The sequence below is a fragment of the Salvelinus fontinalis genome, chromosome 14 (assembly GCF_029448725.1).
Source record: "Salvelinus fontinalis isolate EN_2023a chromosome 14, ASM2944872v1, whole genome shotgun sequence".
NCBI lineage: Eukaryota > Metazoa > Chordata > Actinopteri > Salmoniformes > Salmonidae > Salvelinus > Salvelinus fontinalis.
Window position 1 is genome coordinate 39,391,618 of NC_074678.1, and position 50,553 is coordinate 39,442,170.

The 50,553-nt window shown below is 43.7% G+C and overlaps 3 protein-coding genes across 4 annotated transcripts; 2 read left to right on the top strand and 1 right to left on the bottom strand.

The window, feature by feature from the left end:
• The first annotated feature begins 7,587 nt into the window (after positions 1–7,587).
• On the top strand, positions 7,588–24,961 carry LOC129810802 (tumor necrosis factor alpha-induced protein 8-like protein 1). Of its 2 annotated transcripts, none has more exons than XM_055861697.1 (3): positions 7,588–7,889; positions 21,234–21,513; positions 21,975–24,961. In XM_055861697.1, exons 2-3 carry the CDS (start codon positions 21,242–21,244, stop codon positions 22,261–22,263), a joined length of 561 nt encoding a protein of 186 aa, XP_055717672.1. In that variant the 5' UTR covers positions 7,588–7,889; positions 21,234–21,241; the 3' UTR covers positions 22,264–24,961. The 2 variants fall into 2 exon arrangements, with proteins under 2 accessions (XP_055717672.1, XP_055717673.1); XM_055861698.1 differs by lacking the exon at positions 7,588–7,889 and adding an exon at positions 19,159–19,256 and having other exon boundaries at positions 21,263–21,513.
• A 6,737-nt stretch (positions 24,962–31,698) lies between these two features.
• LOC129810804 (uncharacterized) lies at positions 31,699–36,614 on the top strand. Its single transcript, XM_055861699.1, has 2 exons — positions 31,699–32,998; positions 33,908–36,614. The coding sequence occupies exons 1-2, from the start codon at positions 31,871–31,873 to the stop codon at positions 34,685–34,687; spliced, it is 1,908 nt and encodes a 635-aa protein (XP_055717674.1). The 5' UTR covers positions 31,699–31,870; the 3' UTR covers positions 34,688–36,614.
• On the bottom strand, positions 35,953–46,850 carry LOC129810805 (myeloid-derived growth factor-like). Its single transcript, XM_055861700.1, has 6 exons — positions 46,650–46,850; positions 44,706–44,756; positions 44,405–44,466; positions 44,084–44,165; positions 37,116–37,188; positions 35,953–36,877 (listed from the first exon to the last, which is right to left on the bottom strand). Exons 1-6 carry the CDS (start codon positions 46,791–46,793, stop codon positions 36,798–36,800), a joined length of 492 nt encoding a protein of 163 aa, XP_055717675.1. The 5' UTR covers positions 46,794–46,850; the 3' UTR covers positions 35,953–36,797.
• Between the last annotated feature and the right edge of the window lie 3,703 nt (positions 46,851–50,553).

Genomic DNA, 50,553 nt, shown 5'->3' on the forward strand with positions numbered 1-50,553 from the left:
GCCGGCTTGCTGGGAATGTACTGTCGGAAAGGACAGCGTCCTTGAGGCGAGGGAGAGGGGAGGGAGAGGAGAGGGAGAGGAGAGGGAGAGGAGAGGGAGAGGAGATTTGCAGGAGATTAGCAGCGTCATGAGTTACCGGCTCACCATCGGGGCGCACTGCGTTTACGTTACACGCAGCCGCCGACGCCGCCGCCCGTGCCACTGCCCATTGCTACTGCTGCCCATTGCTACTACTGCCGATTGCTACCGCTGCCCGTGCTACTACTGCCCGTGCTCTCTACGCTACACGTACATACACAGATACATTGACTGCTACCGCTCTCTATGCACAGATACATAGACTGCCCGTGCTCTCTACGCCACGCTTACATACGCAGATACATTGACTGCTACCGCTCTGTATGCACAGATACATAGACTGCCCGTGCTCTCTACGCCACGCGTACAAACACAGATACATAGACTGCTACCGCTCTCTATGCACAGATACATAGACTGCCCGTGCTCTCTACGCTACGCGTACGTACACAGATGCATAGACGGTACCTCTGAACGGGACCAGTTGTTCGTCCACCGTCACTTCGGGCCCCGGGTTGTAGAGGGCCTGCAGCCGCTCCTCCCACAGGTCCCACACCTCTCTCACGGCCGCCAGTCTGTCGGTGGCGAGTCTCGCGGGTCTCGACTGGCGGTCGTCGAATCGCAGCAGCCTCGAGTACTTGTGAAACGCCTTGAGCGGCATGGTGGCGCGGAACACGGTCCTGCCGCTCTCGGCGTCCCACAGGCTGGCCGCGGCCTCGCCTCGGGACCTGTAGACGCCGGCTAGGATCAGCAGCCCTACGTAGGCGCGCAGGTCGGTGGAGTCCATGGGTCGCCAGCCGTCGCCGTATTTTCTCACCCCCTGCAGATTGGTCATGTCCACGATGATCCTTTCTATCGCCGGTGTGACAAACAGCCGGAAGGCGGACTCGATGTCGAGCGCTCGCGACGCGGCGTAGGCCGTGGGGCCCGGCGTCACGGCGGGGCAGGGCGGGCGGATGGCGCGGGGTCGGTCCGGGCCGCGATAGGCCGCGGAGGACCATTTGATTTTGCCGTTTTTCGACAGCAACGTCTCCCTTTCTCGCTCTGGCTCTCTGGCTCTGTCTGGCTCTCTGTCTCGCTCTCGGGCAGCGGCCGCGTCTCCCTCCGGATCTTCCTCCGGCTCTTCCTCCGGCTCTTCCTCCGAAGAGGAGCACGACCGCGAGGCCGAGTCGTCTCCGTAGTCGTCCGCGTCGCGCTCGGGGTTGTATTCCTCACCGTCTTCATCTTCCGAAACGTCCTCCTCTTCGGAATCGCAGTAGTCTTCTTCGTCTTCTTGGTCGACGCTGGAGGATATCTGTTCCAGGACCTGAGCCGCGCTGAAACCGGGACTGCGAGGCGTCGTAGGCGGAGGCAACACGCTCGGCGGGGTCGTATTCCTCGTCGCCGTCGTCCTCGTCGTCGTCCTCATCATCGTCCTCATCTTGTTCTTCTTGTTGTTGTTGTTGTTGTTGTTGTTGTTGTTGTTGTTCTTGTTCTTCTTCTTCTTCCTGACAATATTAGTAGGCTCTCTACGCCCTGCTTACTGTCGTAGGCGGAGGGCTCACGCTCGGCTGGGTCGTGTTCCTCCTCGTCGTCGTCCTCGTCGTCGTCCTCTTCTTCTTCTTCTTCTTCTTCTTCTTCCTGACAATATTAGTAGCCTCTCTACGCCCTGCTTACGGTGGCCACGTGAATGGGACGAGGCACGCGAATGGACGAGGCGCGTGGTCGGCCCTGCCTGCTCCTTCGGCCCTTCGGCCCTTCGACCCTTCGCCCCTTCGGCCCCTTGGCCCCTTCGGTCCCATCCGGGACGCTCGGCTGGCCTACCCGCGTGATAGCACCGAGGTCGTGCACAGAGTTGGTGGGGACAACTGGTCCCTGCCGGGGTCACTCCGACCCGGCCCAGACAGAGGGGAACAACTCCTAACGCAGGCCCCGGGTCACTCCGACCCGGCTCAGACAGGGGTAGGAGGGGAGGGTTTACAACATACACCTTGCTAACGCCGCCGGGGTCTCTCTGACCCCAGGCCCCCGGAACAGAGGGGAACAACTCATAACGCAGGGCTTACAACAGGGCTCGGGTCAATGTGACCCGGCCCAGACAGGGGTAGGAGGGTTACAACATACACCTTGCTAAACGCTGCCGGGGTCTCTCTAACCCACACAGACACTGGGAATCGACTCGGAACGCTGGCCGGTGGTCACTCTGTCCCGCCGAGGCAAGGGGAAGGTTGTCTAACAACAGCCATACCCGAAAGGCACAATTTCCACAACCAAGGGAAAGTAGTTTGTAGGGGGGCGTTTTTAGATTCGATATCCAAACTCACACGGTGCCCAAGGGCCCGTTTGGTGGCAGACACGCCGTATTCGACACAGGCCCTTGCCCGGAATGTTGAGAATGTCAATTTTGGGGCAGGACCTTTTACTAGTATCCAGCAGGTGGTGGTGTTGGGTCACTGTGACCCCGGCCTGCCGGGGTCTCTCTGACCCACACAGACACGGGGGAAGCGACAGGTGACGCTGCCGAGGGTCACTCTGACCCCTCTGACGTCACTATGACCCCGCCCACACAGGGGCAGGGGCAGGAGGGTTACAACATACACCTTGCTAACGCCGCCGGGGTCACTCTGACCCCTCTGACGTCACTATGACCCCGCCCACACAGGGGCAGGAGGGTTACAACATACACCTTGCTAAGGCTGCCGGGGTCACTCCGACCCACACACAGACACGGGCAATCAACTCGGAACTGCCCGGGGTCGCTCTGACCCGCCGAGACAACGGGAGGGTTATAAAAAAAAAATTGTATACAATCTAAATGGACCAAAAAGAGACGATTAAAAAAAACTTTCAATGGCAATGTGAGAAAATTATGGTAACTAGTCTGGCCCTAATTCAGGTTAATTGTTTTTTTTTATGTAAATCAGGGCGGGATCAGCCAGCGGCGGCTTCCCGCTTGCGCGATTCATTTGCAGTCTGGACGAGGAGGGGTGAACATCTCCTACTCTGACTGCAGCTGGGAGGGACTGCTGCGCGAGGACTGGGCCGCCTGTGAGTGCTTTGTGATGGGGTGGGGCCCACGGCGGCAACTGCTGCTCGTTGAGAAGAATGAGAACGACGATACGTGCTTTCATGTCAGAGTCTCCAATAACACCAGAAAAAGTCGCTAGATTTGTCGCTAGTTGCTTTTTTGAAAATGTGTCGCTAGAGGTTTCTGAATACTCGCTAAATATAGCGACTAAGTCACTAGGTTGGCAACACTGCTCGGAAACTCAGACTAATGAGTTAAAATGTGCATACTATTTTTGCATAGAGCTTCCTATTGGTTGATTCCAGGGGAGAACGACAATCATCGTACCAATAATTGCTTCTAACTCACCAGATGCATGTCCTTTACTGCTGCAGAGAAACTTAATCAGTTTTACCTAATTTCTATCAGCATGTTAAATGTGAAAACAGAGGGGGAAAACTATAGATCACCTTTACTCCACACACAGAGACGAGTACAAAGCTCACCCTCCATTTGGCAAATCTGACCATAACTCTATCTTCCCGATTCCTGCTTACAAGAAAGAATTTAAGCAGGAAGCACCAGTGATTCGGTCTATTAAAAAAGTGGTCAGATGAAGCAGATGCTAAACTACAGGACTGTTTTGCTAGCACAGACTGGAAAATGTTCCCGGATTCTTCCAATGGCATTGAGGAGTACATCCCATCAGTCACTTGCTTCATCAATAAGTGCATCAATGACGTCGTCCCCATAGTGACTACGTACATACCCCAACCAGAAGCCATGGATTACAGGCAACATTTGCACTGAGCTAAAGGGTAGAGCTGCCGCTTTCAAGGAGCAGGACTCTAACCCGGAAGCTTATAAGAAATCCCACTATGCCCTCCGATGAACCATCAAACAGGCAAAGCATCAATACAGGACTAAGATCCAATCGTACTACACCGGTTGCGACGCTCGTCGGATGTGGACGGGCAAACTATTACAGACTACAAAGGGAAGCACAGCCGAGAGCTGCCCAGTGACATGAGCCTACCAGACGAGCTAAATAACTTGCTCGCTTCGAGGCAAGAAACACTGAAACATGTATGAGAGAATCAGCTGTTCCGGACAACTGTATGATCACGCTCTCCTCAGTCGATGTGCATAAGACCTTTAAACAGGTCAACATTCACAAGGCCAGAAGGATTACCAGGATGTGTACTCCAAGCATGCACTGACCAACTGGCAAGTGTCTTCACTGACATTTTCAACCTCTCCCTGTTTGAGTATGTAATACCAACATGTTTCAAGCAGACCACCATAGTCCCTGTGCCTAAGATCACTAAGGTAACCTGCCTAAATGACTACCAACCCGTAGCACTCACGTCTGTAGCCATGAAGTGCTTTGAAAGGCTGGTCATGGCTCGCATCAACACCATTATCCCAGAAACCCTAGACCCACTCCTATTTGCATACGGCCCCAACAGATCCACAGATGATGCAATCTCTATTGTACTCGACACTGCCCTTTCCCACCTGGACAAAAGGAACACCTATGTGAGAATGCTAATCATTGACTACAGCTCAGCATTCAACACCATAGTGCCCTCAAAGCTCATCAAAAAGCTAAGGACCCTGGGACAAAACACCCCCCCCTTAACAACTGGATCCTGGACTTCCTGACGGGCCGCCCCCAAGTGGTAAGGGTAGGTAACAACCGCCACACTGATCCTCAATATGTGGGCCCCTCAGGGGTGCGTGTTCAGTCCCACCCTCAGGGGTGCATGCTCAGTACTCCCTGTTCACTCATGACTGCACGGCCAGGCACGACTCCAACACCATCATTAAGTTTGCAGATGACACAACAGTGGTAGGCCTGATCACCGACAACGATGAGACAGCCTATAGGGAGGGTGTCAGAGATCTGGCCGTGTGGTGCAAGGACAACAACCTCTCCCTCAACATGATCAAGACAAAGGAGATGTTGTGGCCTACAGGAAATGGAGGACCAAGCACGTCCCCATTCTCATCGACGAGGCTGTGGTGGAGAAGGTTGAGAGCTTCAAGTCCTTGGCGTCCACATCACCAACAAACTAACAGGGTCCAAGCACACCAAGACAGTCATGAAGAGGGCACGACAAAACCTATCCCCCCTCAGGAGACTTAAAAGATTTGTCATGGGTCCTCAGATCCTCAAAAGGTTTTACAGCTGCACCATCGAGAGCATGCTGACGGGTTGCATCACTGCCTGGTATGGCAACTGCTCGGCCTCCGACCACAAAGCACTACAGAGGGTAGTGCGTACGGCCCAGTACATCACCAGGGCCAAGCTTCCTGCCATCCAGGACCTCTATAACACCCTAGTCATAGACTGTTCTCTCTGCTACCACACGGCAAGCGCCAAGTCTAGGTCCAAGAGGCTTCTAAACAGCTTCTACCCCCAAGCCATAAGACTCCTGAACATCTAATCAAATGGCTACCCAGACTATTTGCACCCCCCCCCCTCTTCTACACTGCTTCTACTCTCTGTTATTATCTATGCATTAGTCACTTTAATAACTCTACTTACATGTACATATTACCTCATTTACATCGACACCGGTGCCCCTGCACATTGACTCTTACTGGTACCCCCTGTGTATACAGTAGCCTCACTATTGTTATTTACTGCTGTTCTTTAATTATTTGTTACTTTTATGTCTGACAAATAAAATTTGATTTGAAGGACAGTTTAGTTGCTAATGGAAGCCTGCACTACCCCGACTGGCCTTCAACTTGAGTAATACCGCGTTCAAAACAACTGGAATCTCAGGAAAAAATGGGAAAATTGATTTGAACGGTCATCCAACTCGGAATTCCATTAAGGGAACTCTGGCCTCTTTATAGAGCTCCGAATTTCCGACCTGAAGATCACTGATGTCATGATTTGACCTTGTATTTTTTTGATGTCCCAATTGTTTTGAAAACGTTATTACTCAATGAGAGGGGCATCACTGAGCTAGCCTGCTACGTCACTTAACCAACTTTATTTGGCTTCAATGTGCAATTTATGGTGCGTTGAAGACAACTGGGAACTCTGAAAATACGAGGTCAAATCATGACATCAGTGATGTTCAGGTCGGAAAGTCGGAGCTCTAGAAAGAGGCCTGCAGAGTTCCCGAGTAGGAAATCTGTGGCAAGAGCCTTCACATTGGAATGAATGGTGTCACGTGATCTATGGATTTGTCCATTCATATATACATTGGTTGATTCTGATACTTTCCAAGTGGGAACCTCATTTTTCCACAATAAGTTTCCAAATCAGAAATTTCCGAGTTCCGAGGGGTCTTGAACACGGCATTGCTGAGGCCCATGGGAAATGCAGTTGAAATGTTGTCTTTTTACCAAATTTGATTACATTAGTTTATTTATGTAAATTACGTAACTTAAAATGACATATCTCATGCTCGTGTGTGTCCATTGGTTTCTGTATACACTAAAACAATTTTTTTGTCTTTTGCCAAGTAATCACAGAGAACATGTATGTAATCAAGTTTAATCATTATTCGGTCACCTTTCTATGGGTGTTTCTATGTAGGATACATGACAATTTAAGAACAATTAATAGAGTGTGTATCTCAATGGTTATAGTGTGGCTCAAAGATGAGCTACAGTGTATCACTGTTTGCTACAATATGTCATTGGTTAGAAAGTGGCAATATCCAAACACTCCACTAAATGGCGCTCCTGAACAAGCTTACCATCGAATTAACACAACCCAATGCACCACGCGGTTGCAGGAATGCTGTGATAAGGATGACAATAAGCATAAAAATCAATAATATTATGGATGACTGGATTGCAGAGTAGCCTATGAACTAACTATATGAATGTGGTGATATCCTATAAATACGATTAAGATTATGCATGTAACCTACAATATCTGTTTGAAATAGCCCTATATAATATGGTTTGAATGTTTATGAGTTATTTATGTTCGTTTTTATCAGGTCCATAACAGAAAAAAAGAGCTTGTTGATTGTTTAAAACATGCTATTCACAATGAACAACATAACCTCAGGAATTTCTGCTAAACCCATCACTTCATAGACCAGGGGGGAAACTGTGCTGTCCTTTCCAGAAAACATCTGCTGTTAAACACTTAATGTCTTGTTTTTCAATCTCTCTCTCTCTCGTTGTTATGTATAAATCCGTTTGTGATTAATAAAGTTACTCAACTCAGCTACTGAGGCAATATTTTCCTTTAATGAGGTCAAATATTCATCTTCATGAGTTATGATTAAATAATTGTGTAGTCCACTGGACTTTTTGTTTATAACATTAACCAACTCCCCATAGTTCCTGCTCATTGTTCCCTTAATGCCATTTTATTTGGGAAATTCTCAACCTTGGATTTCGGAGATAGATGAGGGTAATTACTGGAAACCGAATGGGGAGGGGAGGGGGATACGGAATGTTGACTCTATAAATGGCTTTTCCCACAATATGATTGGTTTGGTCAATCTTACTAGGCTCTTCCATTGGTCCATAATACCATCAATCTTAAACTTTCGAAGTCATTCAGTTTGAAACTTTTTGTGAGTAGGAGTCGGGTTACAACAGGGAGAGAAGAAAACACTCAATTATTTACACAATAGTACCTAATACAACATACATTTACATTAAGTCGACTGAGAAGAGACTTTTTCTCGAGGAAAGACGAAGGTCCGATTCATGGAGCTGTACATGGATTTGCTATGGATTGCCATGATGAAGACTCAAGATTTATCCTAGATTAAATTGTAGCAGTGTACTCCGCGGTGTCTTGACTCACGCCCCGCATCCTGTTTGATTTGAAGGAAAGGTAAATGAATGGTATTTTACTGAATGATAAAGATTAAAGTCTTTGAGAAACACATAGTATTGTTTGGGGTGGGGGAGGTGGAAGAATTGGGTCAAGGAAGGGGTGCCCAGTTAGCCCACAACCTGAATAGGGGTGTAATATCATTAGATTTTCAATAATTAATATACGATATAGAAGAATATTTAGAATTCGATTTTTATTTTTGTTTGATTAATATACAGTATGAGTTTTGAAAGACAGCTTTACAATATGAAGTTAACTTTAAAAAATAAAATAAAAATCGTGATGAATGGTGTAGCTTAGTGTTTTTCATATTTCTTTCTTGAATTTTTAAACTTCTATCACATAGTGAGCCTATATAAACATAATTCAACTCCAAAAGTTGAGGTAAACTATGCTGAATTGACATGCTCCAAATATTATTTCCTGCACAAGCCATTCATTCTCTTTGAAGTATGTGTATGAATACCCTCTCTGTGTATTTTCTGGCAGGTAGTACAATTTATCATACAGCACTAACTATGTTCATCTCACTAGTAAAAGGAGAATATGAACGTTTGCATGAATTGCGGCCTTGAATGAGTTACCTTTTGCAGCTTTAACCAGAAATGATTTATTGTTGCTACCCCACTGTGTATGTACGTTGCTACCCTTGCTGGCTATGGCTGACAACCAAGTAGGTCAGTTACTGCTAAAGTTTGGTTGCTCAGCTAACTGAGAACTGAGGTATACTTTGGTCAGGAAGCCAGCTTAATTTCCGTAACATGAATAGATGTTGAACCTGTTTGTCATGATTTCTGCCACTCAAACGCTGCTGGAAATGTATGATTATTCCTGTGGTGATGGAAGTTAACTCATTGACAAGAGCAGCACAGAGATGTTTCACCTGATTACAAGACTTCAAAGTTCAGTTGGCCAGGCAGCTTCAGCTGTTACCTAGGAAACTTAAAACAATCTGTCCACATCCCCTTGGAAGGGCAGTGAACCCTCCCTATCCTACCTAGAAAGTAGACCATAAATGACAGACTAGAGACAAATGACATAGATTTGGGACATCGTTTCTCTTTATTCTTTATTTATGTCGATTTGTCAGGGTGCAAAGGGCTGCACACAATTGGCCCAGCGTCGTCCGGGTTTGGCCGGGGTAGGCCGTCATTGTAAATGAGAATTTGTTCTTAACTGACTTGCCTGGTTATATAAAAATGTAATTAAAACATGCCATTGCACCAGATTTAGCTAGAGAGCTAATTTTCATCTGTAGTCCCTGGGCAAAAAACAATCAACATCATTACAATGTTACAATAGAACACTATTAAAATATATATATATATAGGCCTGTTCCTTGTTCAGGCCTGTTCCTTGTTCACCTGTGGCATCACAGCAAACTTCTTACCATGGTCTATTTTTTAAATTGGTTGTATCAATTATTAATCTGTGATACATTTTATGAAGCCACATTCATTATTAAACAGCAGCAGGCTCTTTTAGATCTGAGAAGACTGTAAAAGAGGATGGTTTGTGAGTGAAGGCACTGTCTCCCTATTAGGCACTGTCTCCCTATTAGGCACTGTGCACAACCCCTGATACAGTGTAGGAGGATGAGAGAGCGGCGGCACACGCGCACACTCACAAAGCTATTTCACTGTACTTGTGCATGTGACATTAAAATTTGAAACACACCGAGGTACATACTGTGCACGCTCACACACCAAATAGACCCACTCAAACACCATATATACCTGCACAACCATGTATGCATGCACCACACACACACACATATAGCCATACAAAACTGAGTTTCCAGCACCCATTAGCACCTCCACTGTTATGCAACAGCTCAAGAGGAGAGGACAGGGAAAAACTTGATGAAAGATACATATGCAGCAGCCATACAGTGCCACTGACACGGCCCGCTACCAAAACCTGCGGACTTTCCTTCACTGCAGCCAACGTGAGTAAAACATTTAAACATGTTAACCCTCGCAAGGCTGCAGGCCCAGACGGCATCCTCAGCCGCGTCCTCAGAGCATGCGCAGACCAGCTGGCTGGTGTGTTTACGGACATATTCAATCAATCTTTATCCCAGTCTGCTGTTCCCACGTGCTTCAAGAGGGCCACCATTGTTCCTGTCGCCGAGAAAGCTAAGGTAACTGAGATAAACGACTACTGCTCCGTAGCACTCCCTTCCGTCATCATGAAGTGCTTTGAGAGACTAGTCAAGGACCATATCACCTCCCACCCTACCTGACACCCTAGACCCACTCCAATTTGCTTACCGCCCCAACAGGTCCATAGACGACGCAATCGCAACCACACTGCATACTGCTCTAACCCATCTGGACAAGAGGAATACCTATGTGAGAATGCTGTTCATCGACTACAGCTCAGCATTTAGCACCATAGTACCCTCCAAACTCGTCATCAAGCTCGAGACCCTGGGTCTCGACTCCGCCCTGTGCAACTGGGTATTGGACTTCCTGACGGGCCGCGCCCAGGTGGTGAGGGTAGGTAACATCTCCACCACTCTGATCATCAACACTGGCGCCCCACAAGGATGCGTTCTGAGCCCTCTCCTGTACTCCCTGTTCATCCACGACTGCGTGGCCATGAACGCCTCCAACTCAATCATCAAGTTTGCAGACGACACTACAGTGGTAGGCTTGATTACCAACAATGATGAGACGGCCTACAGGGAGGAGGTGAGGGCCCTCGGAGTGTGGTGTCAGGAAAATAACCTCACACTCAACGTCAACAAAACAAAGGAGATGATCGTGGACTTCAGGAAACAGCAGCGGGAGCACCCCCCTATCCACATCGACGGAACAGTAGTGGAGAGGGTAGTAAGTTTTAAGTTCCTCGGCGTACACATCACGGACAAACTGAATTGGTCCATCCACACAGACAGCGTGGTGAAGAAGGCGCAGCAGCGCCTCTTCAACCTCAGGAGGCTGAAGAAATTTGGCTTGTCACCAAAAGCACTCACAAACCTTTACAGATGCACAATCGAGAGCATCCTGTCGGGCTGTATCACCGCCTGGTACGGCAACTGCTCCGCCCATAACCGTAAGGCTCTCCAGAGGGTAGTGAGGTCTGCACAACGCATCACCGGGGGCAAACTACCTGTCCTCCAGGACACCTACACCACCCGATGTCACAGGAAGGCCATAAAGATCATCAAGGACAACAACCACCCGAGCCACTGCCTGTTCACCCCACTATCATCCAGAAGGCGAGGTCAGTACAGGTGCATCAAAGCAGGGACCGAGAGACTGAAAAACAGCTTCTATCTCAAGGCCATCAGACTGTTAAACAGCCACCACTAACATTGAGTGGCTGCTGCCAACATACTGACTCAACTCCAGCCACTTTAATAATGTAAATATTGATGAAAAAAATGTATCACTAGCCACTTTAAACAATGCCACTTCATATAATGTTTACATACACTACATTACTCATCTCATATGTATATACTGTACTCGATACCATCTACTGCATCTTGCCTATGCCGTTCTGTTCCATCACTTATTCATATATCTTTATGTACATATTCTTTCATTCCTTTACACTGTGTGTATAAGGTAGTTGTTGTGGAATTGTTAGATTACTCGTTGGTTATTACTGCATTGTCGGACCTAGAAGCACAAGCATTTCGCTACACTCGCATTAACATCTGCTAACCACGTGTATGTGACAAATAAAATCTGATTTGATTTGATCCTAATTCATTACCAGACGGTGGAAATGTTTCATGTGAATAGCTGATTGTGAGGTGATCAGTTCAGACTCAACACAAATCACAACTACATCTTACAAGACCATTTTGGGTGATTCCATGCCAGCAGCCTGAAAATATTTTGGGTATATCTCAGATTGTTCTGGCAATTCTCACATAGATACTTCATTGGGAGGAAAGACGTTTGAAATGCTTTTTAAATTTGTAACACAAACCATTTTTGAGAACCATGACATTGCAATTTTAGGAACTTTTTAGACCTATACATGCCCCCTGTTAGACCCAATGATCCATGAAACGTATGTGAAACAGAATACACCAAGGGTGCTTTCACATATCACATATCACTTTCTCATATCTTCACATACCATATGATCTGGATCCTGTAGTGTTTGGTACCCTGAGAGCGCTATAAAGCATGTGAACTCTGGCTGAAATGAATCCTGGACCTGCGTGAGTAGCGGGTCAAAGATCCAGGACCAAAATACCAGGTATTGTGACGCAGCAGCGCGAGTCGCGGGGAACGTTTTTCTCTGTTGTAAACAAGCTAGCTCGCTAACGTCATGTACAATGTGCGTTTTGCTAATAACGCTCCAGGAAACACCACCAGGGTACTCAATTTCATATGTGAAAACCCCCTTAGTGTCATTATACTCCACATTTTAGAGCACACTATTAGGAGTATCGCTTATTCTGAAATATAATTTAGTAGATTAATTTGTTATGTCAAGTACCCTTTTTGATTTAGTTCATTTAAAAAACTTTTTTTTAACAATATACTCTACAAGTACAGTGCATTCAAAGTATTCAGAGACCTTCACTTTTTCCACATTTTGTTAAGTTACAGCCTCATTCTAAAGTGGATTAAATAATTTTTGCCACTCATCAATCTACACACAATACCCATAATGACAATGCGAAAACAGATTTTTAGGCATTTTTGCAAATGTTTTAAAAGACATATACCTTATTTACATAAATATTAAGACCCTTTGCTATGGGACTCGAAATTGAGCTCAGGTGCATCCTGTTTCCATTGATCATCCTTGAGATGTTTCTAAAACTTGATTGGAGTTTGCCTGTGGTAAATTCAATTAAATTGACTGGACACGATTTGGAAAGGTTGATAGTGTATGTCAGAGCAAAAACCAAGTCATGAAGTTAAAGGATTTGTCCATAGAGCTCCAAGACAGGATTGTGTCGAGGCACAGATTTGGGGAAGGGTACCAAAAAATGTATGCAGCATTGAAGGTCCCCAAGAACACAGTGGCCTCCATCATTCTTAAATGGAAGCAGTTTGGAACCAACAAGACTCTTCCTAGAGCTGGCCGCCTGGCCAAACTGAGCAATTGGGGGAGAAGGGCTTTGGTCAGGGAGGTGACCAAGAACCCGATGGTCACTCTGACAGAGCTCCAGAGTTCCTCTGTGGAGATGGGAGAACTTTCCAGAAGGACAACCATCTCTGCAGCACTCCACCAATCAGGCATTTATGGTAGAGTGGCTAAATGGAAGCCACTCCTCAGTAAAAGGCAAATGACAGCCCCCTTGGAGTTTGCCAAAAGGCACCTAAAGATTCACAGACCATGAGAAACAAGATTCTCTGGTGTGATGAAAGCAAGATTGAACTCTTTGGCCTGAATGCCAAGCGTCACGTCTGGAGGAAACTAGGCACCGCTTATCACCTGGCCAATACCATCCCTACGTTGAAGCATGGTGGTGTCAGCATCCTACTGTGGGGATGTTCTTCAGTGGCAGGGACTGGGAGACTAGTCAGGATCGAGGGAAAGATGAACGAAGCAAAGTACAGAGAGATCCTTGATGAAAACCTGCTCCATAGCGCTCACACTGGGGTGAAGGTTCACCTTCCAACAGGACAACGACCCTAAGCACACAGCCAAGACAATGCAGGAGTGGCTTCGGGAAAAGTCTGTGAATGTCCTTGAGTGGCCCAGCCAGAGCTCGGACTTGAACCCAATCGAACATCTCTGGAGAGACCTGGAAATAACTGTGCAGCGACGCTCCCTATCCAACCTGACAAAGCTTAAGAGGATCTGCAGAGAAGAATGGGAGAAACTCCCCATATAAAGGTCTGCCAAGCTTGTAGCGTCATACCCAATAAGACTCAAGGCTGTAATCGCTGCCAAAGGTGCTTCAACAAAGTACTGAGGGTCTGAATAATTGTAAATGTGATATTTCATTTTTTTTTTTAAATTTTTAATACATTTGCAAAAATTTCTAAACCTGTTTTTCTTTGTCATTGTGGGGTATTTGTGTGTAGATTGATGAGGGGAAAAAATTAAATTTAATACATTTTAGAATAAGGCTGTAACGAAAGGTGAAGGGGTCTGAATACTGTCCGAACGCACCGTATATACAATTTCCAGTGTGTGCTCTCTGATACTTTTACAATTTTTGATACATTTTATGAGCACCACCAACACAGTAAATGGGGAAAATGGATTCACCAATAATGTCAATTTGTATGTACAAAAATAGATCATTTCATCAAAAGTAGCAGAGAGCCCAACCTGGAAATTTGATGTGTTTGAAGAGTACATTGTTCCATAAAATGTCTAAAAATAAGCTCAATCACAAAGGGTACTTTTTAAATATTTATAATAATATTTGTTGAATAAATGAATGCAATTTTTTTTTTGCAGAATATAGCCATACTCTGTATTTTAGAGCACACTATAAAGAGTATAAAGACACCAAGATGTCTGTACGATTCACAGATCGTAGGGTCTTACATGTAGACATTTAAGTCCGAAAATTATGGTTTGCCAAAAAAATTGAAAAAGGCTCAGTGCCACTATCCTCGCATGGTGAGGTATTGAAAACAAGGGTGTATCTTTTTGAGGAAGAAAAACATCTTACTTGTTAAACATTTCTTTCTCTGAGCAATTGTATTAGTTTAAAATAATACAATTCCCCAATTTTTTGAGTATAGAATATGCTTAGTATTTTAATTATTTAATATATTCATTTTTGCTCCAATTTTTAGACCCCACTGTAGGTCTAAAAAAAGGTCTAAAATGGCCACTTTCATGATTTTGTAATACAAATGTTAAGCATCCTTCCTCCCACTGAATTTATGTGAGAATTGCCAGAACAATCAGAGAGCCCAACAAAAATTTGGGCTGTGCCGGCGTGGAATCGCTCTTGTGCATTGTCTCTTATTGTAAATAAGGGGGATATCATACATTTCTGTAAATATAAGTTCCTGAGACACGTTACAGTACTGAAAAAGTCTATGGGGATTTCCTCCCTCCCTTTACCCTATTTTGAATTCATGTTATGTATGTAGGCTAAAACATATTATTCACTCCAGAATAATATAAACCCTTGTTCGAAGTAATGTAGATACAATATTTCCAGACATGCTTAGTTATTCCACCTTGATTTTTTTTAAAGTCGTTTCATGGAAACTTCTACACAGGTTTTCTGCCAGCCAGTCTAGTTTTGAGTTGGGGGTAGCAGCCTTGAGATTGGGTGGGGATTAGTCTAATTTGTCCTGGGGTTTAGGAGTGGGGTGGGGCGGGGCCTGAGGCTGAGTGGGCAGGACAGGGAGCTCCGGGTGTATCCAATCACTGGGGCTCTCATCTGACAATCCTACTAGCCTGACCGACAGGCAGTGGGGTGTATTCATGGATGCCAAGGGAAGCCAGGCTTCCCCCCCCCAAAAAAGTAGAAATGATTTTAATTGTATTTATTTTTTGTCATTGTGTTATATTATTTTCTTTCAATTCGCAAGAGGCTGAATGTATCTCACAGGAGAAAGCATCCGAGCGAGCGAAATAGCGCCCCCTCTGTCTCCGTCTAGGCCATATCTGATGCTGTCTGGTCCAAACGAGTATGACGTTGTTGCCGCCCATACCATTGAAGGCAAAGGAAGCCAGCGAGCATATAAATGAGCCAAGCAGTGTTGAGCTAAACTGCACAAGCTCAACTGTGAGTGGTCTTTGTGCACCCAAAAAAAGTGTCAAGGGAAGCCAGGTAAAATTGTCCCTTTCCTAAATTAGCCATGGATGGAAATAGGGATTTGGACTTGTGGTTTTACTTAATTCTCTGTACTGGCCAATGATTATAATGGAGATTCTGATCCAACTATTAATTCATACATTGTTGTGCTCCTGGCCTGAAAGGAGGGATGTTCAATATGTACAGTAGCTAGATGTAGAAGGCTAATGTTAACTAGTTAACGTTGCCTATGAATGGAAGTTAGGCTAGCGAGCAAGCATCTTAGCCTGGTAGCCTAGAATAACAAAATATAAAAGTGTGTATAGTATGACAGAGTGATAGACTGTTTCCTCAACATGAGAGGATGACATTGGTGTTTCTCTACAAGTAGGGTGAGTAAACATGTTTTTCTTCTTGCATGAACGTACGCATACACACACAGAAATCAGAACCATGGACAGCCACATATTTAGCTTACATTGATTGGACTAAATCATTTTTGGTATCTTTTAGTTGTCACTGTAGTAGACAAAGCAGAGATGATGTTGAAATGGTGCTGGAATAGTGGAGGCAGGTCCTGTTATCTTTGTGACTTGCGGTAACTCTGTGGTTCTAAATCAATAGTTGTTTAGTGTTCGGAAACATTATCTTGCTTGATCATGCTGTAGGTCATGTAAGTGTCTGTTACTGTACATGCAATATGCTTTGTGGACTTCACTGGACAGAGGTTGATATCTGGTTTTGTGATAAAACAAAGGTGTGGTTGAATTTATTCTGCCACTGTCTTCTTATTGTCTCTGCATTTAGGCCTATATATCACGGTCGCAAGGAATATGAATTAACAGGTTATAGAGCAAACAACGCAATTATTACAACACATAGGTTGCAATATGTCTTCCCCAGTGATTTAAAAAAAAAAAATAATAATAAAAAAAACACGCAACGCTACTTTAGACAGGTAGACCAGTAAGTAGACAGACGTTCAGAGCTTGAGCCACATGCTTGGCCCTCCAATCTCCACAGACCCTCTCTGAGCCTCTCACCACACCCAGCATGGAGCCTGTGGAGAACACTTTTCACCTGCAGAAGGGTGAGTGTTTCTGGGCACGCTGGCCTGGCCGGATCCCTTGCTGCCAAAGAGGCCCAGGGTAGTGTTTCATTTCTATGAGTCATGTGTGCCTTCTAGCCTACATGTTGACATATTTGCCTGCCTGTTCTGCTTTGACTAAGGTCTTGGTTGTTGTTTTTTAAACTGGTTTAAGCACTCTCTGGATAAACTGTAAATCCAATTGATAAGCCAGCATCCTTTTGTCTCTCATTCCAGAGTGCCTATACAGCTCCCACAAAACCAGTATTAATTGCGCTGTTGTTGTTGGTGGTGTATATTTTGCCTGAACACACAGTATTGTTGTCGCTGTCATGCCTTGTTCTGTTTTGATCCATTAAAGCATTGCCTGTATAAATAGTGCTGAGATGGGAGTCAAGCTTGGCCAAGCTTTCTCTGTCTGGGCCCGGTTCACACAACAGCTTATATTTGGCCATAACTCACACTGCACAGTTCCAAGGTAGGAATTCTTGATAGAAAATCGTTTCATCATTCTAAACACTTGTCCCAAGAGGATCCTTTCATGAAGCCTTCCATCTCATGAAAAAGAGAGACATCAAGAGAGAGAGAGGATCTCCCTGCATTTCTGATTGCCAGCTCTGGGAAGAATTTGTTGTGTCATTCTTTTGCTTTGAGTAAAACTTAAAGCTTTGAGTATCCATCACATCTGAAGTTAAGTGTTTGGAATGACCGCGGTGGAAGACAAATACAGGCTTTTATAATTTTAGTCATCAGCCACTGACTACATGACAGTTCTTCTCTCTCTGACGGGAGAGACATTTAATGAGCCACCTGAAAATCACTCTCCAGGCTCTGAAAGGTGTATTTTTTTCTAAAACTGAATACGTTTTTTCATAATTACAGCAGAGACGTGAACTTTAGATTTTCTTTGTTTGCCGTGAGATGAATTGTCGCTAACCTCAAAGCATCCCTGTTCAGATTCTCATTGACACATTGTGATTGAATGTGGCAGGCAAAGTGGCGGTTTTTACATCCACTGATAGAGGGGCATAGTATCCCTCTCTCTGACAGTGTTGCAGGGAGAGCTTGTCGGGTTTGTAACATGGGTACTCCCTTGGAAGAAAAGGCCTCCCGCTGACACTCTCAAAGGAGACCGAATGTTATTCTTGAAAAGACGGAGAAGAGTGGAAATCACACAAGTCACATAGCAGGCCCATTTCATTATGCAGTCGGTCAGCTGCTATACACTATTATAAACTGGGTGGTTTGAGCCCTGAATACTGATTGGCTGACAGCCGTGGTATATCAGACTGTATAGCAGGGGTATGACAAAATATGTATTTTTACTGCGCTAATTACATTGGTAACCAGTTTATAGTAGCAATAAGGCACCTCGGGGGTTTGTGGTATATGGCCAATATACCACGGCTAAGGGTTGTGTCCAGGCACTCTGCGTTGCGTCGCGCTTAATAACAGCCCTTATCCCTGGTATATTGGCCAAATACCACACCCCCTCAGGCCTTATTGCTTAAATAGCACATTGCAAATATTGCTGTTCATGAATATGAGCACTCGGATAAGTATCCGATCACATTTTAGGATTTTAATAAATGTTTGATGTTGTTTTCATCTTGGAGGAAGTAAAGATTGCTAGGATACTGACATATATTAGAGGTGATACTAATGTAGCATGTAATGTTTCTCTTTAACGGGCATAAATACTGACGTGTGGCATGCCAGAGATGGGCACAGATCTAGGCTCAGCTTACCTGCCATAACTTCTAACCATAAAATGAGACCCTGACTTTAGAGCTGTATCTAGGGTTAACCTCATCCTACTTCATTAGGGGCTGAGGCAGGCTGAACCTGAACCTGTTGTTCCTGTTGTTGCGACGCTGCTGCTGTAATGTCTGGGGCCCGGGCTCATCTGGCTGAGGAAATGGAGAAGATGTGAAAGCCTGTGGCCTCCTGACCCATTGTTTATGAGCTGCCACAATGTGTTGAGGCTTCCTCTGAGTCATTGTCATTTGGCAGGTGACACAAACACACACAGAGAGAGAGCTTGGAGCTAGCCTCTTCACAAATACGCACATGTTATAGCAGGTAGCCTAGCGGTTAAGAGCGTTGGGCCAGTAACCGAAAGGTTGCTGGTTCAAATCCCTGAGCTGGCAAGGTAGGAAAAAAAACATGCTGTTCTGCCCACAACAACTGCTCCCCGGGTGCCGATGACATTGACTAAGGCAGCCCCCTGCACCTCTCTGATTCAGAGGGGTTTGGCTAAATGCAGAAGATACATTTTGGTTGAATACATTCAGTTGTTCCCTTTGCAATCGTCACACAAAAAAAACTATTTTGTGTTCTAAATGTGTATTATTCTGCTTTGCAGAAATTGAAATCAAGCTATATGTATATTGCACATTTCAGACATGGATGCAACGCAATGCACTTCACAGAATATATATATTTTTTATAATAAATGTTTTACTACACAGAAAACATACGTGGATAAAAAACAAAAGAATAACAATAAAAACTGAGAACAAAAATGCACCCTGAGGAAAAGCAAAGCTTAAAAGTTATAGCAGCTCTTTTAAATATGTCCAAAGTTTCGTACCCCTCAGATTCTCTGGCAGGTTATTTCAGAGGCTGAGGGTATAATAACTAAAGGCTGCCTCTCCGTGCCTCTTGGTCCTAGGCTTTGGGATGGTTAAAAGGCCAGTGCCAGAGGACCCTGAGGGACCTACGGGGTACATAACTTAAAAGCATGTCTGACATGTATTGGGGTCAATCATGTATTGATCATGGATTGATTTTAAAACAAATCGAAGAATCTTAAAATTCAGCCAGTGCAGAGCTTTTAAAACCGGTGTAATGTGTGCTCTCCATCAGGTCTTGGTCAGTACCCGTGCTGCAGCATTCTGTATGTTTTTCAGTTGACCAATAGCTTTCTTGGGTAGATCAGACAGGAGAGCATTACAGTAGTCAAGCCTGCTTGTAATAAAAGCATGGATGTGTCTCTCTGTGTACCAGCCTGAGAGAGAAACGGCCACACCTCATCAATGTTGCTCATGTGGTAAAAAGCTATTTGGTCACATTCCTAATGTGTGATTCGAAATTGAGTTCAGAATCTAAAATGACACCTAGGTTTTTTTTACCTGTGTTTTATCTTTATTGCCAATGAATTAAAATGTGCGGCCAGATTCTCTCTCTGTGCTTTGGCTCCAACAATAAGTACCACTGTCTTGTCTTGATTTAGCTGGAGGAAGTTGTGGGCCATCCAAGTATTTAAATCACTAATATGGTCAAATAATTTATCTGATTATGTCATTATTGTGTCATGTCACTGGTATCTCTGTGATTAGCCAAGCTTTTGTAGGGACTGGTTGTTCATGTCCCATGACATCATAGTTATCGGAATGGATGCTAGTAGTTCACACTTACAGCAAGACTCTTCAGTGACTCTTCATCCAGATAAGAAAAGGAAATAATCAGATGTGATCATTTGCATAAAACAGTTGTTCATTGTCTGTCTGCAGTATGTTTCCTCTTCTTTTTAAAAATGATTTTGGGTCATCTGCTGGCGCCAAAAATGCAAAAGGCAAAGATGTTTCCCATATCTTGTCATGAATGCATCCCAGATAAATGTCTGTTATTTCCTCTAAGTATGTAATTCAAAATGAAGAAAATCTACCATCAGGTTTCAGTATGTTTCCATTAACTTGTCCAGTGATTTTTGTTTTTTTGTAGACATTTAAAAAGTTGGCATTGAAAATAGATTTGACAATTGCCTGCTACGGGTACGTTTCCTTTGAACTATCTTGTGTCGATTAAAAAACTGCTGGACATAATGATGTCACACCGGGAAAAAAACATACACCTTTTCTCTAAAAACCTACAGTGTAGAATAAAAATTAAGTGGTTAAAGTGTTTCCATTAGCAATTTAGGCAAATTGCGCAATAATAAATTGTCGACAGCGTGTATGACATCCCACCTATCTGTTTCATGTCTCAGGTAGCCCGCGAAAGCCAGCATGGATAGAATGCAATAATTGACTAATATTTGCCATATTCTAAAAATGATCATGTGCTAACGTATCGCCGCGGTCCGTGACATGGTCATACTTGCACTCCTGTAGATCTGAAATAATTGGATGGTGAAGCTTGCCAGCCAACCATAAATGTAAGGCGAATCAATTCAGGCATTCTTGAAAGTCAGGACCATCCTTGTCCTGCAAAAAAACATCATTGTTATAGTGGGAAAAAAACAGATTTAGGCATTTAGAATGAAATGTGGGAGTGGAGCTTTTCTAGTTACGTGATGACACCATGTGCCCCGCCCCGCGTACCTTCAAAATTATTCTCCAATTATTATTTAGTTTCCATCATTTGTCGCAATAAAGAATGTTTGACAAGAAAAATCCACCACAGTCGAACAGATTAAAATGTTGTCGATCTTTGGAAAATTTCTCCATTACACATGTCGCAAAGATTAGTTTTTTTGCAACATTTTTTTGGCCGAATAAACCTGGGTCACCTAGTGAGTGTCCATCTGTATGACCTCTCTCTCTCTCTCTCTCTCCAGACGTCATCATGGACTCCTTCAGTACTAAGAGCCTGGCCCTTCAGGCCCAGAAGAAGCTGATGAGCAAGATGGCCACCAAGAGCGTGGCCAACCTGTTCATTGATGACACCAGCAGCGAGGTGCTGGACGAGCTCTACCGCGTCACCAAGGAGTACACACGCAACCGCAAGGAGGCCCAGAAGATCATCAAGAACCTCATCAAGATGGTGGTGAAGCTGGGTGTCCTCTACCGCAACAACCAGTTCAGCGGGGAGGAACTGGTGCTGGTCGAGGGCTTCAGGTTGATTTATGATTGATGTATTTAATAATTATGGCTGTAGATAGCGTTAAATATGCACTGTCAAACTGTTGTATAATTTCAGCCAGTGATTTTGAAAGTGGTGCTCATGAGGCCAAAGGGGTCCCTGTTTTTTTTGTGTGTGTACTACGTCATCAAGTTTTGTACTACGTCATCCAATTGTGTACTACTTCATCCAATTTGTACTATGTTACAAATGTGTTATGCTTAAGATCCTAGAGTGCATCTTTAATAGGAGTATAATAGTATTTGATTAGGGTTGCCAACCCTGGTTGTTGAGGGCTGTAATTTGCACAGGTTTTTATTCCAGCCCTAATGAAAACAATCATTGTGTTGGGCTGAGAAAAAAAAAACTGTGGCCCTCTGAGAAATGGGATGTCCTTTGCCATCTACTGTACCTAAGCCATCATGCATAACAACAATGGCCACCGTCTCCTTTCCAGGAAGAAGGTGCACACACTGGCCATGACAGCTGTCAGCTTCCACCAGATCGAGTTCACATTCGACCGGCGTGTGATGAGCGCCATCCTGAATGAGTGCCGTGAGCTGCTGCACCAGGCAATCAACCGCCACCTAACAGCCAAGAGCCACTCACGGGTCAACCACGTGTTCAACCAATTCGCAGACTGTGACTTCCTGGCAGCTCTCTACGGCCCCTCTGAGGTGTACCGCAACCACCTGCAGAGGATTTGCGACGGTGTCAATAAGATGCTGGACGATGGCAACCTTTAAACCCCCCCCCCCCATAGGACCTTTTGACCCCTTCCCTTTGACCTTTGAGGCCTTACCTGGTGGTGTGACATTCACCACATGGTTGCCTTCTTGGCTCTTTTATTTTATTTTATAGACAAACATTATGCATAGTGGACATTTGACATTTTGCCCCTCTGACATTACTGTACAACACTGAAGGATGTTCCAGGCTAGTTAGTCCAACGTTTCTTCTACGCCTCCTTATTTAAAGGAACAACATGGACCTCTTCAGTGAATGTATAATACAAGCTTTTGTCAATCATTTCTGGACATAGGACTTCACCAATGCCTTGGAACTGTCTTTTTTTTCAATGGCTGTCTGTCCCCTGGAAGGTCTCCCAACCACAGCCTGAAGATCATTTGTACGAGTAGTCAATTGAATGGGCTGAAATGCTTTTAGAGCGAAGAGGACAACGGTAGATGTTAACCTACTTCAGGACAACCATAAGGGACTCTGTTGTTAGACAGGAGTGCCACTTGAGGTTAAAACAGCACTAATTGTTTTGCAATAATTCACGTAACAGACCAATAATCTAGTTTCAGCATCACATTTACACTCCATATCCTAAGTAAGTCTACACTTTATTTGGATCAAAATACCTTTTGCCTGCTTTGGCCCTAATTACCTGTTTTTATTACAATCACACCAAAGAGCGTATCATTTGGGTCATGGGGGCTATAAACATGGAGGAAGTTGATTGTGCTGTGCAACCTAATTGTCACCGAGCTGCTGACTCATCAGCTCTTTAACTTCATCTGAGCTGTACCCGAAACCCCTACCCAGCAAACACTTTGATTTCTGCGCAGCCGAGACCGACTCCATATACAGTCCTGTTAATGACTGGAGGATATGGGAAAGGGAAGTAGGTTGCCTTTGTTGGTGAGGCCCAGGCTGTTTCGTCACGTAACATAGTATTATGGATTAGAGCAGAGACTAAAACAATACTGGATTGTACCTTCCATTATTCTATTAATTATTCCCCCACTCCAGGCCAATAATAGCCTACCTACAGCTAATCCATTCCAACACCCCAGCCTCCATTTAATAGGATTGAGATCACATCTTTGCTTGGTGCACGTCCTATTTGGGAGTGAAGTTGTTTTTTAATGAACAATTTAGATTTGTTGTTTAGTTTGTTATATAGTACTATCCTGCACATAATGGATGTTATTTTCTTTTCTAGGCCTATCTGTGTGTTTTTGTATGGCTGAGCCTGTCTAGGAGACTCTTAGCGCTGTGGCCTCGTTTGGTATTCTCAGTGACAGTGTGTACCTGTGAGGAGCTGCAGCAGAGAGTTGTAATGAGCGCTGTGTTCTCCAGGATCTGCTGTCTCTCTTTCTCGCTCTCTCTTCTCTGTCACAGAAACCTCCCTGGTCTGTACTGTAGCAATTCTGCCAAAGAGAGGAAAGGGAGAGATAAGCAATCTCGGCAATCGCGAGAAGGACCTTTCCAAAGGAACATTAGGGTAATCGGTATGCACTTGATCAAGATTGTTTTCAAATTTAAATTATATTTTTTTGTTTGTTAGTCCCTCCATGTTATTTCAAGATGTGGTTTCCATTTGACTTCATCCTCCTACATCTGGGGGAGTTGTATGAAGTGAACGCTCACAGGACTAGAACATTTAAGTCCCAGAATACTTGAGATGGCTTAGTTCTTAAATGTCAAAGATGCCGTTCTTTCCAATCACAACAGTTCTCAGGTTTAAGTCTCAGAGCTTGTGCTCATGACACACTTACTAGCGTTGGACCCAATGTTGGAGGATTAAATACGGACCAAATTATCTGCTTCATACATTTTACATTAGCTCACAAAAGATGCATTATTTTAAGTAATGTTGTATTTCTAACAATGGATAGTGAAATATTTTGTGTATTATTTGTTATATGTTGTTGTACGTATGTTTGTTTTAGTGTGCCTTCTCGATACTAGACATGACGAATATACATGAATATACATGAATACTCCTATTTTTAAATAAATTGTTTGTCTTTTCTTAATAAAGCACCACTTATTTTCCATCGTAATGCTGTTTCAGAAGCTAGATCAGAACCTAATCTGTGTGCGTCTGACCCGAATTGGGTCAGGCAAATCCCTTCCGCCCGGTCAGGACATTGTTAGCCATGTTCCCAAACTAAACACAAGCCTTCCTATCTGACAAACAATTTTTTGTTTTGGGTCCTTTTTTCCCCCTTAATTAATTTCCAAACGGACGTACCCAGGTCAAAGGTAAAGCTGGAGGCCAATGGAGCGGAAATGAAGCTTTCCCCTTAGCAGTGATATGGCTACAGTAATTCTACCTTGGTCAGGATTCAGGAAATACATTTTCTATCAGCTTGTGAATGGGAAGAGCTTCTATCATCTAGCTCCAATGCCAGCTGTGGGAATTCATTCGTAGCTATTGGTTTTGATCATTTACGAAAGACCGTGTCAGGCTAGATTAGCCACTCAAGGCATTTTTGACATGTATTTGGTTCCTACTTGTAAAGGAATTATTGTAAAGACTTGAAATGTTACTGGTAATTGTCCAATCATGTATTTTGTTTTTCTCCCCAGTGTGACTTGCTTCAATAGTCAGGCTGAAAATTGAACTTTGGACCTGCGAGTCCTTGACTTGATTATCAAAGTGGATATTAATGTGAACTTTAATACATTTTGGTATGAAGCTTCCTTCCATTAAGGCATGGTTTATAATTTGTACATAATGAACCGACTACAAAGGAGAAGTCGTGCATCTTAAGAAGGGAGGCAGCTGAACCGTACAGGCCTGTGAAGACCTCATTAGTCAGTCCACTCACATTCACTTAGGCCATGTGTTAACTATACTGTATGGAATGAGTATCTACCCCAACCTTGTACTAGACACATCACAGCTTGGCATCCTAATCAACTGCATCCATAGAGATTAGTTTTAAAGGGATAGATCACTCCAAAATAATTTTGTCGGATATTTTCAGACCTCTAAAATGGTTGAATGGCATGAGTCCCACGCCATCCGCTGTGTAGCTCCAATCATTTTAATGTCCTGAAAGGGTAATGCACCTGCAGTATTGTCTTATATACAAGCAAATCTCAGAAATCCACAGAGCACTTTTACTTGATGTATGAGGTACACGGCACTACATTCCAGTTCATATGCTGAATTGTTATTGAGTTTCATACATGCTTGTGTTTCTTTTCTATGTACAGTAGAAGTTGGAAATTTACATACACCTTAGCCAAATACTTTTAAACTGAGTTTTTCACAATTCCTGACATTTAATCCTAGTAAAAATTCCCTATCTTAGGTCAGTTAGGATCACGACTTTATTTTAAGAATGTGAAATGTCAGAATAATAGTAGAGAATTATTTATTTCAGCTTTTATTTCTTTCATCACATTCCCAGTGGGTCAGAAGTTTACATACACTCAATTCGTATTTGGTAGCATTGCCTAAATTGTTTAACTTAGATCAAAATGTTTTGGGTAGCCTTCCACAAGCTTACCATAATAAGTTGGGTGAATTTTGGCCCATTCCTCCTGACAGAGCTGGTGTAACTGAGTCAGGTTTGTAGACCTCCTTGCTCGCACACGCTTTTTCAGTTCTGCCCACAAATTTTCTATAGGATTCAGGTCAGGGCTTTGTGATGGCCACTCCAATACCTTGACTTTGTTGTCCTTAAGCCATTTTGCCACAACTTTGGAAGTATGCTTGGGGTCATTGTCCATTTGGAAGACCCATTTGCAACCAAGCTTTAACTTCCTGACTGATTTCTTGAGATGTTGCTTCAATATATCCACATAATTTTCCTCCCTCAGGATGCCATCTATTTTGTGAAGTGCACCTGTCCCTCCTGCAGCAAAGCACCCCCACAACGTGATGCTGCCACCCCCATGCTTCACGGTTGAGATGGTGTTCTTCGGCTTGCAAGCCTCCCCCTTTTTCCTCCAAACATAACGATGGTCATTATGGCATTTCTCCAAGAAGTACGATCTTTGTCCCCATGTGCAGTTGCAAACCGTAGTCTGGCTTTTTTATGGCGTTTTTGGAGAGGTGGCTTCTTCCTTGCTGAGCGGCCTTTCAGGTTATGTCGATATAGGACTCGTTTTACTGTGGATATAGATACTTTTGTACCTGTTTTCTCCAGCATCTTCAGAGGGTCCTTTGCTGTTGTTCTGGGATTGATTTGCACTTTTCGCACCAAAGTACGTTCATCTCTAGGAGACAGAACGCGTCTCCTTCCTGAGCGGTATGACGGCTGCGGTATGCGGTCCCATGGTGTTTATACTTGCGTACTATTGTTTGTAAAGATGAACATGGTATCTTCAGACGTTTGGAAATAGTTCCCAAGGATGAACCAGACTTGTGGAGGTCTTCAATATTTTTTTCTGAGGGGGATGTAGGCAGGGGGATGGAGCATTGGAAGTGAAGACCAGGTTTAGCCATTGTTCTCTCTCTTATGTCTGGCCTTCACAAGAGAAGGTCACTGTTGTTTTATTGGGTATCTTTCATTTATTTGGCGTGGGCTACGGCCAAACAGTAGCCTGTGTAAAGTTGGGTTAATAAACTGTAAATTCGTAAACTCAACCCTCTGTCTGGACAATTGTTCCTTTATGATCTAGCCAGGTCATTACAGTATCAGCAGCATAGCGTCTTGTTTTTTCTCTTTCCTGTTAGCCATGCGCGGAATGTCATTCACCTTTTTACCTTGAAGCCTATTAGCAGCGCACAATAAAGTCATATTGCATTCCGTCTTTGTTGTTCATTGTTTGTACAGATGAACGTGGTACCTTCAGGCGTTTGGAAATTGCTCCCAATGATGAACCAGACTTGTGGAGGTCTACAATATTTTTCTGAGGTCTTGGCTAATTTCTTTTGATTTTCCCATGATGTCAAGCAAAGAGGCACCGGGTTTGAAGGTAGGCCTTGAAATACATCCACAGGTACACCTCCAATTGACTCAGGCTAATTGATATAATTTATCAGAAGATTCTAAAACTATGACGACATAATTTTCTGGAATTTTCCAAGCTGTTTAAAGGCACCGTCAACTTAGTGTATATAAACTTCTGACCCACTGGAATAGTGATACAGTGAATGATAAGTGAAATAATCTGTCTGTAAACAATTGTTGTAAAAATTACTTGTGTCATGCACAAAGTAGATGTCCTAACCGACTTGCCCAAACAATAGTTTGTTAACAAGAAATTTGTGGAGTGGTTGAAAAACGAGTTTTAATGACCCCAACCTAAGTGTATGTAAACTTCCGACTTCAACTGTAGATCCAAGGTTAGAAAATGGCTCTATTTGCTTTTATTTTGTGAACTCTTTGCCTCATCCTTTATGCTTAAAGGGACAAGTTGAGCTATGACAGTTACTTGGGACTTGGAAGTCAGTCTTTCAAAACCTCCGTCTTCTTTTTCTCCTGCTCTAGTGCATCCTCTGAGTGCACCTGACTGACGGGTTGTTTCAAAGATGTAAGCCGGGAGATATCCAAAGAAAAACAATGTTAAAAATAAACAGGAACCGACAAACATGTTATTTCACACAGCGGTAAGACCTCCTGCTGGACTCAGGAATGACAGTGCTTGTATAAGAACTGAGGGAATTCAGTTACTAAGGCATACTTAGAAAAATACAGCATTTTTTTCTAAATGTAATGAGTCATTCTCTGAGACAGCAACAACTAAAGTTGCTATACTGTGTTGCACTTGAATCATCTCTGCTGCCCAAGTGCCTATATAAAGTTACCAACATGCCCTTGGGGGCTTCAGACTGACTGAAACCCTTTTTTCACCACTTTGACAAAACATGTGGGGTCTGTCTAGAGGAATATCTCAACCACACTCTTACATAACCCTGCTTCTCTCTGATTTCTCTGTGCCTTGTATACAGAGACAGAAGCTCCACCAGGATATACAGTGCCTCCGGAAAAGTATTCAGACCTCTCCACATTTTGTTAAGTTACAGCCTTATTCTAAAATTGATTAAATTGTCAATCTACACCCAATACCCTATAATGACAAAGCAAAAACGGGTCATTTTTTTTGCTCATTTATTAAAAATAAACTGAAATATCACATTTACAGTATTCAGACCCATTACTCTGTACTTTGTTGAAGCACCTTTGGCAGCGATTACAGCCTTGAGTCTTAGGTATGACGCTACAAGCTTGGCACAACTGTATTTGGGGAGTTTCTCCCATTCCCTGCATATCCTCTCAAGCTCTGTCAGGTTGGATGGGAAGCATCGCTGCACAGAAATGTTCACGTCTCTCCAAAGATGTTCAATCGGGGTCAAGTCCAGGCTCTGGCTGGGCCACTCAATGACATTCAGAGACTTGTCCCGAAGACACTCCTGCGTTGTCTTGGCTGTGTGTGCTTAGGGTCATTGTCGTGTTGGAAGGTGAACCTTCACCCGTCTGATGTCCTGAGTGCTCTGGAGCAGATTTTCATCAAGGATCTTTCTGTACTCTGCGTCGTTCATCTTTCCCTCGATCCGGACTAGTCTCCCAGTCCCTGCCACTGAAAAACATCCCCACAGCATGATGCTGCCACTGCCATGCTTCATGGTGCCAGGTTTCCTTCAAATGTGAGGCTTGGCATTCAGGCCAAAGAGTTCAATCTTGGTTTCATCAAACCAGATAATCTTGTTTCTCATGGTCTGAGTCCTTTAGGAGCCTTTTGGCAAACTCCAAGCAAGCTGGCATGTGCCTTTTACTGAGGAGTGGCTTCCGTCTGGCTACTACCATAAAGGCCCGATTTTAGTGGATTGCTGCAGCGATGGTTGTCCTTCTGGAAGGTTCTCCCATCTACACAGAGGAACTCTGGAGCTCTGTCAGAGTGATCATCGGGTTCTTGGTCACCTCCCTGACCTAGGCCCTTCCCTGATTGCTCAATTTGGGCTGGCGACCAGCTCTAGGAAGAGTCTTGTTGGTTCCAAACTTCCTCCATTTAAGAATGATGGAGGCCACTGTGTTCTTGGGGACCTTCAATGAGGCAGAAATGTTTTGGTACTCTTCCCCAGATCTGTTCCTCGACACAATCCTGTCTCACAGCTCTACGGACAATCCTTCCAAATCATGTCCAATCAATTGAATTTACCACAGGTGGACTCCAATCAAGTTGTAGAAACAAGGATGATCAATGGAAACAGGATGCACCTGAGCTCAATTGAGTCTCATAGCAAACGGTCTGAATAAGGTATCTGTTTTTTATTTTTAATACATTTGCAAAAATGTTTAAACCTGTTTTCGCGTTGTCATTAAGGGGTATTGTGTGTAAATGAGGATTTGTATTTATTTATTTCATCCATTTTAGAATAAGGCTGTAACAAATAAATGTGGAAAAAGAAAAGGGGTCTGAATACTTTCCGAATGCACTGTAGGTAGTCTACTCTGGCTCTGTTACTGTGTAGTCCTGTAAAGTTGTGGTGGCTCTGTTACTGTGTAGTCCTGTAAAGTTGTGGTGGCTCTGTTACTGTGTAGTCCTGTAAAGTTGTGGTGGCTCTGTTACTGTGTAGTCCTGTAAAGTTGTGGTGGCTCTATAAAAACACACATTACCATAATGCAGTGGATGGAGTGAAGGTCTCTAACTGGGCTCCACCGTACGTCAACTGCTGCGAGACGAGCAACCGCGACACGTACTTATCATTCCACATTGACTTTAAAATGAGCTACCATTGTGCATTTAGAAGCCTGGATGTTATTTATGGTCCACACACAGTGGGAGGGTGATTGGTTGAAATCAGAGGTTTAATCAGAGGTAGCTACATGATGACCAAAGCCCAGCACATGAGAGCACTACAACCCAGGTGTGTGTGTTTTCTGGTGTCTGTTTATGTTCACATGAGTGACCTTGTGAACAATGGGGAATGGAGTGATTGTGCACCAGAGGTGTTCACTGAAACAAAGGAAACAGTCATTTGGAAGCAGCTGGGGAATGGGAGTTATGTTCAAGCAGAGCTTTTTATTTATTTATTTTTTATTTTACCGTTATTTTACCAGGTAAGTTGACTGAGAACACGTTCTCATTTGCAGCAACGACCTGGGGAATAGTTACAGGGGAGAGGAGGGGGATGAATGAGCCAATTGTAAACTGGGGATTATTAGGTGACCATGATGGTTTGAGGGCCAGATTGGGAATTTAGCCAGGACACCGGGGTTAACACCCCTACTCTTACGATAAGTGCCATGGGATCTTTAATGACCTCAGAGAGTCAGGACACCCGTTTAACGTCCCATCCGAAAGACGGCACCCTATACAGGACAGTGTCCCCAATCACTGCCCTGGGGCATTGGGATATTTTTTAGACCAGAGGAAAGAGTGCCTCCTACTGGCCCTCCAACACCACTTCCAGCAGCATCTGGTCTCCCATCCAGGGACTGACCAGGACCAACCCTGCTTAGCTTCAGAAGCAAGCCAGCAGTGGTATGCAGGGTGGTATGCTGCTGGCAATAGAGGGATTAATACAGAGGGATTAATACAGCCTCTATTACTTCCAGAGTTAGTTGACCACTGCTGTGTGGATAACAACTAAGGACAGGCACTCATGTTTTGAGAAGGAATCTTCTTAGCCTGGAATGACCCCCATCACTGAGTACATGTATTTATTAGATTATGTCATGGTCTTTCTGCAGTATTTCTCCATTCATTTTCCTATTGCCATTAAAGGGGATTCCACGTGAGTAGTTTGTTGTGCTGAGGAAGCTCGTGGCAAATGCTGAAACTGTTCTCCACCGAGTGACAGCCACTGTCAGGGTTCTCCGTGGCTGTCATTGTCTCATTTAGGGTGCATCCAAGGAGGGAGTTGCACAGTGAGTAAAGAGACACCTGGGAGGCATCTCTGGGCTTGTCAGACACATGCCAACTAAACCAGACAGTTGGCAAGCCAAGATGAGCTGCAAATAGCAGCTGCCACTGCATAATTGGAACAAATAGAAGTCAGAGAAGCAGAAAATAAGATGAAACAACAAGAGGTGCCTCGGTCCATTGGTGGCAGTCCTTTAGCTGACAGGCTGGGGGAGGTGTGTTACAGCTTGTACCTGGTCAGGGTTTTTTATGCTTGTGTAACTAACTGCTGTATGCTATGGGTGCAGTGTTGCTATGGACTGCTGAGCCAGAACCGGAGTAATCAGATGAGAGCTGGAGTGGGGAGGCTCACGTGGAGACACAGCGTCTACCAGGGATTAAAAAAACAGGAATCTTGATTGAAGTTCCACTAGTCTCCCTCCGCAAGCGGGATATAAAGGGGCGAGAGACAGAGAGTGACAGAGGGAGAAAGAGAGAGGTACAGAGGGAGAGGGAGGTACAGCAGTGAGAAAGAGTGGGAGGAAGAAAGAGCGAGAAGGGGAGCCAGCGCAGTGCGGGCGGGAGGGGGAATGAGTGAGAGCCAGGGAGAGAGGGGGAGAGACAGGAAGCGTGCCACAGCAACTGAGCCAGACATGCAGGGAGGGAAAGCGAGTGAGAGGCAGACACAGGCTTGGACAGGAAAAGAGAGCAAGTGGGTGGGGGTCTAAGAAGAAATAAGCGGAATACATTTTTGGGGGGGAGAAAGAGGGAAAGAGCAGGAGAGAGAGAAGTCAATGAGAAAAACATTACATGTGAATGGCAAGGGCGGGAAGCTGGAGGAAAAGCTCATTCTTTAAGGAGTCTTCCTCTGTGACTGCTTGCTGGACTGCTTCTATCATGTTCTCAGACACCAGAGTGCCTGGGGAGCACAGAGGCTTTCAACACAGCAACCCTCCTCTCAACCTCTGGCTTCACAATGGACTCAGGGCCCACCACAGTGAAATGGGACTCAATGGGCAGTGCAGGCGGGCTGACGCCAACCTTACCTATCCCAACAGAGTCAAGAAGGTAGGCTTTACATCACAAGAGGTGATGAACAACATACATGGGAAGGAAAAGACGGGTCCCCATTTGAATGAACTGGGTCTGGAGGCTAGGAGGCAGCACTTCGGATTGTGGGAGCATCGTGTGCAGCCAGATTTGAGCAGCCAAGAGGGCAGTCCTTCCAGGTGGAGCCATGGCCAGTCTCCAGCACCAGGCCTGAGACATAGGGCGTCTGTCAGGGACCACTACACAGAACGCTCCTTTGTTGGGAACGCCCGCCAGACTTTATTACACCCTTCAGTCAGGAAGTACGTGAAGGCCCCCGTCCTCGCTCAGCCAACACAGTTCAAAGGTCAAGACGGCTGTAAAGTGCCTGTTTGTTTGGAGGACCAGCTTTGGGGCTATTCCAGACAGACTTGTCAGAGAGACTTTCATACATCCAGCTGGGTGGATTCAGCTACAGCCACACACGGCTTACCAAGACACCAGAGTTTCAGTTCCACCTTGAGATCCAACAAAAAGAATGTCCGAAACAGTCAGAGAGACTTGACTAGACCAGTAAGCGGACCAGAGACCAAACTACACCAGCAAGACTTGACTAGACCTGTGGAGGGTTACAATGGACCCAGCTCTCTGCATGTCATCTTCTCCACAGAGGTTCCACAGAGAGATATGGGAGGTCCCACTCTCAGACCCCAGCAGAGTCCCAGTAAGCCATGTCCCGTCCCAGAGGACATCCAAACCAGGCCCCCCAGAGGTGACCAGGGCTCCAGGAGTGGGTCAGGCCTGACTGGGTCAAAGAAGCACCAGAAGGTTGTCCGGGATCAGATCCGGAGAGTGGTGGTGAACTTGGAGGAGGTTCTAGGAGGCCTGAAGGACATCCATCAGGAGATGAAGGAGGTAAAGACATTTCTGTTTGCTATGGTCTGTCTTTGATGGAAGGATTTTAAATTGTTTCTGAGGGAGAGCGAGATCCTGGTATTGTCATATAGCCTACAAATATTACAGCTAGAATCTTTTGATGTTCCTTTGATATTCGTATAAACAGATTATCACGCTATTTCAGGTCCTGAAGGGACTGCGAACAGCAGTTGTACCGTGGGCTATTTTTGCACGTCCCAGAAAGAGCATAATCCCAGTCCCTACTTTGTTACTTTTACAATCATTAAAAAGAGGCGTCTACATTGATATACACTGTAATACTGGCACTCAGAACCACTGCTTGCAAAGTGTCTATCCACCTCAGTGGGACAGTCTTTCTATGAAAGCACAGAAGTTAAGATTTCACTGAATTTTTAAAGGTAGGAAGTGGTGTTCGCTATGCTCCATTTACCTAATGGTTGAAAGTGATGCTCAGCAGCGGTACCGTCTCCTCTCCAGTCCTTCCACCAACAGATGTTGACAGGGGAGCAGCTGGAACCATGCTTTTAATCCACTTATTCAAACGCCTGAACCTTGACCCTCATCCTGTAAAAGTGACACGTAAATCGGCCCCTCACAGTATCTGGCTGCATCTGAAAGCTTAGCATCAGCGCAGCCCGAGAGCGAGGGTATTGCAAACGTTAGAAAGTTGAATAAATGTGTAGAGAAACATCCAGCGATGCTGTTGTAGTGTGGCCAGGGAAAATCTCTTCTCAGACCAGGTCAGGGACCTGAAGGAAGACGCCAGAGAACTTGAATAGTTAAGTGAGGAAAAAACAATTAGTCTAGCAACAACACGAGCACACAGATCAAACGTTTTCTCCAGTCTCATTTTCTCCCCGTCTCTCCAGCCTCAGCTCTGACCATGTAGCCTAATCCCTCTCACAGGTGGTGCAGCAGATTGAGCTGCTGACCTCGTCCATTGACCTGAATGAAGAGGAGGCCAGCCCCAGCCTGCCCAGCGACAGCAGCTTCAGTGGAGTGGCGAAGGGCAGCAGCCACCAGAGGCTCAGGGGTGAGGAGGCCAGGCAGGGGGAGGCATCTCTGTCTTCCCCCATCAGGACTAACTCACTCCAGCCTCACAACCCTGCCTCCAGCCTGGTCTGCCTCCCCCACCAACCTGCTCCCAGCCCTCATAGGAGTAGCCCTGTTCGCCCTCCCACCTCTGCTCTTTCCCCCCTCAGTACCAACCCACCTCACCCCAACACCCCTGCTCCATCAGTCAAGAGTCAGCATTACCCACACAACCCTGCTTCCTCCCCCAAAAAGAGCAGCCTACATTACCCCCTCAACCCTACTCTCTTTCACAACCTTGGGCTTTCCCCCAAAAAAAGTAATTCCCCTCCTCACCCATCTGCCCTTGGTCTTTCTGTCACCATAGCGAACCAAGCGGGGCCACCCATTGTGGAGCCTCTCCCTGTCAGACCACCCAGAGACCCTGAGACCCAGACCAGGGTGGAGGGGCTGAGGCCAACATCTGCTAAATCACTGGGGCTAACCCAGGGCCAGATGGCCCCTCACGGCCCAGGGAGAGTTCCAGGGACCAGGGGCCGCAAGCCTCCTCCTTACCCGCACAATGGACACTTTGATCGGGCGAGTAAAGGAAAGGATCCCAGGAAGGCTCCCCCATACACTGTGAAAAGAAGACTGCTCTCGACCACGGTGTGAGGGAGGCCGTCGGATGGATAGAGCCACATCCAGAGTTGCAGGAGTAGAGGGTGATTTAAGGCTCGCCATATTGAGCAGAGACCAAATTTCCAAGGCGACGGGAGGCGTCTCGGGGTGAGTATATGTCAGCAAAGCCATGCTGCGTTTGTGCTGACACCGTGTTCCCCTTTCTGCCTTGGCTCTGACCTCATCTTAATAGGAGGATAAGAGACGGAAACAGCTGGCTCCACTGTACTTGTAACGACTAGGGGCCCGATACAGATGCTCACATTGCAGGATATTAACAGGGCCAAATAGGAAGTGAGAACGTCTCTTTGGTGTCACGTCTCTTGGCTGACTTGGTTACCCTGTGCTTGGATGTATGTCAGGGGGGAGACGGGGACAGAGACAGGGGGGCAGCTGATCATTAGTCCTACCCTTCAAAGGGCCCGTGGTGGTGACACAATTGCATTTCCACTGCCTCTAGCCTGACCCCCCCCCTCCTCCACAAGCACCATCTGTTCCCTGTAAATGTCAGTCAGGTGATACAAAGGAAGAAAGAAAGACAGGGAAATGCAGGCCAAACTGTCTGAGATCATTTACACGAGAGACATCATGACTCACTCATTGGGTCGTATCATCGTGTCTGTAGTTCAAAAGCAATCTAAATGTATCCCAGTTGTAACGTCGTTGTAGATCATGTTTAATTTGATGCCCTCTTGTGGACTTGACATGTACTTCAGCAGATGCTTTTGGACTAGAAACATGGTTCTAATCAGGGATCTTAGGAATACATGCCGATGCAATTTTAAACAATGTTGGCTCTGGCTATGTTTTTTGATACTTAAATAGACACGGGAAAGTTCAACGTAAACAGTTTGAGTAGTAACAGATGGACAATAGTAATGACGTGTTTATAGTTTGGTTTGAGATGGAATGCAACTCAACCAACAGAAAAAGTAAACCATTGGCAAATAAAGGAGCCATTGTAGTAGAGGCAAAACAATGTATTGTCAAGACTGATGTCCACACACATTTGTAATGTCCAAAAACGTTAAGCATTTTGAATTACTTAGCGTAATAGCTCCATTCTTATGTGGAACATTCTAGTTGCACTGGATATAATGCTATGGAACCTGCTGAACTGAAAATGTGTGCACTGGAAAACAAGAGCATGAGATCAGCACACTCAACTTTTCTGAAAGTAATCCAAGCTGACAACCATCACACAGCAGGGACTTTCTGATCAAGCACAGCTCTGTCAAAACAAAACAGGAGAACAAACATTTCACATTCCCAGACATGACTTTTATTGGAGCATACGTTGCACATTGTGAATCAGAACACAGAGTAGAAAAGACTATTTTAAAAAATGTAACTTTCTGTTTGTCTCTCGATGCCTGTCAGCGCCTTGTGGCATTTCCTGTTGGGACTCCAGGGACTCTCGCTGGCGAGAAGGGGGACTCCACTGTCAACACAAAGGTCCTTCTCTGGACAGAGGGATAAACCTGGATGGATATGGTACGTGCTGCTAGCTAACTGTCTCATAAATCAAGGCAAGACAGTACATCTCCAATCCTGGTGGACCAAATTAGTGTCTGTTCTAAAGCTCAACCTAGCTTCATTAAGACTGTTGGTAGGAGTAAAACGTCATCAACCGCATTGAATGACGATTGGTTGGTTGAATCAGGTGCTCTATGCAGATCAAAAACACAAACTGGGCTCCCTGCTCTACTCTGTCTGGGTTAACCATTTACTTCCAGAGAGAAGCAACTGATTGGAAAAAACATAATTGTTTACGTGTGCACGATGAAGACAATAGACTACTCACATTTCCCTGGCTTAGCATAAGACTTAGAAATCCTCTGAGACTACATCTTTCTAAACCCGTCAAATCAGACATCCCCATATACATTATCATACAGTAAAGCCATATTCCTAAAAAAAATCCCCAAAAATATATAGATTTATTGAACAGTAAAGTTGTAGACCACCAAGCTGATAGGCTGTCCTTTGTTTAAACGCCATCCATTTGCCATTGTCGTGGACAGTAGAGCACATTGCCTGCCTTGAGCTCGCCTGGATCTCACGATAGGGCGATATGACAATAGTCATTCAGATTTCCAGCCAATTAGAGCTCATCGTGTCGTGTCCGGCCAATAATGGTCAGTTTGGAGAGCTCAGCGCGGAACTTCCCGTCTTTGTGGGTCACTGAAAGGGCGACAGGAGAGGAAATGAGTTACCGCATCATCATAACACAAGTACAACGTTCAATCAAAAACAACATTCCGTAGATTGTTGTAATAAATTGTAGATTAAATCTTCAGTTTGGAAAATCATAGCTATGAAGGCAGAATTATAGATCCATCATCAATTCCATCCAGTTTTGAGCTGCTGTGACAGACAGGTGGAGAGGGTAGTAGATCAGCAGTAAGACTAGTCATCTCACCTGTAGAATCTCCCACAGTGAATTCATCTTCGCTCAAAGTCACATCCTTCTGTCCTCCCGCTGCAGTCTGGGACTGTGGAGAGGATGACGGGGAGAGATGAGAGCAGGGGATTGACGAGAAAATAAATAACAAACGAGGGAATGGGAGGGTGAATGGAAAAAAAGAGTCATCACGGCAGAGGCAAGGAGAGTTAGTGGAGAGACAAGGTTGAGGAGTTAATCTGATTCTCAGGGGCGCTGGTTATTTTCATCACAACGCTTAGTGAGTCATTTTTTTTTCTGTCTTTTCCCAGGGGACAGTGACGGCAGGAGGAGAGGTTGAACAGTGCTGTTCTGATGACAGCGTCTGTCTGGGGCTTTGTCCTTGCAAGGGCAGCTGTTCAACGAGAGCCCTGTGGTGTGTGTGTGCTGCGATGTACAAAGCCTCCTCCCCCTGTCAGATTCCTCAGAACAGTGGTTTCAGAACAGTGTTTCCCTGAATGGAGTTTTGGAAACCACTGGTGGGTTGCCATTCATTCGTGTGGAGTTGTGATGAGAAACTGGGTCGTGACTTCATTGGTCTAGTTTACTTAGTAAATCAGAGGGAGATATCAAAAGCTTACGGTGGGTGGGTCGCAGCACAAACAGGTTTGGGAATCACTGCCTTAGAACTCTGTGTGCAACATACATGTGATGCGACTAATCTGAGACCGTTGCCTGTACTCTGAACACTGCATCATTCACTTTGGAGAAGAATACATTGTTAGATCTGAATGCAACATGCTAACAATGTATTCTCTGACTGCAATATATACAGTTCTCTCATTCACCCCCCTACAGAGCCCTTAACGGGGGACAGCGGCACATTCCCCCTCATTTGTCCTGTTTAAAACCAATAAACTATTTTGTTACATTTGTTGTTTCTCTGTAATACTACTAGCCACCTAGGAATTTTATAAAGTAGGCTTTACCTAGCCCAGATATTCCCAATCTCCCAACCTCATAACTAGCTACCAAGAAGCCATTTCAGACAATCAATCAAGTTAAGAGTAGCTAGCTTGTCTATTTGAGCTGGGATGCCTGCTGGCAATATTAGTAGACTTTAGAAAAGCGAGCAATTACTAAACATGACTCACATTTCTTTCAATTTGACTCTATACTCCAGCATTTTGGATTTGAGAAAATGTTTTTTTTTAATGAGGCGACAATACATAATGTCACCTTTCATTTGAGGGTATTTTCAAACACTTTTTCCATTTAGAAATGAAAGCACTTTATGTAGGCAATCTAGTCCGTCCCCCCCCCAATTTGAAGGTGTCAATTATTTGGACTAATTCACATAGTGTATTACATTTAGTCAAATGTAATACTTTGTCCAATATTCCTAGCACGCAATGACTACATCAGGCTTGTGACTCTACAAACTTGGATGCATTTGCAGTTTGTTTTGGTCGTGTTTCAGATTTTGTTGTGCCCAATAGAAATGAATGGTAAATAATACACTGCTCCAAAAAATAAAGGGAACACTTAAACAACACAATGTAACTCCGAGTCAATCACACTTCTGTGAAATCAAACTGTCCACTTAGGAAGCAACACTGATTGACAATAAATTTCACATGCTGTTGTGCAAATGGAATAGACAAAAAGTGGAAATTATAGGCAATTAGCAAGACACCCCCAAAAAAGGAGTGATTCTGCAGGTGGTGATCACAGACCACTTCTCAGTTCCTATGCTTCCTGGCTGATGTTTTGGTCACTTTTGAATGCTGGCGGTGCTTTCACTCTCGTGGTAGCATGAGACGGAGTCTACAACCCACACAAGTGGCTCAGGTAGTGCAGCTCATCCAGGATGGCACATCAATGCGAGCTGTGGCAAGAAGGTTTGCTGTGTCTGTCAGCGTAGTGTCCAGAGCATGGAGGCGCTACCAGGAGACAGGCCAGTACATCAGGAGACATGGAGGAGGCCGTAGGAGGGCAACAACCCAGCAGCAGGACCGCTACCTCCGCCTTTGTGCAAGGAGGAGCACTGCCAGAGCCCTGCAAAATGACCTCCAGCAGGCCACAAATGTGCATGTCTGCTCAAACGGTCAGAAACAGACTCCTTGAGGGTGGTATGAGGGCCCGACGTCCACAGGTGGGGGTTGTGCTTACAGCCCAAGACCGTGCAGGACGTTTGGCATTTGCCAGAGAACACCAAGATTGGCAAATTCGCCACTGGCGCCCTGTGCTCTTCACAGATGAAAGCAGGTTCACACTGAGCACATGAGCACATGTGACAGACGTGACAGAGTCTGGAGACGCCGTGGAGAACATTCTGCTGCCTGCAACATCCTCCAGCATGACCGGTTTGGCGGTGGGTCAGTCATGGTGTGGGGTGGCATTTCTTTGGGGGGCCGCACAGCCCTCCATGTGCTCGCCAGAGGTAGCCTGACTGCCATTAGGTACCGAGATGAGATCCTCAGACCCCTTGTGAGACCATATGCTGGTGCGGTTGGCCCTGGGTTCCTCCTAATGCAAGACAATGCTAGACCTCATGTGGCTGGAGTGTGTCAGCAGTTCCTGCAAGAGGAAGGCATTGATGCTATGGACTGGCCCGCCCGTTCCCCAGACCGGAATCCAATTGAGCACATCTGGGACATCATGTCTCGCTCCATCCACCAACGCCACGTTGCACCACAGACTGTCCAGGAGTTGGCGGATGCTTTAGTTCAGGTCTGGGAGGAGATCCCTCAGGAGACCATCCGCCACCTCATCAGGAGCATGCCCAGGCGTTGTAGGGAGGTCATACAGGCACGTGGAGGCCACACACACTACTGAGCCTCATTTTGACTTGTTTTAAAGTTGGATCAGCCTGTAGTGTGGTTTTCCACTTTAATTTAATTTAATTTAATCCAAATCCAGACCTCCATGGGTTGATAAATTTGATTTACATTGATCATTTGTGTGATTTTGTTGTCAGCACATTCAACTATGTAAAGAAAAAAGCATTTAATAAGAATATTTCATTCATTCAGATCTAAAATGTGTTATTTTAGTGTTCCCTTTATTTTTTTGAGCAGTGTATATCGTGTCATTTGAGATCACTTTTATTGTAAATAAGAATAGAATATGTTTCTGAACACTTCTACATTAATGTGGATGCTACCATGATTAGGGATAACTATGACTGATTTAACAGGCCTACACTAAGGGCTCCTTTTTAACAAACCTAATGCAATGTAAACCTTAACGATAAGGCTATAAAATGTAGCTATTTTCCCTGGAGGAATTATGAGGTCAATGAAAGGGCTGGGTTTTGATGGCGTAAAGGAATACTTTGGGATTTTGGCAATGAGGCCCTGTAAATACAGTACTTCCCCAGAGTCAGATGAAGTCGTGGATACCAATTTTATGTCACTGTGTCCAGTATGAAGGAAGTTAGTGGTGTTGTGAGCCAATGCCAAATAGCATTAGCGCAATGACTTGAAGGAAGTTTATGGGCATCTGTTATTGAGGTCTTCGTGTTGTCAACCAACTCCAAATTGTCTGGGGGCACGGAAAATTCTCTTTCTAGTCCGTTGAGGATTGATACAGTTTATTAAAGTACTACTTAAGTAGTTTTTCGGGGTATCTGTACTTTACTATTTATATATGTTACAACTTTTACTTCTACCTTCCTAAAGAAAATGTATGTACTTTTTACTCCATACATTTTCCCTGACACCCAAAAGTACTTGTTACTGTTTTTTATGCTTAACAGGACAGGAAAATGGTCCAATTCGCACACTGGTCATCCCTCCTGCCTCTGATCTGGCGGACTGACTAAACTAACATGCTTCGTTTGTAATTAAATATGTCTGTGTGTTGGAGTGTGCCCCTGGCTGTCCATAAATTAAAATAACATGGTGCCATCTGGTTTGCTTAATAAAAGGAATTTTAAATGATTTCTAGTTTTACATTTTCATACTAAAGTATATTTTAGTAATTACATTTACTTTTGATACTTAAGTATATTTAAAACCAAATACTTCTAGACTTTTACTCTAGTATTTTACTGGGTGACTTCCACTTTAGTCTTTTTTTATTAAGGTACTCTTACTTTCAGTCAAGTATGACAATTGGATACTTGTTCCACCACTGCATTATGGGAATATAGCCTACATGGAGGTTTTTTTATGCACATCCAAAATAATAATAATAAGCTGGCTAAAATAATGTACAATTAACTACATAGCTACAGTAAAAAGGATAAACTCCCAAACTTGATATTTTAATTAAGCTTTGGTGATTTAAGATATATTTCAAAGCGGTCTCATGAGTCAAACCCTTTATGATAGTGTTGGCTACTTGGCGAACGCATTGGGCACAACCCCCCCACCCAAAAAAAAACAACCTTTGAGAGAAGGGGAGGCTATGGTTTTTAATCAAATTAAAATGGGGAAAAAACATGTTTATTATGTTTCTAAATATGAGGTTAATGTGCACTAAAATCTATCTTGTTCGATGTGCATGTGGGGAATGTGTGTCACGGCTGGATAGGCTGCGATTCCGCTATCAAAATCCATGCGAAAAATCCATAACCATGCGTGTTACCAGTTTAGGGTTGGTCTTAAAATATCCCCACCAGCGCTGCCTGAAATTGGCATGTTAAGGACACACCTCAGATATTGCCAACCCTCCCATCTCCGTGCAAGCGAGCTCAGGTAAATTACCAATCCTGGCGCTAGTGTTTGAAACCTGAAGAGCGCCAACAGGTCGGAATTGCAAACAAGTGTGCGTTTGAAAATTGGGCTGGCTTGACGCCAGACGAAAATAGTTATAAATTAACGACACCTTTTAAATGGGGGGAATAGATACATAAAGTGCTTTCATCTCTAAACGGTAAAACATATGTAGGAAAATACCCTCAAATAAAAGGTGATATTCTGTACTGTCGCCTCATAAAACATTTGATCTCAAATCCAAAATGCTGGAATGTAGAGCCAAATTAAAAGTTTTAGCCTCACTGTCCAAATAAACACATACAGTGGGGAGAACAAGCATTTGATACACTGACGATTTTGCAGGTTTTCCTACTTACAAAGCATGTAAAGGTCTGTCATTTTTATCATAGGTACACTTCAACTGTGAGAGACGGACTCTAAAACAAAAAATACAGAAATCACATTGTATGATTTTTAAGTAATTTGCATTTTATTGCATGACAAGTATTTGATCACCTACCAACCAGTAAGAATTCCGGCTCTCACAGACCTGCTAGTTTTTCTTTAAGAAGCCCTCCTGTTCTCCACTCATTACCTGTTAACTGCACCTGTTTGAACTCGTTACCTGTATAAAAGACGCCTGTCCACACACTCAATCAATCAGACTCCAACCTCTCCAAAATGGGCAAGACCAGAGAGCTGTGTAAGGATATCAGGGATAAAATTGTAGACCTGCACAAGGCTGGGATGGGCTACAGGACAATAGGCAAGCAGCTTGGTGAGAAGGCAACAACTGTTGGCGCAATTATTAGAAAATGGAAGAAGTTCAAGATGACGGTCAATCACCCTTGGTCTGGGGCTCCATGCAAGATCTCACCTCGTGGGGCATCAATGATCATGAGGAAGTTGAGGGATCAGCCCAGAACTACACGGCAGGACCTGGTCAATGACCTGAAGAGAGCTGGGACCACAGTCTCAAAGAAAACAATTAGTGAAACACTACGCTATCATGGATTAAAATCCTGCAGTGCACGCAAGGTCCCCCTGCTCAAGCCAGCGCATGTCTAGGCCCGTCTGAAGTTTGCCAATGACCATCTGGATGATCCAGAGGAGGAATGGGAGAAGGTCATGTGGTCTGATGAGACAAAAATAGAGCTTTTTGGTCTAAACTCCACTCGCCGTGTTTGGAGGAAGAAGAAGGATGAGTACAACCCCAAGAACACCATCCCAACCGTGAAGCATGGAGGTGGAAACATTATTTGGGGTTGCTTTTCTGCATAGGGGAGAGGACGACTGCACCGAATTGAGGAGAGGATGGATGGGGCCATGTATCGCGAGATCTTGGCCAACAACCTCCTTCCCTCAGTAAGAGCATTGAAGATGGGTCGTGGCTGGGTCTTCCAGCATGACAATGACCCGAAACACACAGCCAGGGCACCTAAGGAGTGGCTCCGTAAGAAGCATCTCAAGGTCCTGGAGTGGCCTAGCCAGTCTCCAGACCTGAACCCAATAGAAAATCTTTGGAGGGAGCTGAAAGTCCGTATTGCCCAGCGACAGCCCCGAAACCTGAAGGATCTGGAGAAGGTCTGTATGGAGGAGTGGGCCAAAATCCCTGCTGCAGTGTGTGCAAACCTGGTCAAGAACTACAGGTATGATCTCTGTAATTGCAAACCAAGGTTTCTGTACCAAATATTAAGTTCTGCTTTTCTGATGTATCAAATACTTATGGCATGCAATAAAATGCAAATTAATTACTTAAATCATACAATGTGATTTTCTGGATTTTTGTTTTAGATTCCGTCTCTCACAGTTGAAGTGTACCTATGATAAAAATTACAGACCTCTACATGCTTTGTAAGTAGGAAAACCTGCAAAAATCGGCAGTGTATCAAATACTTGTTCTCCCCACTGTACCTACAGTATGTGACTTGCCATAAATCTCTCTGATAATCTCTACCCATATAAAACCCTATACTAGCTTTGATTTAGCTTGCCAGTAAATCAGGATAAAAACAGACAGAAGTCAGACAATGTGTAGGTACACACTGGAAACTCAGAAGAAATATTTCCATGGGGATGTGCAGTTTTACCTCATTATCACAGACAGTAAATGGTGCACTTGAACCAGGAGACCAGAGGGGAAGACAAGCCAATGCTACAGCAACGATATGCTGATATTGGACATATGTTAATCTTCTTTATACAACAAAACATGTTCGCAATGTTTCTGCTCCAATGCATTATTATGTAGAGATGCAGATATGATAGGAAATTAGATTACCCATCTGTATGTTGGATACTTACATATGCGCTGGCATATTCAATCTTGGCTCCTTTCAGCTCTGCCTTGAACTGAGTGAAAAACAAGTAGGACTTCCCCTGGGGTCTGTCAACAAAAAGGAAGAAATCAAAATGAAGACTGATTAAATCACTACAGAAGTCTGATTCCGCTATTAGTTATTTATTAGGCAAAGCCAAGATGACAAACTGGAACTGATTGACCTGGGACATCTCGGGTGAATAACCACCATGCGGCACTTGAATGAGTAAGTAATTCAGTGTACATGGATCTCTGCATCCTAACGTCCGTTGTTCAGAGTGTAACCTGACTGATTTACAGCTTACCTCCACACTGAGCAGGAGAACAGGCCGTCATCATCGCTTAGGCCCACACTCATCAGCCATTGCTGTTAAAACATGAATAACTGTTATTAGAATATCAAGAGTTTGATAATTCTTTAGATATCCGAGTAGTATGACAAAGGTTGAAATGTACTCTCTGTTGATCTACTTTAGAATTGAGTTTTACACTAGAAAGCTATTCATCCGTTTACAGCAGGTAGCCTATGTTTCAACGCTAGACTAGAATGAAATGTCCTATTTATTAGGTTGAAATAACCTCGACTTTGATTAGGATGCAACTTACCTCATTGGTTCCCCCTTGTGATGCATAAGTAAATGAACATTCATATTCTCTCTGTGAAAGAAGTAGGAATTGTAGAAATTAATTGCATTTCCTTGGTGATTAAATAGAGATAGGAATGAACATAATTAATAGACAAGACAAATGTGTGTTCATTGTTTGGGAGTCAAGTTACAGCTACCGTAGCTGATTAGCTCATTATTATTTCAAAGATCTGCAATTTGTGATGAATAGTGGCACTTGATTTTCAAATGCATAGGCTACTATTGTATATTTATGCAATAAGGAATGAGGGGTGTGGTATATGGCCAATACACCACGGCTAAGGGCTGTTCTTAGCACAACGCAACACGGGGTGCCTGGATACAGCCCTTAGCCGTGACATATTGGCCATATACCACAAACCCCTGAGGTGCGCTATTGCTATTATAAAGGGGTTACCAGTGTAATTAGAACAATAAATAAGTTGTTTTGCATCATACTCGTGGTATATTGTCTCATGGTGCTTTTAGAACAACTGGGAACTTGAGAAAAAAACGAAGTCATATCATGATGTCAATCGTCAGAAAGTCAGAGCTCTAGAAAGATGCCAGTTTCCGACTTGGATGACGGTTCAAATCTTTTTCCCAAGTTCCCAGTTGTCTAACGCACTGAAGTCAGAAGTTGGAGATTTCCTAGTTCCCAGTTGTTTTGAACATGGCATCATTTACCACGGCTTTCAACCAATCGGGGTCGACGCTGGGCACAATTGGCCCCGCGTCGTCCGGGTTAGGGGAGGGTTTGGCTGGCAGGGATGTCTTTGTCCCATCACGCACAAGTGACTCTTGTGGCGGGCCGGGCTCAGTGCACGCTGACAGTCGCCAGGTGTACGGTGTTTCCTCCGACACATTGGTGAGGCTGGCTTCCGGGTTAAGTGGGCATTGTGTCAAGAAGCAGTGTGGCTTGGTTGGTTGTGTTTCGCAGGACGCACGGCTCTCGACCTTCGCCTCTCCCGAGTCCGTACGGGAGTTGCAGTGATGAGATAAGACTAACCACCAATTGGATACAACGAAATTGGGTAGAAAAAGGTGTAAAAAAAAAGATATGTATATAAAAATATTTAATCTGCTAGTCATCTTGCTAAGAGCTGAGGAGGAAAAGGTGATCATCTCAGAGGTCCCCAGCCAGCCTCTTGGGGAGGAGAAGATGGAACTGATTGAGTTACAAAATAAACTGGATAATATATATATTATCCAGTTTATTTAATCTATGTCTATGAGAGAGAGATTAAATAAACTGACTTGCCTAGTTAAATACATTTATTTTAAAAAACGTACCTTTTGTACTGATTTGTTGTAAATAAAAAAATATCCATACTATGACCAATAAGCAATTTACGTCACAAATAGTAGGTTAGTATGAGTATTCGAACACAGCTATTGACTCTGGAAAATTAGCATTGGGGAAATATAGCTAAATTCTAGACCAATGAATGGCCTCCTTGTGGCACTCTAGTAGAGACGTGTCAGCATATCAGAGGTCGTTTCCTCATCATCATGCGACGACCAAAGCCTTTTCAAAATCTTGGTTGTTTTTAGATATGAATTCTAATTAAACTGTGTGGTGTCATCATATGCCTGGTTGTTATTTTAATTAGCAAGCATAGCTATGTGAATATTCAACAACAAGATAGCTTGCAGGGAATTACCCAGCAAGTTAGCATGCTGGCTAACCCTCGTTGGCTAAGCAGTCAATTCGTATGCATATGTGCCACACACATTATCTAATAAATAGTAAGATAAACAGCTCCTTAACGACAAAATTGTGCTGAGCACACAATGCAGCATACACGACTTCACTAGCTGACTAGCAGTACTGTTTCCTAGCTGAATGTTGTTGTGAGCTTTCATGCATCACAGCTCTCTACCAAGCTAGCACAACTAACGTTAATTAGCTAATATCGTTTACCATTTTCTCGGAGAACTTGTGCACCTCTCCGCCGGGTTTTACGTTGAATTCCACCGTTTTCGTTCGGTCATCGGCACTAGCCAATGCGACTGTTAATGTTACAAACAATAATGCAAAAAAAGACAAGTTATTGATGATGGCCATGTTGGTCTACTGATATTGAATGGTTTGCAGGAAGTGATGTATATAAACTCTGGATTACAGAGGCTATGTATTGGCCCTTGAGAGGATTTGAAGACACCGGTCGGCCATATTGGCACTCCCCGGTATTACATTTTTTATTGAACCTTTATTTAACTAGGCAAGTCAGTTAAGAACAAGTTCTTATTTACAATGACGACCTAACCATGACAACGCTGGGCCAATCATGGCCAGTTGTGATACAGCCTGGAATCAAACCAGGGTCTGTAGTGATGCCTCTAGCACTGATATGCAGTGCCTTAGACCACTGCACCACTCGATCCTCCACATGAATGAATGGAATTGTACAGTATTTCAACTACAAGTATTTAAGTATTTTTTTTTACTGGGGATAGTAACATTAGTAATCTCTAAAAATGATGCTTTAAGGAATATGTTTATATCAATTTTTAAATGTTTTATGTTTAGCTCACATAATACAATGTAAAAGTATGCATTAAGGTGTCTGTAATATAATACATGTGGTAAAAAATAATGTAGACATTAATAAATGCATTTCTATCGCTTCTAAAAAAAGATTACAGCGGTGGGGAGTGCTAAGATGGAGGCATGGTGGCTTCAACACAGCGCCCCCTAAGAGTTGTCTTGTGTATAGTGTATATATAAATGGATGGTTGCCAGATAAACTGCGCACAAATAACTGTGAACTCAGATATCTCCGACTTCAGTGCGTTAATGGCATCTGGGTTGGAAAGTCGGAGCTCTAGAATAACAAATTCCTATTTGGATGACCGGTCAAAACGATATTTTCCAGTCTGAGCTAGTTTTTTCCCTAACATCCCAAATGTCATTAACGCACTGAAGTCAGAGATCTCCAAGTTCCCAGTCGGAAAGTCGGACCTCGAGTTCCCAGTTGTCTTGAAAGCACCAAGAATTTTTGTGTGAGTGTCATCACATGGAAATAAAATAAAATGTTATTCGTCACATGCTTGGTAAACGAAAGGTGTAGATTAACAGTAAAATGCTTACTTACGGGCCCTTCCCAACAATCCAGAGAGGGCGAAAATTGAGAAATAATAGAAAAGTAATAACATGTAATAATAAATACACAACGAGTGATGACAACTTGGCTATATACACGGGGTACCAGTACCGAGTCGATCTACTCATTCCAGGGTTTTTCTTTATTTTGTACTATTGTCTACATTGTAGAATAATAGTGAAGATTTCAAAACTATGAAATAACAGATATGGAATCATGTCATAACCAAAAAAGTGTTAAACAAATCAAAATATATTTTATAATTGAGATTCTTCAAAATAGCCACCCTTTGCCTTCATGACAACTTTCATGACACTCTTGGCATTCTCTCAACCAGCATCATGAGGTAGTCACCTGGAATGCATTTCAATTCACAGGTGTGCTTTGTTAAAAGTTAATTTGTGAAATTTCTTTCCTTCTCAATGTGTTTGAGCCAAACAGTGGTGTTGTGACAAGGGAGGGGTGGTATACAGAAGATAGCCCTATTTGGTAAAAGACCAAGTCCATATTATGGCAAGAACAGTGTACAGTTAGTTTCCTTGTTTACCATCAAGAATGGTTCTTCTTCACACTTCTACCTATTTGTGTCTGTCTTGCTGCTACATCAAACTAAATATGGTGTCTAACAAAATAAAGTTAATGATGAAAATAACAAGCTTTTCAATGTTTGACTGATGATTTGGGGAGATGGTTGTACTCCCTGACCTCCTCACCAGTCGGCAGAAGGTTATCATAAATACTCCAGAGGTATTTCCTCTTGTCAAGAGATGCGTTGAGGGTTTTTCATGTAGTAGGTATTTTCATGGAGCAATTAAAGCAGTAGCATCAGAGTCATTCCATAGACCAATTTGACATTTGCCTTTAATGAATTACCTCTATCCAGCTGATCAAACAGGAACCTCTTATACCTCAATGGCATGTTTAAGATTACAAGGAAATCAGGCAATGTACTTAACTTGGAGTCATTTCAACTTAACTCCTGATCAGCATTTCCCTGTTATAAAATCAAGAACAGGCACCACCATGTTACAGTACTTCACCCAAATTTCCGTCATTAATATTTCAAGGGTATTCTGGACTAGTTAACGTTTTCCATTTTGGAATGGGAACCATGAGATAGATAGACCATGGAAAGTATCCAATTGTCATACTTGAGTAAAAGTAAAGATACCTTAATCTTACTCAAGTAAAAGTGAAAGTCACCCAATAAAATACTACTTGAATAAAAGTCTAAAAGTATATGGTTTTAAATATACTTATATATCAAAAGTGTAATTGCAAAAATATACTTAAGTATCAAAAGTAAAACTACAAGTATAAATCATTTAAAATTCTTTATATTAAGCAAACCAGACGGTACAATTTAATTGTTTTATTTATTTACGGATAGCTAGGGACACACTCCAACTCTCAGACATCATTTACAAATGAAGCATTTGTGTTTAGTGAGTCTGCCAGATAAGAGACGGTAGGAATGACCAGGGATGTTCTCTTGATAAGTGAGTGAATTGGACCATTTTCCTGTCCTGCTAAGCATTGAAAATGTAACAAGTACTTGTGGGTGTTAGGGAAAATGTATGGAGCAAAAAGCACATTATTTTACTTAGGAATGTAGTAAAGTAAAAGTTGTCAAATATAAATAGTAATGTAAAGTACAAATACTCCCAGTAGTACTTTCAAGTATTTTTACTTAAGTACTTTCCACCACTGAGGCTCTGGTTAACACTTTGGCTGAATGTAAACACAGTTCAAGAATGACACCAGGGGAGACCGTTTTAATGACATACTGGGAGAGAAACTAGCAAAACACAAGAAACAGCAGCTTCCATGCTCAATCCTTAAATTTCTCTTTCAAAATAAACACAATGTGCTAAGGTAGATAATTTTATACATTTCTTTGAGGCATGCTGTGTTTTCTTAAATAATTTAAGAAATTAACCAAATGGTTTTGAGCTTAGCTTGGGTAAAAACCTGACAAGGTAAAAATCTGTTGTTCTGCCCCTGAACAAGGCAGTTAACCCACTGTTCCCTGGTAGGCCGTCATTGTAAATAAGAATTAGTTATTAACTGATTTGCCTAGTTAAATAAAGGTTACATTTAAATTAAAAAAATGTAAAAATATATTTAAACATAAAAATTAATCAAATTAACCAGGGTTTGCCAAACTTGGTCCTAGGGGTGCACGTTTTGTTTTTTGCCCTAGCACTACAAAGCTGATTCAAATAATCAACTAATCATCAAGCTTTGATCATTTGAATCAGCTGTGTCTTAGGGCAAAAAACAAAACATGCACTCCTTGGAGTCCCGAGGACCGAATTTGGGAAACGCTGAGTTAAACAGACGGACTGTAAAGTAGAACTGAAAGAGTTAGTGCAAATCATTCTACACAAAATACCCCATTATGACAAAGCAAAAACAGCTTTTTAGAAACTTTTGCAAATCTATTAAAAATGTAAAAAAACAGAAATATCACATTTACTTAAGTATTCAGACCCATTACTCAGTACTTTGTTGAAGCACCTTTGGCAGCGATTACAGTCTCGGGTCTTATTGGGTATGACGCTACAAGCTTGGCATACCTGTATTTGGGGAGTTTCTCCCATTTTTCTCTGCAGATTCTCTCAAGCTCAGTCAGGTTGTCTGGGGAGCTTTGCTGCACAGCTAATTTCAGGACTCTCCAGAGATGTTTGATCGGGTTCAAGTCCGGGCTCTGGCTGGGCC

Excerpts from the sequence above, each read along its gene's own strand:
- LOC129810802 (XM_055861698.1), top strand. The coding sequence starts at position 19,197 with ATGCACCCTGAGGAAAAGCAAAGCTTAAAAGTTATAGCAGCTCTTTTA. Across the intron at positions 19,257-21,262 it reads CTCTTTTAAATATGTCCAAA|AGCCTGGCCCTTCAGGCCCA; the intron begins GTTTCGTACCCC and ends TTCAGTACTAAG. Across the intron at positions 21,514-21,974 it reads GTGCTGGTCGAGGGCTTCAG|GAAGAAGGTGCACACACTGG; the intron begins GTTGATTTATGA and ends TCTCCTTTCCAG.
- LOC129810804 (XM_055861699.1), top strand. The coding sequence starts at position 31,871 with ATGGCAAGGGCGGGAAGCTGGAGGAAAAGCTCATTCTTTAAGGAGTCT. Across the intron at positions 32,999-33,907 it reads TCCATCAGGAGATGAAGGAG|GTGGTGCAGCAGATTGAGCT; the intron begins GTAAAGACATTT and ends TCCCTCTCACAG.
- LOC129810805 (XM_055861700.1), bottom strand. The coding sequence starts at position 46,793 with ATGGCCATCATCAATAACTTGTCTTTTTTTGCATTATTGTTTGTAACA. Across the intron at positions 44,166-44,404 it reads TTCTCCTGCTCAGTGTGGAG|ACCCCAGGGGAAGTCCTACT; the intron begins GTAAGCTGTAAA and ends TTTTGTTGACAG. Across the intron at positions 37,189-44,083 it reads TTGAATATGCCAGCGCATAT|TCCCAGACTGCAGCGGGAGG; the intron begins GTAAGTATCCAA and ends TCCTCTCCACAG.